Source organism: Humulus lupulus, chromosome X, assembly GCF_963169125.1.
Source record: "Humulus lupulus chromosome X, drHumLupu1.1, whole genome shotgun sequence".
NCBI lineage: Eukaryota > Viridiplantae > Streptophyta > Magnoliopsida > Rosales > Cannabaceae > Humulus > Humulus lupulus.
Genome location: NC_084802.1, coordinates 164,442,948 through 164,515,036, shown reverse-complemented (window position 1 = coordinate 164,515,036; position 72,089 = coordinate 164,442,948). Strand labels below are relative to the sequence as shown.

The 72,089-nt window shown below is 39.4% G+C and overlaps 2 protein-coding genes and 1 non-coding gene across 3 annotated transcripts; 1 reads left to right on the top strand and 2 right to left on the bottom strand.

Annotated features, from left to right (window-relative positions):
* Positions 1 to 408: 408 nt before the first annotated feature.
* Positions 409 to 1,323, bottom strand: LOC133806426 (uncharacterized). The gene has a single exon (XM_062244527.1). The coding sequence runs from the start codon at positions 1,321 to 1,323 to the stop codon at positions 409 to 411; it is 915 nt and encodes a 304-aa protein (XP_062100511.1).
* A 14,526-nt stretch (positions 1,324 to 15,849) lies between these two features.
* On the bottom strand, positions 15,850 to 17,182 carry LOC133806424 (uncharacterized). Its single transcript, XM_062244526.1, has 3 exons — positions 16,741 to 17,182; positions 16,323 to 16,539; positions 15,850 to 16,279 (listed from the first exon to the last, which is right to left on the bottom strand). Exons 1-3 carry the CDS (start codon positions 17,180 to 17,182, stop codon positions 15,850 to 15,852), a joined length of 1,089 nt encoding a protein of 362 aa, XP_062100510.1.
* A 398-nt stretch (positions 17,183 to 17,580) lies between these two features.
* LOC133807540 (small nucleolar RNA R71) lies at positions 17,581 to 17,687 on the top strand. Its single transcript, XR_009879447.1, has one exon. It is a non-coding gene; the product is annotated as a small nucleolar RNA R71 (small nucleolar RNA).
* Positions 17,688 to 72,089: the final 54,402 nt, after the last annotated feature.

Below are 72,089 nucleotides of genomic sequence, written 5' to 3'. Positions count from 1 at the left end.
GGAGGGGTGAAATTGGGGATTGGTAAAAAAAATAAAATTTATTGGGGGTAATTTCTGAAATTTTCCCAGGCCTTTGCCTATGTCCAATGCTGCAGCATCACGAAAAAAAAAATTAGCAGCATTGCAATAGCATCACTTCCAGACTTTCCAGAATTCAAATGATCCGCAAACCAACCATAAATATCACCAAGTTCCGATTTGAAACATGTCCAAATACACTGCAATTGACCCATAAAACTCACTGAATCCTCACAGTCACCCTAGAAAATGAATTTATTCAAATCCACAACATAGACCATGAAGGGAAAAGGTGAAAAACAAGAACAAAAACAGAATACTATATATATATAATTAATTTGTTGCTCTCCAAATATAGCTTTAAGCATAACAACTCAAGAACATGATTTTTCAAGGGTCAACTAAGGTGAGTGAGGTCTTATTGCGCTCAACCTCACCACACCAATAGTGTTTCAACCTCTGCCCATTGACTTTGAATTCACCTCCTTCATTTCCTCTCAATTCCACAGCCCCATGAGGATAGACCTTGGTAATAGTGAACGACTGAGACCACCTAGACTTGAGCTTCTCAGGAAACAACTTGAGTGTAGAATTAAACAACAAAACTTGCTGCCCTTCTTCAAATGAACGAGGTTGGATATGCTTGTCTTGCCACCTCTTGGTCTTTTCCTTATAAAGCTTTGCATTCTCATATGAAGACAACCGGATTTCTTCCAACTCATCAAGTTGTAACATTCTTTTCTCCCCCGTAAGTTGCAAGTCTAGATTGAGTTGTTGGAGTGCCCAATAAGCTCTATGTTCAAGTTCTACTAGCAAGTGACATGCTTTTTCAAACACTAGGTGATAAGGAGACATCCCCAATGGATTTTTAAATGCCGTTCGATAGGCCCATAAAGCATCATCCAACCTCTTAGACCAATCCTTGCAATTCAGATTCACCACCTTTTCAAGCACACCCTTTATATCTCTGTTTGACAATTCTGCTTGGCCATTGGTTTGAGGATGGTATGTCGTAGCCACCTTATGCTTCACACTGTACTTAGCCAAAACATTGTTCACAAAATGGGTTCCTTCATCGCTTATGATAGCCCTTGGGGTGCCAAATCTAGTGAAAATATGCTTATGTAAAAACCTCATGACCACCTTGGAATCATTAGTCAGATAGGCAGCGACTTCAACCATCTTAGAGGCATAATCAACAACCACCAAGATATACAAGTTGCCATATGAGGGTGGGAAGGGGCCCATGAAATCAATGCCCCACACGTCAAACAACTCAACCTCAAGAATACTAGTAAGAGGCATTTCAATTCTCCTTCAGATGTTTCCTACCCTTTGACAACGATCGCATCTTACCACATAAGCATAAGAGTCTTTAAACAAAGAAGGCAAAAAGAAACCTGATTGGACAACCTTGGCAGCAGTGCGTGCTCCCCCAAAATGACCACCACATGGAGATGAATGACAATGGGAGAGAATACCCTCAATTTCATGCTCTGCCACACATCTTCGAATCATCTGATCTGCACATTGCTAATATAGAAAGGGCTCCTCCAAAAAATAAGACTTCACATCACGCAGGAATTTCTTCCTTTGTTGTCTAGTCATCTCTGGTGGCATCAACCCATTAGCCAAATAATTAGCAAAATCAGCAAACCAAGGGAGCTTATGAGAATGGTTTGTTGGGGTTATATGCCCTAATTGAAACCCAAATTCTTTGTAATCTCATTTTATTATCAACAAAAGAATAGAAATCATTTTTTGACTTGGTTAATCACATTGCTCACATATTTTTTTTTCATGATTATTTGTTTAATATAAACTTCTATTAAATCCTAAGCATATATCTAATCTTAACAATAGTAACGTACCACATTGGAATATAAATATGATTATATGTTCAAAATAAGTTAGTCCTATGATTAGTCAGTGCACTGGATTTACGCTGACTTGCCAATCTACGATATGATCTACCTACACATTACAGTGTTATGTTCTTTCTAGAACATTAGCAAAGCAGATAAGATCGGATGTATTTGTTACATCGGACAGGACCGATATTGACAGTTGATAAGATAAGTAAACATACCGTTATTATCTATTGTAGTCATATCATATATTTGACCATAGGTCAATTCAATCTCAATTATGAGTGGTTAGTATTCTAACTGATTTCATTATTTGAGTTCTTTGACTTGTTCGTTACCAGCTTACCCTACGGACTAGCCCATACTTACATCTTCGGAACTCGGTAGTATAATTGAGTGGGAGAGTTACTCATAGATATGAACATCTATAGCTTTTGATGAAGAAGTGAAACGATGGTTTCCTTTTAGTTTGGTTCAAGGTGTTAAACGATAGAGATCTCATTTCACTAATTAAATTAGTTTACTGAAATATCATTTACAAGGAACTAAGTGTTTTAAGGATAAAATACAATGAGGGGTAAAACAGTATTTTAGTCCTCTCTCATTGTAGACCGTCTATAAAGGATTTAGTGACAATTATGGTTGTAACAATGGATAATTAATAGCGTATCCATATTTTTTATAGAGCGTTCTATGAATTCCAGACTGTAATTCCGAGTCTATAGTGAAGTCATAAGGAATTAATAAGTTAGTAAATTTATTTGTTAGATTTATGATAATTTATTGGAGCTTGATTTCATAGGCCCATGGTCCCCATTGTACCTTGGATAAAATCATCTAGACAGTCTCAATTAATTGATTTAATTATCAATTAGAATTATCAAAGTTGACGAGGTCAATTTTGGATAGTTTCACAAAGTTGTGTAATTTTGAGAATAAAAGATAAATTTTGGCAAATTTATTAATTAAGATAAATTGGTATCTAAATTAATAAATAAGTGTAAATCAAGATTCAAATTATAAATAATTAATTTGATAAAGGAATTAAATAATTATTTAATTAATTAAACTAATAGAAAATAATACAGGCATTGATTTTAAGACCAATGGGCTTATAATCAAATGGGAAATTTCATGGGCCTAAAGCCCGTGTTAATTTCGACCTAGGGCTTTAAAATGGCTATTATTTTATTGATTTTTTAATTAAATTAAAAGGCCTAATTGATTCTATAAAATAAGTGCTTAGAGAGAAGTCAAAACATAAGTTTAATCACTGGTTTTCTGATAGTTTTAGATTCTCTCTAAACACAAGTCCTTTTCTAAGCCTCTTTGTTATTTTCTCTTCTTCTCTCTATATCTATCTCATGTGTTGAGAATTTCCCACACTAGTCTAGGTGGGTCTAATGATACATTGGAAGATTGTGAAGAAAATAGAAGATCGGTTCAGTTTCTTGATAATACTCTGCGACAGAGAGGATACAAGAGTTAGAGAAACTGAAGGAAGGACTGTTTCATTCCGCTGCGTATACTGTAAGTATTTTATTCTTTGTTTCTCTTTGAATTCAATTTTTGAAACATGTTTTAGGCTATCTCGTATTAATTTGTTTAATATTAAATATACATGAAAATAAATAAAGATCCTGTATAAGTTTTCCCAACAACTGACCTCAAAGCCTTTGGGAATTTTTATTTTTATGCATGAACATGTTTAAAATTGGATTATTTGATATGTTTGAATAATTGGATGTTTTTCATGTTTTCATGAAGCATATTGATTTTATATGAATTTTTAGCAATTTTTAGGTTATTTTGTTGTGTTTTCTATGCTATTAATTTTTATATATGCTTTATTTTGTGTAAAACATGTTAAAAATTAATTAGAAAATGGTTTTGGTTTGAAAAATTGATCAAAAAATGTTTTTGAATTTTTTTTGCATTGGCTCCCATGCGCGCGTGCACCGCTCATTAGCGTCTGCGCTCGCGCGCGCGCCTCGTGCGCGCACCCCAGCCCCGCACGCATGCCACGAGCAGCCTAGCCACCATGCACTCAGGTGAACAGTACCCAAAACGGGTACTGTTCATCCAGATTTTTTTTTTAGAAATAAAAAAAAATTAAAATTGTGAAAATACATTAGTTATTATCAAAACCAAAAATATCTTTTTTTTTGTTTTATCATTTAATTTTTTTTTATAAATAAGATATTTTTGTTAGTTGGGATTTAAATAATTAGATATTTTCTACAAACATTCATATTCAAATTTAAAAATAGACTAACAAGTTAATTTTAAATATTTTAATATATTAAAATATTAGAATTATGATATCAGATATTTAAGATATTTTCATTTAAATTCTTGATATTTTTATTAAATCTCTATTTGAAAATATAAATATCTATTTATTCTATAGTTTTCAATATTTAAATTATTAGAAATTTGAATATTGTTAGTTAGATATTTTTATGGATATATAAATTTGTTTAACTATTTTGAGATATTTTAGGTTTGTTATAACTATTTATATTTTATTTTATTTTTTAATGGTTAAAATATTAGCTAATAGTTATAACAACACAAGATATTTTTGGAAAATAGTTAAGATATTGATTTTAAAATTTAAAATTGGTTAAATTTTGAAAAATATAATTTTTTTTTTCAGCCAATTAATAAAATATATATTTTTGATAAATTTGATTTAAATTAACTTTGGTTAATTGTTGATAAATCCTATTTAAATTAAATTAATATTTTTTTCAAATTAATCTAAAACCATAGTTAATTTAAATCTTATTTTTTGTACAAATTGAATTATTTTGAATTTTTTGATAAATTCTAGATAATTAATTGTGGTAGTTTTGCAAATGAAATAAATTGTGGTATTTTGCATAAATTCATAGGATTGCACATATAGTAACATGATTAGGCCCATCCAATTATAATATGTCTGTTTGCACTATATGTGGTATTTTTGCAATTGGGCTTAGATGCATATAGTGGCCCATATGTTTGATAGATATATGGTATTTTGCCAAATAAAATATTCATAAGATGATAGGTTTTATTTGGGCCCATTAGAAAATGTAAAATTTAAATTCTTCTCTTGTAGGCAATTCTACTTGTGAAGGCCCATTTGCTTTGCATGACTATAGTGAGCCTAATCAATTAATAACAATTAATAAAACGAAGGTTTAAATTCCTGTCTTTTGGAACTTGTATGGAATATTGGGGACCTTTGTAGTGGAAATGACATACTGGACCCAACCCTCCCCTATATAAGCCCAATTGTTAAGGCCCATTTACCTAAGTTGGACTTAATTGTATAGGTTCATTATATTATTTAAACCTAAATATTGATTAGCAAAAAATTAATTGAATTTGTTTCAATGGGACACTTTAGAATTAATAGGAAATTGTAGGACTTTGGTTTTAAAAATTTAATCTGTTTAATTTTTTTTGGGAAAACCATAGACATTATTTTTCTAAAAATAAATAATAAAAATACTATTTTTAATTTTATAATGAGTTTATTTTAAGAATTTTATTCAATCTTCACCATTGGTTTAACATAGTCAATAGCTTAATGGAGCCTCGTGGCGCTTCGATTCGTCCCCATACGGAAGGTATTAATTAGTTATTTTGACAAGGTTAGATTTCGAAAGATAGATAATTATAGGTCAAATTCTACTAGACTCACCCCTACGGTGACTACTAGGACTAAATCTATGATTATTGAAACCGTGGGTCTAGCTCATAAAATAAGAGATTTTGTTTTCTTATTTTGATCGAATAGTAGGTTGTTAATAGTAGTGTCCATTATTAAATGAGTTTACAACTCTATTTAACTAGTGATATTTTTTACTCTCGCCAACCAGGACAAGGATATTATAGATTAGTTAAAAACCTACAGAAACAGAGATATGATTGTTTTTGGTATTTTTTCTCATATCTTACATATTTTTGGTATATGTGTGCTATTTCTTGAAATTTCCTTAAATGGAAGCAAAACTTCAACATTGTGTTGATTGGTGACAACTCCAAGTTTGTCATGACTGAGGAATCCCCGGAAGTTCCAGCTGAAGGAGCTACCAAGTCTGTGAGGGACAAGTATGAGCGTTGGCAGGCGACTAACAACAAGGCGCGGTACTACATGTTGACTAGTATGGTCGACACCCTCAAGACAAAGATGGAGAATGTCGAGACATCCTACGAAATCATGGATCAGCTCCAAGACATGTTTGGTGCCAAGTCAACGCAGACTCGTTTTGAGGCCACCAAGAAATATGCCAATGCTCGAATGGCACCTTCTCAACATGTTCGTGATCACTTGATCAAGATGACAAACTACTTTTAGCAAGTTGAACTGCATGGAGCTATAATAGATGAGGAAACTCAAGTTGGCTTAATCCTCAACAGTCTTTCTCCAGCTTTCCTTCCATTCACCACCAACTATGTGTTGAATAAACTCAACTATGATCTGACGCAGCTCATGAATGAGCTTCAGACTTTTGAGTCTATCATAGGTGGACCTAGTAAGGGAGGAGAAAAGAAGACAACTACTACTACTGCTCCTGATCCAGCTAAGGCTGAAACTAACCAAGCTTCATCTTCAAAAGCTGGAAACAAGAGGAAAGGTGGGAAAAACAACAACCCCAAGCATGCAAAGGCTGCAAAGGTGAGTGCACAACCAAGTGCATAGACACCTAAGGGGAAAAAACAAGAAAGGTAAAGGTAAATGTTTTCACTGCAAAGAGAAGGGGCATTGAAAATAGGATTGCCCCAAGTTTCTAGCAGATAAAAACAAAGGTAATGATTATAGTTCATTTATCTTGGAAACATGTGTTTTAGAGAATGATAACTCTGTTTGGATTATTGATTCTGGATCTACTAACCATGTTTGTAACTCTTTACAGCTTCTTGAATCGTGGGAGGAAGTGAATGAAGGCAACTTAAAGCTTAGAGTTGGGAACGGAGCGTACGTTGCGGTCCAAGCTAGAGGAAGAGCTCGTTTGAAATTTGGAAATAAATTTTTAATTTTAAAAGATGTATTTTTTATTCCGGATTTTAGTAGAAATTTAATTTCAGTTTTCATGTTGTAATTAGAACGATTTGTTATGACATTCACAAGTTTTAATACATCTATTTCTTTCAATGGATCACAATTGTGTATTGCATGTTTGGAAAACGGGCTTCATATTTGCGACCTAACGAACTCCTCGCTCTTAATAATGATTTATTCAAAGTAGCTTAACCAAGGACCAATAAACGTCAAAATATCGATAACAATAATATGACGTATTTATGGCACTTGAGACTAGGTAACATTGGCTATGATAGGATTCAAAGACTTACAAATGATGGACCTTTGAGGGAACTCACCTTAGGTGAATTACCTGTCTGTGAATCTTTTTTAGAAGGCAAATTGACAAAGCGTCCATTCTCTGCAAAGGGTGATAGGGCCAAAGAACCACCTGGTCTTATGCATTCAAATGTTTGTGGACCTTTGAATGTACAAGCCAGGGGTAGTTTTGAGTATTTCGTCACTTTCATTGATGATTACTCTAGATACTCATGTCTTTACCTAATGCATAGGAAATCATAAACATTTTCAAAGTTACAGAAATTCCTAGCAATGGCTCAGAACCAATTAGGTAAAAAGTTAAAGATCTTGCGATCTGATAGGGGTGGAGAATATTTGGATATGTAGTTCCAAGATCATTTAACTGAACTTGGGATTTTATCACAACTTACTGCCCCAGGTAATTTGCAACAAAATGGTGTAGCGGAACGCCGGAACTGAACTTTATTGGAAATGGTTAGATGCATGCTTAGTTACTCAACTCTACCAACTTCGTTCTAGGGACATGCAATTGAAACCGCGAATGACATTGTCAATGTCGTGCCATCTAAATCAATCCCCAAAACACCTTTAGAATACTGGAATGGTCGTGAACCTAGTTTACGCCATTATAGAATATGGGGTGTCCCGCTCACGTCCTAAGGAAAAAGGAGGGAAAGCTAGAACCGCGAATTGAAGTTTGCATGTTTGTTGGCTATCCTAAAGGTACTTGGGGTGGAATTTTCTATATTCATTCAGAAAAGAAAGTGTTTACTTCTACATATAATATTTTTCTGGAAAATGACTATGTCCAGAACTTTAAACCTCGCAGCAAAGTAGTTTTAGAGGAGATGGTTAATGAATTGAATCCAACCAATGTTCCATCATCATCAACGTGAGTTGATGATGAAATTCCCACTCTTCACGTCCAACCAACGCAATTCGATTTAAATGAACAAAGTACCACTGTTCCTGAGCAAATAGTCACGGAGCCTCGTCGTAGTGGGAGGGTTTCTAGGTACCCAGTTCGCTATGGTTTGGATGGTGAAACCAATATGGTTGTTGGTGACACTAGTGATGATAATCCGTTGTTTTTCAAACAGGCAATGGCTAGCCCTGAAAAGGAACTATGGCTCGAAGCCATGAAACAGGAAATGGAGTCCATGTACTCAAATTCTATCTGGGATCTTGTGGAAGCACCTAGTGACTTTAGGGCCATTGGGTGCAAGTGGATCTACAAGAAGAAATGAGGTGTTGATGGAAATATCGAGACTTATAAAGTTCGATTAGTGGCAAAGGGTTATACCCAAAGAGAAGGCGTGGACTATGAGGAAACTTTTACTCCAGTAGCCATGCTCAAATCCATTCGCATCCTCCTATCCATAGCAGGTGCTCTTGACTATGAGATCTAGCAAATGGACATCAAGACAGCTTTTCTTAATGGAAAGCTTGACGAAGTCATTTATATGGATAAGCCAGGAGGATTTAAAGTATCTGGAAAAGAAGGAAAAGTTTGCAAGTTGAATAGGTCCATCTATGGACTTAAGCAAGCTTCTCGTTCCTGGAATCTTAGGTTTGATGAAATAATCAAAACCTATGGCTTTGAACAAAATATTGATGAGCCTTGTGTTTACCAACTGAAGGCAAATCAAATAGTGGTATTCCTGGTTCTTTATGTAGATGATATCTTACTCATTGGAAACAATGTTAAGAAATTATGAGATGTGAAGAATTGGCTGAGCACTCAATTCTAGATGAAGGATGTGGGTGAAGCAAGTTATGTTCTAGGTATCCAGATCACCAGGGATAGAAAGAACAGATTCTTAGCTCTATCTGAAGCATCTTACATAGATAAAGTTGATGAACGTTTCTCAATGACAAATTACAAGAAAGGACGTCTACCGTCCCGCCATGGAATTCATCTTTCAAAGAAGCAGTCTCCTCAAACTCCTGAAGAGGAAGATTGTAACGCCCTGTATAGCCAAGACCGTTACACTGTGTTTATAAAGTGCCAGACTTGCTAACCAAGTCACTGAAACAAAATCGTGTTACTGAGACCATAAGAGAGCTAGGGTTTAAAATGTTTTGGTTTCAAAAGTTGCATTTTCATTAAGAAACATTACTCATTTACATGGGATCCCAAAAATACATGTTTAAAGATCGTTTACAAAAGTTATAAGATTCAGATACAATAACCAGCCATACTAAGGCAAAACAAGCGGTTAGGTAAACCTTGTCCTGATCCACTCCTCGACCATGATGATTGAACGGCTGGCTATGTACATTCCACCTCGGAGCTCTCCATCTCAGGCTTGGTCCAGCTTGCCTTTGCCTTTACCTGCACCACGTAGCATCCGTGAGCCAAGGCCCAGCAAGAAAACATAACAACAGAGCATAAGCAATCAACAGACAAATCGATATCTCACATTGCATCACATGATCTCAGCCATATAGTCATTCAGTATAATCAAGTATCCACATGTTAAATATATCAATTCATATCATATATCACTGCACAAATGATAACTAGGGCTAGCGCTCTCAGGCTGCTCCCTCCGTTATCCCACTGACTCCAGCTCGCTTAGGCCGAACTCGGTGAATATTCTCGGCTACCAGTGACCAAGCCGCGCCCTGTGCGCAAATACTATGTACGGCATTCTTAGGCCGCTTTTACATGTCCCATGGCGTGATACCATCATTGACACGATACAATTCTCGAGAGCACTTAGTCCCATCACAAACACATAATCGGGTGCAGTTTTCTTACCTTTCAATTCACTAGCTTTGATCCCTTGACTCCTTGAGCACGATCCCCCTTGAGCCCTAGCGCTCACCTAAACACAATCATGCCCAAAGTCATTATCGAACCTCAAGTCCAAAACCTAGCCTCGGGGTCAACCCCGAGTCCCCGGAAAGTCCTAGTTCCACCAAACAAGGTGGTGGAAACAAACCCCAAACCTTAGGTCAAAAACCCTTGCAACTAACCCTAAAATTCCCTTCAGGAAGCAGGGTAGCACTACAGCGCTCAAGGAAGGGCGCTACAGCGCTACAGACAGAAGCCAAAACCCCCTCAGCACCATGGCCTAGCACTGTAGCACTAGTCACAGACAGACCAGCACCAATTTTCCTCTTCTGCGATTTTCTCGAACCAACCTCAACCAAAACTCTTCCAACTCCTTCTCAAGTTCAAAAAAAACCTTATGACCATACTCCACTCATCCCAAGCATCCCAAATACCTAGAACTCAAGCACATGCATCCCCAAACTTAAAATTCACCATAGCCACTCCTAAGCTCTAAAACACAGTAAAAACCAGCTGATCAACAGAATTAGAGTTTAGTCTTTATACCTTTGATAAGATTTCAACCACAAGCTGTCTCTAGACCTCCTTGGCTTGCTTCTCCTTAACCTTTGCCCTGAATTTCCCCAAAGTTCCCCATCAAACTCAACTTATACACCACAATTCAGAAACCAAACCAGCAACTGAAGAGATTACAGAACCTTACCTCAAGTGATGGCTTAACCTTGCTAAACCTTTGTCAATTCCCCACACATAGCTTAGAATCCTTGATGCTTAGCTTATCCCAGCTCTCCTCTAAGCTTTACTCCATAAATCCTCAAAAACAGGTGAAGAAAACATGAGCCGACCTAGAGAACTCTCTCTGTTTTCCCTCCTTTCTTTTCCCTTCCATTTCCTTCTTTTTCAGACTTCTACATTTCTCCACACTTCCCACTAACATAAAGCTTCAGCATATCTATTCCTTACATGCCAAATGACCCTAATGCCCTCCCCTTTATTTCTAATCCTTTAGTCCACTTAAGGGCATTTTAGTCATTTTACCCAATTCCCATTATCTCCTCGAGTGTCTCTAAGATTTTCCCGCTTAATTCCTGATACCTAATTAACCACCAATAATATTCCTCAATGTCAAAATAGATTCCAGTTTATTCGCTAAATTCCCATTTATACCCCTAAGCTCACCCCGAGCCAGGTATAAATCCCCGCCATGACTTTTCCGCTACTTTGCTCACTAGGATCGTCTCGAGTCACAGATCACAGATATATCCACATAATAATGTGGTCTCAACAATTATCACATATATCAAAGCAGTTATGCTCATAATGGCCAAAATTACAATTATGCCCTTCTAACCTAGTCAGGGCCTACATGCATACTAATACACATAGTCATGCATCTCAAATACTCAAATAATCATATAACATACTTTAACTCATAATCATGCATCTTAATCATGAAATTCACACATAATTCCCATTATGCCCTCTAGGCACACTAATCAAGGCCCTTAAGCCTTATTAGCAAATTTGGGTCGTTACAAAGATGCAATGATAAAAATTCCTTACCCATCTGTAGTTTGAAGTCTGATGTATGTCATGTTGTGTACTAGACCAGATATCTACTATGCAATGGGAGTAGTGAGCAGGTATCAGTCAAACCCAGGACCGAAACATTGGATAGCAGTTAAGCATATCCTGAAGTATTTGAGATGGACTAGGGATTATATGTTAGTCTACAAGGGTGGCGTTCTGAACCCTGTAGACTACACCGATTTAGATTTTAAGACTGATGTCAATAACAGGAAGTCTACTTCTGGAATGGTGTTTACTCTTGGGGGTGGAGCTGTGATTTGGAGAAGCGTAAAGCAGACTACAATCTCAGATTCCACCATGGAGGCTGAGTACATAGCCGCGTCAGAAGGAGCTAAGGAAATAGTCTGGCTAAAGAAGTTCTATTCGGATCTTGGTGTTATTCCATAAATGGATAAAATGCTTGTGTTATTTTGTGACAATACAGGAGCGATAGCCAACTCGAAAGAACCTCGAATTCACCAGAGGAGTAAGCATATAGAAAGGAAGTATCACATTATTCAAGAATATGTGGCCAGGGGAGATGTGAAGTTTATGAAGATTGCAACTGAAGACAATCTTGCGGATCCATTTACAAAGACACTACCAGAAGCTGCATTTGATAAGAATATCAAGGAAATGGGATTATTAGAATTAAGGCATTAGTTTCAATTAGTGCAAGTGGGGGGTTTTTGGGATATTATGCCCTAATAAAAACACAAATTCTTTGTAATCTCATTTTATTATCAAGAAAAGAATAGAAATCATTTTTTGACTTGGTTAATCACTTTGCTCACATGTTTTATTTTCATGATTATTTTCTTAATATAAACTTCTATTAAATCCGACCATATATCTAATCTTATTTATAGTGACGTAATACAGTGGAATATAAATATGATTATATGTTCAAAATAAGTTAGTCCTATGATTAGTCAGTGCACCAGATTTACGCTGACTTGCCAATCTACAATATGATCTACTTACACATTATAGTGTTATGTTCTTTCCAGAACATTAGCAAAGTAGATAAGATCAGATGTATTTGTTACATCGGACAAGACCGATATTGACAGTTGATAAGATAAGTAAACATACTGTTATTATCTATTCTACTCATATCATATAGTTCACCATAGGTCAATTCAATCTCAATTCTGAGTGGTTAGTATTCTAACTGATTGTATTATTTGAGTTCTTGGACTTGTTCTTTACCAGCTTACCCTACGGACTAGCCCATACTTACATCTTGGGAACTCAGTAGTATAATTGAGTGGGAGAGTTAATCATAGATATGAACATCTATAACTTCTGATGAAGAAGTGAAACGATGGTTTCCATTTAGTTTGGTTCAAGGTGTTAAATGATAGAGATCTCATTTCAGTAATTAAATTAGTTTACTGAAATATCATTTATAAGGAGCTAAGTGTTTTAAGGATAAAGTACAATGAGGGGTAAAACAGTATTTTAGTCCGATCTTATTGTAGACCGTCTATAGAGGATTGAGTGACAATTATGGTTGTAACAATGGATAATTAATAGAGTATCTATATTTGTTATAGAGCATTCTATGAATTGAAGAGTGCAATTCTGAGTCTATAGTGGAGTCATGAGGAATTAATAAGTTAGTAAATTTATTTGTTTGATTTATGATAACTTATTGGAGTTTGATTTCATAGGCCCATGGTCTCGATCGTACCTTGGATAAAATCATCTAGATAGTCTCAATTAATTGATTTTATTATCAATTAGAATTATCAAAGTTGACCAGGTCAATTTTGGATAGTTTCACAAAGTTGTGTAATTTTGAGAAGAAAAGAAAAATTATGGCAGATTTATTAATTAAGATAAATTGGTATCTAAATTAATAAATAAGTTTAAATCAAGGTTCAAATTATAAATAATTAATTTGATAAAGGAATTATATAATTATTTAATTAATTAAATCAATAGAAAATAATACAGGCCTTGATTTTAAGTCCAATGGGCTTATAATCAAATGGGAAATTTCACGGGCCTAAAGCCGATGATAATTTCGACCTAGGGCTTTAAAATGGCTATTATTTTATTGATTTTTTAATTAAATTAAAGGCCTAATTGAGTCTATAAAAGGAGTGCTTAGAGAGAAGTCAAAACATAAGTTTAATCATTGGTTTTCTGATAGTTTTAGATTCTCTCTAAACACAAGTCCTTTTCTAGGGCTCTTTGTTATTTTTTCTTCTTCTCTCTATATTTATATCATGTGTTGAGAATCGCCCACACTAGTCTAGGTGGTTTTTAGGATACATTGGAAGATTGTGAAGAAAATAGAAGATCGGTTCAGTTTCTTGATAATACTCTGTGACAGAGAGGATACAAGAGTTAGAGAAACTGAAGGAAGGACTGTTTCATTCCGCTACGTATACTGTAAGTATTCTATTCTTTGTTTCTCTTTGAATTCAATTTTAGAAACATGTTTTAGGCTATCTTGTATTAATTTTCTTAATATTAGGTATACATGAAAATAAATAAAGATCCTGTATAAGTTTTCCCAACATGGTTGACCCCAAACCCTTGTTCATCGGGGAATGTTTCTTTGATGGGGACAAGAGAGTTGGAATCTTCTTCACGCTCCATTCTTGATAAATGGTCAGCCTGATGTTCTACCCCTTTTCTATCTTCAATCTCAACATCAAACTCTTGAAGCAAAAGCACCCACCAAATCAATCTTGGCTTTGCATCCTTCTTGGCAATCAAATACTTTATGGCTGAGTAATCGGTGTAGACAATCACTTTAGTTCCCACAAGATAGGAGCAAAACTTGTCAAAAGCAAAGACAATGGCTAGTAGCTCCTTCTTAGTTATAGAGTAATTCAATTGAGCTTCTGTCAAAGTGTGACTGGCATAATAAATAGAGTGAAACACCTTGTTCCTTCGCTACCCCATCACAGCCCCAACGGCATAATCGCTAGCGTCACGCATCAATTCAAAGGGCAAACTCCAATCTGGTGCAATAATGATAGGGGATGAAATTAATCTCTCTTTCAACTCTTGAAAAGCCTTCAAACATGCTCCATCGAAGTGGAAAGGTGTATCCTTCTCTAAAAGATTGCAAAGGGGTTTGGAGATCTTAGAAAAGTCTTTGATGAACCTTCTGTAGAAACTGGAATGCCCAAGAAAGCTCCTAATGTTCTTCACTGAATTAGGAGGTGGTAGCTTCTCAATAACTTCAATTTTCGCCTTATCAACTTCAATCCCTTGCTTAGATACCTTATGCCCCGGAAAAATACCTTCCTTAACCATAAAGTGACACTTTTCCCAATTAAGGACTAGGTTTGTCTCTTCACATCTCTTCAACACCTTAGACAAGTTATTCAGACAATCATCATAAGAATCCCTGAAGACTGAAAATTCATCCATGAACACCTCTAGAAACTGCTCAACCATATCAGTAAAGATAGACATCATACATCGTTGAAACGTAGCAGGAGCATTGCATAAACCGAAGGGCATTCTTCTGAATGTGAAGGTACCATAGGGGCAAGTGAATGTAGTCTTGTGCTGATCTTCTGGGGCCACTGCTATCTGATTGTAACCAGAGTAACCATCAAGGAAGCAATAGTATTCTCTCCTAGAAAGTCTGTCTAGCTTCTGATCAATGAAAGGAAGAGGGAAATGATCCTTCCTATTGGCCTTGTTTAGCTTCCTGTAGTCCATGCAAATCCTCCATCCAGTCACAGTTCTAGTAGGAATCAACTCATTGTCTTCATTCTTCACCACTGTGACCCCACCCTTCTTAGGAACACACTGTACAGGACTCACCCATGAACTGTCAGAGATAGGATAAATAATGCCAGCATCCAACCACTTGATGATTTCTTTCTTTACTACTTCCTTCATGATAGGATTTAGTCTTCTTTGCCACTCAATAAAACCTTTTTCACTGTCTTCAAGTAGGATCTTATGCATACACAAAGAAGGACTAATACCTCGAATGCCTGCAATAGTCCACCTAATGACCATTTTTAACTTTCTTAACACGTCGAGCAACTTTTCTTCTTGATCATGACTCAACTCTGCTGAGATAATGACAGGCATATCGCAAATGTGATGGCAAGACTTTCAACTCCAACTCAGGTGGCTCTTCAATGGATGGTTTAGGAGCTTTAAACTCCCTAGACGACAACTCCAATGAATCAAACTGGCCTCTTGTTCTTAACCCTTGAGAATTAGCCTCCAACCACGCTAAGTACTCTTCCTCATCTTCATCGTTGTGTGAATCAAGCAATAATAACCTCTAATGGATCATCAATGTTAATAGTCTCAAACTCCCTCGATGCCAAAGAATCTACCACTGAAATAGCAGAACACTCTTCAACCTCATCTGGAAATCTCATAGCCTTGAAAACATTGAAAGTCACCTGCTCATCTTGAACCCTCATAGTCAGCTCCCCCTTTTGCACGTCAATTAAAGTTCTACCAATAGCTAGAAAATGCCTCCCTAGGATGATTGGTATCTCCCTGTCTGCCTCATAGTCCAACACAATGAAATCAGCTGGAAAAATGAACTTATCAACTTTTACCAAGACATCCTCAATCTTCCCATCTGGATAAGCAAGAGATCTATCTGCAAGCTGTAGAGTCACTGTGGTAGGTCGGACTTCACCAATCCCCAATTGTCTATACACAGACATAGGCATCAAATTTATACTGGCACCCAAGTCACATAATGCCATGCCACAATAAAAATTACCAATGGTGCATGGAATGGTGAAACTCCCAGGATCTTTCATCTTCAGTGGCAGCTTGTTTTGCAATAATGAGCTTACATTCCTTGGTAAGAGCCACTGCCTCAAATTCTCCTAACCTTCTCTTCCTTGTAAGAATATCTTTCATGAATTTCACATAGTTAGGCATTTGCTCAAGTGCCTCTACAAGTGGGATGTTGATATGCAGCTGCTTCAACATATCTAGAAATTTCTTGAATTGCGAATCTAACTTTTGTTTCTGAAAACGTTGGGGAAATGGAGGTGGCTGCTTTGAAATTGAGTTGTCTGGGTGCTAATGCTATGGCATTCCTGCAGCATTCTGGGCAGAGGCAGATTTTTGTACACTAGGAATTTCAGCATCTTTTTGAACTTCCTCATTTATTTGGATTGAAGAGGGCTCACCCTCATGTCCAGAATTCGTCTTGGAATTCTCCAACTCTTTCCCACTCCTCAAAGTGACGAATTTACAATGTTCCTTGCCCCCATTTATGGGATTCTCGGTGTCACTTGGCAACGAACCATGGGGTCTATTTCTATGCTCATTAGCTAGTTTCACATCTTGGTTTGCTAAGTTTCTCAATGATGCAGCTTGGCTTTGGATCATGTCTTCATTCTTCACTATATACTCCTTCAACATGTTCTCAAGAGAGCTAGATTGCATTGCTTGTTGTTGTGGCCTTTGTTGTGGTGCTTGTGGGGGATAACACAGTGGGAAATCTTGTCTTGGAGGCATAGAAGAATTGCTAGGGCTAGCCCCTTGATTACTCCACGAGAAGTTGGGATGTTGCCTCCATGATGGGTTGTAGGAATTAGAATAAGGGTCATTCCTATTTTGATTCCCCATGTAACACACAACTGCTGGATTGGAAGGACAGTTGTCAAAAGTATGACCTTCACCACAATACACACAAGATGTTCTCCATTTGCCCAAATTGTGTCCCCATAGGCTGCCCCATTGATTGATTCATCCCCATATTCATTGTCTTGCGCATATTAGAAATAGAGGATACTTGGGCTGCTAAAGAAGTGATGGCATCTACATCATGAATACCAGCCACCTTTCTACCTGTAGACAATCTAGAAGTGGGCCATTGATAGTTGTTGTTGGATATCCTCTCAAGTATTTCATATGCCTCATTATAGGGCTTAGCATGAAGAGCCCTGTTCGCTGAAGCATCAACCACAATTCTAGTATGGGCATTTAGACCATTATAAAATGTCTCCATCTGGATGCAATGAGGAATGCCATGATGAGGGCATTTGCGCAACAACTTTTTAAACCGCTCCCATGCCTCATATAAAGATTCTTCATCAAGTTGCTGAAATGAAGTAATCTCATTGCGGAGCTTAGCATTCTTAGTGGGAGGGAAATACTTCATCAAAAAATTTCTCAACCAACTCTTGCCAAGTAGTCACAGAATCATATGGAAAAGAGTTCAATTAAGCTCTAGCTCCGTCTCTCAAGGAGTATGGGAACAACTTCAGTCTCAAGGCATCTTCTGTAGCTCCGGGTAGCTTGAATGAATCACTCACTTCAATGAACAATCGAAGATGAAGGTGAGGATCTTCTGTTGGCATCCCACTGAACTGACCCACAGTTTGAAGCATCTGGAACATGAATGGCTTCAATTCAAACTATGCGGCCTGAATTTCTGGTGTAACGATGCCCAAATTGAGCTCATTGAAGAGGGAGAGAGCATACTGCCTGATAGCACGATCTCTATCATCAACCACAATCACTACATTTTGCCCATTATTGGCAGCCATCCCCCCTTGAACTACTCTCTCTTGAGCAGCTCCTGCTTGATTTGCTTCCCTTTGACCGGTTCCTTGTTGAGCTCCTTGCTCAGCATCCATCATCATTACTCCCCTTGTTGATTTTTGTATCTTTCGCTTTCTTCTAAATGTACACTCTATTTCTGGATCAATGGGAAGTAGATCAAGGTCTTGATTCTCGTTCATACACTGTGTAAACCTAAAATTGCACAAGAATCACCCAAGTTAGCACAAAAACTATTGAAACCAAATTGCAATATACTTAATTTCACAATAAATGACTTTAAACAGTCCCCGGAAATGGCGCCAAAAACTTGTTGTGTAAATTTAAGCTAAGTGCAAGTGTACACTGTCAACAACAAGTAATATAGTAACAAGTACCAGATATCGTATCCATAAGGATTGTTCTTTAAGTTCTTAATTGTGAAACTAAGTTTTAACAAAATGATTTAAAGGCACTAAGATTAATTAAAATTATTGTGTTATAAAGACTAATTAATTAAATACTAATTAAATGTATAAAAATAAAAGAAACAACTCAGGAAACTTGATTCAAGGAGTACAAATGGTATAACAACAACTAAGATAATTATCTCCCTAATATGCAATTCTGACACAGATGCTGGACTGACGCTGCAGCAACTGGAAGTCTATTAGCCCAAAATTTTAGTTAATTTTCATAGGCTTTCGTCAAAGAACTATGACTTTAATCTTTTAATTAAATCACATATGTCTATGCTCATTCAATTTCAAAGATTTAATTTACGCATCAATTCCATTAGGCTATGCATGGTAATAATATATGTCTATATCATTACAATCTTGAATTCAAAAAGTTCAAGCATACACCATTCCAATTATGTGTCCTTTAATTTCAACCTTTTCAGAATTAAAAAAATAACCCAATTACCTACTAAAGGTGATCAATCAATAGCAAGCATTAAACATGATAAATATTTGAATGAATGAACATCAATATAAAAGTGTCAATACAATCATATATTAGGGTTCTAAATATCCTAACTATTTAGAGTTTAGCTCATGCTCATAATCTCAAAAATACCCAAATAAATGCAATCCATAATCTGAAAATTTAGATAATAAACTCAAAGGAAATAGAAATAAGGGTAAGAATTCAAGCCAAAGTGATGTCTCAAGTGGCTTTGTCCTCTGGCTTTTCCCTCTTTTGTCCTTCCTCTCTCCTCTTCCTTCACATCAATGGCTCCCAAAAATGGGTATATTCATTGCACCAGGCACCTAGGTGTGTTCTTCCCTGCCTTGGTCGTTTATCCCTCGTAGAAAATAAGACTATCAATACATTTAGGTCATCCCCCCCTTGGGTCACGTGGGCCTCTTTGATTTATCTTTTAATTTTTTTGTTTTTTGTCTTCTTTACCAAAATGCACCAAGTACAATAAAAGCCCAAATATCCTTGTATCAATTACTTTCAGCCCAAATAAGATAATTACAACAAAATGAGTTTAAGACCATAAATTTGAAACTTCACATGTGGACCCTCAAAATAGAGCATCTGCGAGGATGCGATGCTGCGGCAATTCCACCGCATTCCTCAAATTCTGATTCCACTTCACACTTCAATTTTTTTTCTCAAATTGCTCCAAACTCAAAGACCACCTATCAACATAATGAACCAACATATTTTTAGAGATTTTCCCAGCATTACTATACTATTTAATATTATCCTACTTTAATTAATATTTAATGATAACAAAATAAAACTACTACAAAACATCACAAATCAGTCTTCCTTGATAAAAAAATTAAGTTTAAAAGCATATAAATAACTCTAATTCCTTGAGTTATCACAGCCCTAAACTTAACTCATTGCAAAACACAAAATACACAATATCCAAAAAACACACAAACTAAATAAAACAACTCAACACAACAAAGACAAAAAATCAAAACATACAATTTGGAATCAATCTACAAAGGATATGCAAAAGTGGGGATAATGCTCTCAAATAAATTATGCAAATGATAACTCAAATGTGCTCACAAACCAAATTCCTCAAGTATTAAAAGGCTAACAAAACCAAGATTTGAATGTTATTCCGGTGAGTGTGCGAATAGTCCTTTCCAATCAATCCCAAATCCCTAGATCAAGTTAAGCGACAATCCTAAGGTTCAATTCATGCTTTCATATGTTGAACTCAAAAACCCCTCTCCACTAATGTAGTTAGCTTAGTAATCTAGATCAATAAGTCTTTATTTTTGGTTGTAATGTAGGCTAGGCAAAAGGTATGGATGAAATAAACATTAAGCATTTATGATCAAAATCGTTTAACCCTAATCTGTCAGTTGACTTGAGAATCACATTTATTTTCAAACGACTTGATTAGCAAGTCTTGCACTATTTAAAACACACAGTGTAATGGTCTTGGTTGTAACCCCCAAAATCCCTAATGCGACTTAATGGCAGGATCAGTAGGCCGGGAGGGCCGTAAAAGTTTAATTATGCCATTAATTGATAATATGCATGTTTATGTGAATTACATTAGAATATGATGTTATATGCATGCATGTAGGTCCACATTTGATTATTAGGGTGTTTTGGAAATTTGGCCCATTGAGGGCAAATATGTATATTTGGGTGCATATTGTGATTTATGAATGAGATCCCATTGTTATGGAGATATATTCTAGCTATTCAGCATGAGACCGTCCTATATTGTTGATTAGCGGTTTTGTCATGACGTGGGTCTTTTATTGGGATATTGAGTTATGAGGATGTTATTTGACGTTAAATTGGGAGTTATTGAGATCAGGAGGAAATTTTGTGAGTTTTGACTATAATTTCCTCAGGGGTATTTTGGGACCCCGAGCACTAGGTTTTATTTGAGGTTACTTAAGCTTGAAGTAGCTTGTCACATAGAACCGTATGTTAGAAAACCTTTCTTCTCTTCCCGATAGTTCACTTTACCATTTGAAGCATTTTCGAAGAAAGCTCGAGTTCTAGGAATCAGATTCAAGCGAGGAACAAGGCATAGCGATCCTAGGAAAGATTGGAAGCCTATTAGCCGAAGGATTTAGTTGGAAACAACTCAATTGGAGGTAATTCAAGTTTTAAGTTTTAAGTTTTTCAAGTTTTTAAGCTTAGAATTGGACTTTATGAATCGTTGAGTTTTTGGTTCCTTTGAGCTTCTGGATTTGATGGTTTTGGAATATTCGGAAGCTTGGGAACTTTGATTTGATGATTTGGAAGTTTTTAGGTACGTTTTTGGGGTGTTTGGGAGGATGGAAAATGAGTTTATGGATGGTTCAGGGTTGGGGGTTGCGGCCTTGTTCTAGGGCGTCGCGACCCTAGCTTGAAGAAGCTGCTTGCTGGGCGCCGTAGCCCTAGGTGTAGGGCACCGCGGCCCTTGCTCCTAGAGTGGCTGTGGGCCGCAGCCCTTGGTGAGGTTTGAGTCCGTTTGAGTGTTTTGGCCCCAGGAACTTGGTTTTAGGCCTCGGGATAATTCCTACAACCTGGACTAGTGGGGATTGATGTCCGAGAGGCTAGATCTTGGTTTAGGAACCTTTGGTGTTCATTTTATTGATGGTGTCACATATTTGGTTATGACTAGGTAACCGCTAAAGGCTTAAAGGTTGATCGTTCTTATAAAAAATTTCGCTCGAATCAGAGTTAAGAAAACTGCACCCTGTGTATATGTGACATACATGGTTATTCTTGATGCATGTTGGATGCTTAAATGTGACATGCATGGTTATTGTTGAGGCATGTCAAGTGATTAAATGTGATGCATGTGTTGGACGAGAAACATGTGACTAGGGCATGCTTTGAGTACTGAATAGGAGATTATTCAGAGCTTGAGCCTTTTTGTTTATGCATGGTCCTAATTATGTTGGTAGTTGTTAAGTAAGCATGTTGAATTCCCTGTATTTGGATATTTGACATATGATATATGTTTGGTAGCATTGGTTGCTTGTGTGTGGCACCAACTGTTCAGGTTCGGCACTGGTCGCGTATCACTGACCTGAGAGTCAGAAATGGCATAAGCGTCGAGGACACAGGGCCGAATGAAGATTAGATCTAATCGATATCAGCGTTGAATGACTCATATGGGGTATTAATGCTGGACCGACCCGAAGGTCGATGAAAATTATAAGCGCTTGGCTAGTCTAGGACTAGTTACTCAGAGCCAGGGCCTAAGGCCTAGGTGACTGCTTGTCACATGGCTAGGGAACAGTGTTCCATAGTTATGACTCTAGGGTCATGAGGAAGGTTAGGTTGATGACTAATCATCATGCACCTATCCTGTTTAAGCTAGTGAAAGGATCACTAATTTATAAAGGGAACGGAACCCACCTTAGTGACTTGTACCACTATCACTCTTTTATTCAGTGCTATCAGCCCGGTATGGTTACCAGAACAACCAATGATAAATCACTTATCTGATTCTGATTGACTTGATAGTTACCCCATCAGGAGGGCAAGATTCCTTGTCCTGGATACCCATAATTACGTGGATTTGTTTGCCTGCTTGACTAGGGCTATATCTGCTAGGTATGTGCCTTATGATTTGATGACATGCTATTACTGTTCATGAGCATATTGAGTTTTCCTGCTGGGCTTCGGCTCACGGGTGCTATGTGGTGCAGGTAAAGGCAAAACAAAGATGGACCATCCATGAGTTAGAGAGCTTAGGTGGCGATGTGTACATATGCAGCTTCTCGACTGCCACGGCTGAGGTTTGAAGGAGAGGAGCTAGGGTTAAACCCTGTTTTGCCACTTAGATCGGCTGGTTGTAAATAATTTCTTATAATAGACCTTGAAATTATATTTTTGGGATCCCAATGTATATAATAAACGTTCTAATGAAACGTTATATCTTAACCAAAATTTTTAATCCCTAAACCGCTAATCATACTTAGTTACACGATTTTGGCCAAATGACTCGATTAGCGAGTTTAGCACTGTTACAAGGCACACCGTAACGGTCCCTAGAGTTTAGGGCGTTAGAACTTGGTATCAGAGTGAGCCAAGGTTTATGGTTCCTGAAGACAAGCTGGGCATGTACACTCGTCATTGAAGATATCTTCACTCAGGGAATGGTAACTATTTCTATAGTTATGTGCTGAACTGCTTAAATAGAATGTACATGCTTTACCTGCACATTGTATTAGGGAGCATGAGATTCTGATAGAGCCTGGCTCTTGACTATATGATTATATGCTCTGTGAATATATATATATATATGTGGATGTGATTATATGATTACCTGCTCTGTGAGTATATAATTGTGATATTTACATGCTGGAGTTGGAGGCATGGTGTGAATATTGAAAGGCAGGGATCATGATTAATGTATGAATGTCATGGGAAAGTCTTTAGCACTGCAAGTGGTTGTGATTGTGGTGTGGTAAGATTGTTCCTGTGGGTAAAACTCTTGATATGCTCATCATGATTAATGGGTCAAGTTATTGACTGCAGATTTAATCAGCAGGTTTATATTCAAGGCAGATAATGAGGCCTGGTGGTGGTTATACAGAGGTTGGGGGTTATAGCCAGGGTATCAGTACTTCATCTGCTCCTATAAATTTTCAGCAGATTGTCACAGATTTGCTATCAAGATTGCAGAGGCATGAGGAAGAAATTAAGTGTCTGAAGCAACAGCGGAATCTGTTGTGGAGCACTTCTTCCTTGGTTATGCCAGGAGTGGCACCAGCTTTGGCTCAGCCTAGGGTTGAGAACAGATGGGAATTTCTCTGTGGAAGATTCCAGGAGTTTTACCCTCCAGTCTTCGAGGGAGGTCTAGATCCATTCAGAGCTGAGCAATGGATGGGCATTATCAGTTCTATTCTTGATAGTATGGGACTGGTGGGTCACGATAGGGTGATCTGTGCTACATGTGTACTGCGGGATGTTGCTCAGACGTGGTGGGAAATAGTATCCCAGACACGAGACACAACTGTGATGGACTGGAAAGAATTCAGGCAGCTGTTTAATGAGAATTATTATTGTGATGTAGCTAAGACTGCTAAGATGAATGAGTTTCTGAGTCTCGTTCAGGGAAAGGCAACAGTAACTGAGTATGTTAATAGATTTGATGGGTTGGCCAAGTTTTCTTTAGACATGGTACCCACCGATGTAGCTCGAAAGGAAAAGTTTGTTCAGGGATTGAATCTTGGAATAGCTCAGGGCATTAGAGTTGCCCCAGTGCATGAAGTCTCTACCTATGCACAGGTATAGGGAAGGCTCTTGTTGTTGAGAGCGCAGGACATCAAATTGGGCAGCAGAGTGTTGGAGAGCACAGAGCTCAGATAGTGGTACCTCCACTTATTGGAGCAAGTAAAAAGGAAAGTCGGAAGACATATCCAGTATGTGCTCGGTGTAAAAGGCATCATCTAGGAGAATGCCGAGCAAGGGCATGTTTCTCATGTAATACGTTTAGACATCATAAGAAGGATTGCCCAATGCGAAGGAAGGATGAGAAAAAGGGGACGGACAGCTCGACCCCAGCTCGAGTGTTCATTCTGATGCAGTCAGAATTTGAGACTGAGACTAGTTCCTCTGGGGTGACAGGTCAGTTTTCTAGTTCTGAGTCTTGAGTTTTGCTGACTGGTTTTGGTACCATATTGTTTCTTTATTTGTTGAATATAGAGAAGCATAGAGTTGTTATGCAGATCACATGATTATGTTGAAATGGGAAGGCAATACCATATTGGTGACATAAGAGATGAGTTGGGTTATGATAAAAAGGACTCATTAGTGGTTTTGGTAAAGCTGGTTATGATTGGCTCGGTATGATTCTGGATTTGGATTGGTTAGCCAAGAATGTGGCAATTTTAAATGGCAAGGAAAGTATAGTAACTCTTGGGCTTGAGAGTGGAAAGCCTTGTGATAGTTGGCACTGTGCATGGTTCTGTATGCTTAGGGTAACTGTATTGAGAGTTAGAGTTTTATTGCAGGGAGGTGCATGGAACTCTTAGCTAGTGTGGTGGATACCACTTAGATTGTGCCAGTTAGAGATCAGGGAAAAGAATACGTAGGAGTATGCTATTATAATAGATAAGGGCACTAGGAGTGCTGAGTTATGATTTGGGAAAAATGTTTAATGCCAACTATTTATGAATCAGATGAACAGAGCATTCAAAGGATTATTTGAATAGGGATTTGTGATCGTCTTGGACGATGGTATTGTGGTATTTTCTCGGCAGAAATTTGCCAAGGTTAAAGAATGCCTTAGGGGCAGAAGTGTCCTTGGGTGGTGAAGATATTTCAGGTGCCTTGGGAAATATTTCTGAGTCTTCTTGTAGGTCAGACCAGTTAGTAGGTCGTTATGACATCTCAGTGACAGAGAAAAGAAATTGCCTATGCAATATGATGGTTAAAGGATCTGACCAAAACTAGAGTAGAGTTTTTGGTGGGCCAGGTGGCCAATTTTATGTTTGAGAATATTATTTCGGAAAAGATAAAAAAGAAAGATGACTAAGAGAACCATAGATAAGAAAGATTGAATGGAAAGTCCTAGCTGGATTAGCTAAGAGTTATACAGTGTCAGATAAGAATTTATTGTGGTATAGGGTCGGATTTGGAATCCGATGGACACTGAGATTAATTGGGAGATTCCAGATGAATCTCATGCTATTCTTTTATTCTCTTCATTCAGGCATCATGGAAATGTAATAGGATATGAAAGCTTTATGGTGGTGGCCTGAGATGGAGAGGGATATAATGGAATGCATGGTAAAGTTCTTAGCCTGATAGCAGTTCAGATCAGAGTGTCAGAAATCGGTGAGGCCATGGTAGCCTTTGAATATTTTATAATGGAAATAAAATAGCATCGCGGTGGGTTTGCCCAGGTTAATGGGTCAGCATGAGTTGGCATTGAGTCATTGTGGATCAGTAGTCCAAGTGAGTATATTTTTGTTAGCAAGGGTGAATAATACAGCTGATTAGTATTTAGATCTCTTTGTGAGAAGGATAGAGCGCCTTCATGAAACTCAAGGTCTATCTTATCAGATGAAGAGTCTATTGCGACTTCCAGGTTTTGGAAGGGTTAAGAAGGCGATGAGTATATAGATGGAATTCAGTACAGTTTATTACTCTCAGACTGATGATAAATCAGAGAGAGAGAGGGTTATCCAATTATTATTGGAAGAACATCTTATAAGATGAATGCGTTAATATATATTTTGATCCTGAGGAGGTTTAGGGGATTATTGAGATTACTAGGGATTGAAGCTTGAATCCTCATTTCTCATAAAAAATGGAAAAGTTTTGCCGAATTGAAAAGCAGGAACATGGAATTTCAAGTAGAAGATTATATGTTCTTTAAAAAGTATCACCATGGAAATGGGTGACGAGTTAAGGGAAAGTTGAGCCCTAGAGTAGCAGAACAGTTTGAGTCCTAGATAGGACTGGTTAAGTTGATTTCGGTTTGACCTTATCTTTGGCACTGTCAGGTATATACAGTGTATTTTGTATTTCCATGCTAAGGACATGGGTTAAAAGTAACTCATGAGTTGAGTAACGAGAATTGGGGATTTGAGACTAAGTTATCCTGTAAAGAACAGCCAGTCCAGATATGGAACAAAAAGAATAAGGTTCAGAGGAACAAAGTGTACCTTGAATTAGGGTAATGTTACATAGACAATGAGGTCGAGGGAACGACCTGGGAAAATGGAGTCAGTTGTGCGGAATTTATATTCTGGGCGATTCAGGTAAATTTCGAGGACGAAATTTCTGTAAGGAGGGGATAGTTGTATTCCCCGAAATCCCTAATGCGGTTTAATGGCTGGATCAATATGTCGGGAGGGCCATAATTGTTTAATTATGCCATTAATTTATAATATGCATGTTTATGTGAATTATATTATAATATGATGTTATATGCATGCATGTGAGTCCACATTTGATTATTAGGGTGTGTTGGAAATTTGGTCCATTGTGGGCTTATTTGTATATTTGGGTGCATATTGTGATTTGTGAATGAGATCCCATTATTATGGAGATATATTCGAGCTATTCAGCATGAGACGGTCCTATATTATTGATTAGCGGTTTTGTCATAACGGGGGTCTTTTATTGGGATATTGAGTTATGAGGATGTTATTTGATGATAAATTGGGAGTTATTGAGATCAGGAGGAAATTTTGTGAGTTTTGACTATAATGTCCCCAGGGGTGTTTTTGGGACCCTGAGCACTAGGTTTTATTTGAGGTTACTTAAGCTTGAAGTAGCTTGTCAGATAGAACCGTACGTTAGAAAACCTCTCTTCTCTTCCCGATAGTTCACTTTACCATTTGAAGCATTTTTGAAGAAATCTCGAGTTCTAGGAATCGGATTCAAGCGAGGATCGAGGCATAGCGATCCTAGGAAAGATTGGAAGTATTATTAGCCGAAGGATTTAGTTGGAAACAACTCAATTGGAGGTAATTCAAGTTTTAAGTTTTAAGTTTTTAATGTTTTTAAGCTTAGAATTGGACTTTGTGAATCATTGAGTTTTCGGTTCGTTTGAGCATCGGGATTTGATGGTTTTGGATCTTTGGGAAGCTTGGGAACTTTTATTTGATGATTTTGAAGTGTTTAGGTATGTTTTTGGGGTGTTTGGGATGATGGAAAATGGGTTTATGGCTGGTTCTGGGTTGGGGGTCGCGACCTTCTTCTAGGGTGCCGCGGCCCTAGCTCGATGAAGCTGCTGGGGAGGTTTTTGCCTTGCTGGGCGCCGCGGCCCTTGCTCCTAGAGTGGCTGGGGGTCGTGGCCCAAGGTGTTAGGGCCACAGCCCTTGGTCAGGTTTGAGCCCGTTTGAGTGGTTTGGCCCCGGGAACTTGGTTTTAGGCCTCGGGATTATTCCTACTACCCGGATTAGTGGGGATTGATGTCTCGGAGGCTAGATCTTGGTTTGGGAACCTTAGGTATTCATTTTATTGATGGTGTCCCATATTTGGTTATGACTAGGTAACCGCTAAAGGCTTAAAGGTTGATCATTCTCAAGGGTCGTTCTTATATTAATTCTTGCTCAAATCAGAGGTAAGAAAACTGCACCCTGTGTATATGTGACATACATGATTATTCTTGATGCATGTTAGATGCTTAAATGTGACATGCATGGTTATTGTTGAGGCATGTCAAGTGATTAAATGTGATGCATGTGTTGCACGAGAAACATGTGACTAGGGCATCCTTTGAGTACTAAATACGAGATTGTTCAGAGCTTGAGCCTCTGTGTTTATGCGTGGTCCTAATTATGTTGGTGGTTGTTAAGTAAGCATGTTGAATGCCCTGTATTTGGATATTTGACATATGATATATGTTTGGTAGCATTGCATGCTTGTGTGTGGCACCAACTGTTCAGGTTCGACACTGGCCGTGTATCAATGACCTGAGAGTCAGAAACGACGTAAGAGTCGAGGACATATGGGGTATTAATGCTGGACCGACCTGAAGGTCGATGAAAATTATAAGCGCTTGGCTAGTCTAGGACTAGTTACTCAATTCCAGGGCCTAAGGCCTAGGTGACTGCTTGTCACATGGCTAGGGAACAGTGTTCCATAGTTATGACTCTAGGGTCATGAGGAAGGTTATGTTGGTGACTAATCATTATGCACCTATCCAGTTTAAGCTAGTGAAAGGATCACTTATTTTTAAAGGGAACGGAACCCATCTTAGTGACTTGTACCACTGTCACTCTTTTATTCAGGGCTATCAGCCTGGTATGGTTACCGGAACCACCAGTGATAAATCACTTAACTGTTTGTGATTGACTTGATAGTCATCCCATCAGGAGGGCAGGATTCCTTGTCCTGGATACCCATCATTACGTGGATCTGTTTGCCTGCTTGACTAGGGCTATATCTGATAGGCGTGTGCCTTATGATTTGATGACATGTTATTACTGTTCAAGAGCATATTGAGTTTTCTTGCTGGGCTTCAGCTCACGGGTGCTATGTGGTGCGGGTAAAGGGAAAAGAAAGATGGACCATCCTTGAGCTGGAGAGTTTAGGTGGCGATGTGTACATATGCAGTTGCTCGACCGCCACGGCCGAGGTTTGAAGGAGAGGAGCTAGGTTTAAACCCTGTTTTGCCGCTTAGACCGGCTGGTTGTAAATATTTTCTTGTAATAGACCTTTAACTTATATTTTTGGGATCCCAATGTATATAATAAACGTTCTAATGAAACGTTATATCTTAACCAAAATTTTTAATCCCTAAACCGCTAATCATACTTAGTTACATGACTTTGGCCAAATGACTCAATTAGCGAGTTTAGCACTGTTTACAAGGCACACCGTAACGGTCCCTGGAGTTTAGGGCGTTACATTGGTTATCCAGGGTGTTACAACCAATATATCATCCATCACCCCCACGAGCTTGAGGGAATACCCCCCTTCGGGGAAATGACCGAAGAAACTTTGTTCATAGAGAGGTAACCTACGTCACTCGATCTTGTAATACCAGGATTCGAGCCTGCGTTAACAACCAACCTAACTGACCTAAACAACGAATGGTGAGATTTGCTGAAGATACTTAATGGACGGAGAGTCGTAATGAAGACAGGTGTAATGCCCTCCTTCCTTAGAGTCATTACTAAGTGAGTTTTAAACATTCAATTAACTCGCTAATCGAGGTTTTAGATTAAAAGTGCGGCTAAACAGTAATAAAGATCATGTAATTTTGAAAATGTTATCATTCTTTTGAAATTATAAAGCATTATACATTTGGGATCCCAAAATTACTATTTAGAAATATTTAACGCTCAAAAATATGATTAAAGTCGACTAAATGACAATCTAGATTGAGACACATCATCTCCCAAAAATACCCCTGACCGTGGCAGCTAGGCAGGCCAAACATGTACATGTCGCTCCACGCTCTCTGTACTCATGGTTGGTCAACATTTCCCTTGCCCTTACCTGCACCATAGAGCACCCGTGAGCTGTAGCCCTGCAAGAAAAATCAACACAAACAATCGACATATGCATAACTATCAGTTAGCATACAACCAGGCAGCCAACATGCTAAATACATAATGGCCCTGCCATCCCAGGTGCTTTACCAGGCTCTGGGTTCGCGGTCTACATTGTGAGGATGACTCAGGCATCTGAGAAGGGTCTCACCCTAGAAACTTGCACTCTGCGTGCTCAACGTTTCTCCCGGCCCTTTGCCATACTCGGCCTCGCACTCCACGTGCTTAACGCCGTTTCCGGCCCCTTGCTGCACTGGGCTTCCTGCCGTTCTCGGCCTGCACTGTTCATTCACAAATATGCAACACACAACGTATATTCAACAAATACTTAAACAAATACAAACATAAACAATAGGGCTATGCCCTACATCACAATCACACAGGGTCGTGCCGTGCAATACAAACTATAAGGCCACACCCTATTCTAAGGGTACAATAGTTTTCTTACATGTGTCCCAAGTTTCTCGAGCACCGATATCCTAGGTACAGTCCCCTAGTCCGAGCCTCGCTGATAACCTAGTCACAACCTATCAACAACATCCATCCATCAAGTTGTAATCCATTAAATAACTTTGGGTTATAATTCTAATCTTCGCGACCTTGAATTCTATCAACTCGGGTGATAAAATCCATCCTAACCCTTAACTTTTGGACTCCTGAGACAAAAACCTTCTCGTTGTCCAAAAACCTCTTAAGAGTTGTGGCCCCAAGGCCATGTGTCGCGGCCCACCTCAATTAGAGGGTCAACTTCCTCGCTCAACAAACGCGCGCCACGACCCAACCATAGGGGTGCCGCGGCCCGTCCTTCATCGTGGCCTCCCATCTGTTCTAGAGGGTCGCCGCTCAACAAGAACAGAGCCACGACCCGACCCTTTCGAACCCAGAAAATCCCCCATTTTAACAACCAAAACCCAGCCAATTAAACCCAAAATCAATCCCACAACTCAATTTAATCATCATAGTAGTTCTAGAATGGTCACACCAGCAAAACCTAACAAAAACTAATCCAAAAACTCACCCAAATAACCAAGAGTTATCCACCATTCAGCTTACATGCATAAACTTACAATTCTAACAAAACTTAACATAAACTCAGATAATTTAATGCTAGGCTTCTTACCTCAAGGATGAATTCAGGCGACACTTGCTCTTCAACTTCCCAAGCTTACTCCTCCCACAATCCAAGCCATAGATTTCTGAATTCCTAGCTTAATTCCCCTAGAATTTTCTTCAGCCTTCAAGCTCCCAAAGAGAGAGAAGCCGAGTGATAGGGAGATAAGGTCGGTTTGGGAAAATTCTAAGTGTTTCTCTGCTTTGTCTTACTTAGCCTAAGTCACTTAAGTTTCCTCTAAGGCTAGGGGTACCAAAAACATCCCCGAGAGGAAAATGGTAAATTTCCCCGATATTCCCTCCTAAACTTTGTAACTTCAAATATATCACCAAATATTTATTTTCATAACCTGATGGCCCAGTAAAATGTCTAGTTCCTAGAATACCCCTTGACTCGCCCCGAGTTAGGTATCGGGTCCCGTTGTTACTTCCTAGCTAAACCGCTCCCTAGGACTATCTCGGATTGTGCATCTTAAATAAATCTCCACTCACACGTGGTAAAGATCACAATAATCACAAATATTGCATTTATACCCTCAACGGGCTAAAATTACAAACATGCATATTTAATTCATATTTATACCCTAATAACCAAATGGGGCCCACATGCATATTTAATTCACCTAAACATGCATTCCTAATCACATACTTATCAAATTCACATATTAATACAATAATTCAATTATTGGCCTCCAGGCACGCTAATCAAGGCCCTAAGCCTTATTAGAAAATTTGGGACGCTACAACAGGTTAGAGAGTGTTCACCACACTCACTCTTGGAGGCACGAGCCCAACCTGAGAGATCATCTAAACTCTGCTCATTATTTTCACACTAATCATCAATCCGACTTAGTTGAGCACAAAAACTTACATCAGAGACAACAAATTCGGGATGACGAGTAGGGTTACACTCAACCAAGGGAAAACCCTCATGTGTGGCATGATGATGGGAACATCCAATGAACCGAGCTCAAGCTTAGAAGGACAATAACCAAAATAACATGCAGCCCGGGTTGAGATCTTATAATCAGCTCCCAAACAATTCGACAATGACGGATCCAACCCTAGAATGACTTGCTATGATGGAGGAACATATGAGACTGCTTCTGTCAGAAAGAAACATGGATGATTGTGGATCTGATGAGGAGCTCGAGCCCTTTGCTCCTCATATTTCTGCAGCTCCATATCCGCAGAGCTTCAAGATGCCACATATGGCGACGTACTATGGAACTATTAATCTATTAAATCACATTGGTACTTTCAACACTTTGATGAAGGCCCACAACATGAACGTTGACCTACGATGTGTTCTGTTCCCAACCACTTCGACTAGTGCAACCAAAGTGTGGTTCGACAAGTTCAATAGGCATACAAGCACTTGCTGGAATCAGCTATCATTTGATTTCAAGAAGCATTTTAGAGCTACCAAGGAGATTCGAGTGGAGTCCAATTCATTGGCCAACATAAAAGCAGCAACTAGGTGAGTCTCTCAAGGCTTACATACACTGGTTCACCAATATTACAGCTCAAGCAAGAGATGTTGGGGCAGTGCCAAACTCATGGAAATGCGATCTGGGATCACCATAGGAGGTGAGTTACGGAAAAAACTTCAACGAAAATGGGTTAAGAATGCAGACAAATTCTTTGCTCGAGTTCAAGAAAGGATTAACCTCAAGGTGGCAGAATCTATGGTGGTGGGAACTAGTAGTATTCCTGTTCAGCCCGCCAGAGTAGTGAAAAATGTTGTGGCATCAGCTCAGCCAGTTGCCCATAACAACCAGACAGTTAATAAAGGGAATGGTGTGGGCGATTAGGTAGGGTACAAGAAGAATAAAGCAGGGGATAAATACACCCTGATTTTCACCATGTACACTAATCTGATAGATCATGGGAAAATATATACCTAGCTAACTCTGCTCGCCTCCCCTGGAAAAAGCCCGACCCTATGAAGAATCATCGGGCTAAAAGAGATTCGGTGAATTTTTGTCGTTATCATAACGATATTTGTCACACCACAAATGTAACGCTCCACGTCACTATGGTTGCTTCCTGGAATAAAGATTGGCCCTACAAACCAACACAAGTCTTTCTAGTGTGCTTTGTCCTCACTCGCATGCTTCCTGGGAAAACTTCCCAGGAGGTCACCCATCATAAGATTGGTCCAAGCCAAGCACGCTTAACTTTGGAGTTCTCAAGTGATGGGCTACTGAAAAGAAGATGCATCTTGTTGGCATAGGTAGTACCCATCAATCCATTTAAGCCATCTTCAACTATGTAGTCCCATACCTACACAGTCTTGGAATCATCACACTTAACCTTCCCCAGGCGATGTGGGATTGCACAGGTTTACCCGCTCTTTCCCCCTACGAATCACAAGACACTGACTATCACAACAAACAACTATCGCCAGCTAAAGAACGAGCTTGAGACGTTGATTCTGGCTGGACTGTTAGAACAATATGCTCGGACTCGGGTAGCTCCCAACCAGCAGGTCGCACAAATTATGTGGCCCACTCAGGGTAATCAAGCGAACCCACTCATCCCACCTCTTGTGGAAGGGAGGGACATAGCTGTGATCTCAGGTGGGCTACATTTAGTAGGAACAAGTAATGGGGTCCAGAAGAGATACATAGAAGAGTTGAAGACCCATGATGGTGCGGTATATACTCCTGAGCAGTGCCTGCCGAAGCTGTAAAGAATGGACAAACAACCCATTAATTTTATCGAATAATTTTGATTAACAACAGGAGCTCAGTAAATGTGTTATTCAGGTCCACATTTAAAAAAATGGGACTCTCGGTTATTGACCTGAAAGCCTCCTCAACAACTTTATATAGGTTCTCAGAAGAAGGGCTGACAACCATAGGGACAATCGAGCTCGTAGTAACAATTGGTGACGAAGCTCGAGCAACGATGAATATTTAAGGTCACCGGCTTATAACGCCTTTCTAGGGCCACCTGCTTTGATAGTTTTTGAGGCAATAACTTTTGTTCGCCACCTTGCCATGAAATTCCCCTCACCTATGGGAATATGTATGGTCGGAGGAGATCAACTTGCTGCTAGAGAATGCTACAACATCTCGATTAAGGGAAGAACACAACCTGGACAACAAGCAATGGTAATCATTGAGGAGACAGAAGAACCTCATGTAATGCAGATCGAGTTCACCAACTTAGAAAAAATTGACTAACGAGTTGGCGAGGATAAGTCAGAGCTCGAACTTCCAAAGTTGTAAAGATTGGAAGAAATCCTAGTGCTGAACTGTAAAAGAATCTGATTGAGTTTCTGATAAATAACCTCGATGTCTTTGTGTGGTCACATGCTGACATGGTTGGCATCACTCCCAAAGTGATCATGCACATGCTAAATCTGGACAGGAACATAACACGCAAGCAACAAAAGAGATAACTGTTGGGAAAAGAAAGAGGAGAAGCTCTAGAGGAAGAAGTAGCACACCTCTTAAATTGTGAGTTCATCAGGGAAGTAAAATATCCGACCTTGATAGCTAACCCCATTTTGGTCCCAAAACCTAACGGAAAATGGAGAACTTGCATTGACTTATCTGATCTCAATAAAACCTGCCCAAAGGATTGTTTTCCTTTGTTGAGAATCGAACAACTCATAGATGCCACGAACGGTCACGAGCTCATGCCATTCATGGACACGTACTCTAGGCATAACTAGATGGTGATGAACCCTGTTGACTAAGAGCATACTAGTTTTATGACCTTGCATAATGCATATTGCTACAACGTCATGCCTTTCGGGTTGAAGATTGCAGGAGCTACGTATCAAAGGCTGGTGAAAAAAAATGTTTGTTAACCAGATCAGCCAAAACATGTAAGTGTATGTCGATGACATGCTGGTCAAGTCAAGGACTGCCAATACCCATGTGGCTAACCTGAAAGAATGTTTTACCATGGTGAGAAAATATGGCAAGAAGCTAAAGCCCCATAAATGTACCTTTGGTGTCTCATCGGAGAAATTCTTAGGCTTCATTGTAAATTTAAGGGGCACTGAAGCCAACCCAGATAAGATTAGATCCTTGTTAGACATGCCTTCACCTATGTCACAAAAGGATGTACAAAGTTTAACAGGAAGAATTGTTGCCCTAAATCACTTCGTATCAAAATCCACTGATAAATTTATCCCCTTCTATAATATGTTAACGGGGAAAAAAAAATTTGAGTGGACTAACAAATGCGAGCAAGCCTTTTAGGATCTGATAAACATCTAGCTGAATCCCTCATTCTATCAAAGTCAGTTAATGGAGAGGCTTTGTACCTTTATTTAGCTGTGACAGAAAACACGGTTAGTGCAGTTTTACCAACAAGAAAATTTTGGGAGTTGAAATTCAATATCGGTTGAAGGAAAGACTCGCATTTTGTCTGGTCTTAGCCTCGAGGAAGTTACGGCCTTACTTCCAGTCCCACGCAATACACGTCTTAACTGATCAGCCTTTAAGGCAGGTGTTATAAAAACTTGAAATATTGAGACAATTGATAAAGTAGGCCATTGAACTTATCCAGTTCGAGATTTTGTATAAACCATGATCATGCAGGCCCTGCTAATTTCACGGAAGAATGCATTGGTTTTCAGGATGAACCTATGAGGGAACGTATGCAAGAGTTATGAAATTGTTTGTGGATGGGTCATATATGGGGCATGGGTCAGGAGCTAGATTTATTCTGATTACACTAGAAGGGCATCGCTTCCATACTGCTCTAAGATTTAGATTTAGCGCCTCAAATAATGAAGTAGAAGATGAAACTTTGCTAGCAGGAATTCAAATTACGAAGGAGTTAAAAGCGAAGGCCATCCAGTGCTTCAGTGATTCGCATCTTGTTGTAAACCAAGTATTGGGAGAATGTCAGGTCCATGGGATCAAAATGATTGCATACCTAGAAAGAGTAAAGTGGGACTTGTTAGAGTTTGATTTTTACTCCATCAAGTAGGTCCCTCGTGAATAGAACACTAGTGTAGATACATTAGCTCAACTTGCCACATCCAAGGAAGCAGACACGTTGAACGTAGTTCCAGTCGTATTCCTTGGAAATATGAGCATAGAGGGAGAATTAGAAAAGATCTAGCTAATTCATGCAGGGTGATCTGGATGACACCTGTAGTGCCCTACTTCCATAGAGTCGTTACTATGTGGGTTAAAAATGTGCCATTAGCTCGCTAATCGAGGTTTTAAGTCAAAAGTGTGACTAAACTAAAATAAAAGTCGTTTAAAGACATTAAGTATAAAAAGTTTTCATTCATTAAAACCATTAAGAGTTTTAAATTTGGTATCCTAAATACTGTTTATAAAATTCATTACGACTTAAAGTTACATTCAGAGTTGACCTAGGTTACAAAACAACCATTACTGTAAATTTTCTCAAAATAACCCTGGCTGTGGCCACCAAGTAGGCCGAATATGTACCCGTTGGTCCACGCTCTCCGTACTCGTGGTTGGTCGACCTTTCCTTTGCCCTTAGCTACACCATAGAGAACCTGTGGGCCAAAGCCCATCAAGAAAACTCAACTCAAAACATACATCATATGCAAAAGAATCAACAGTATACAACAAAACAGTCAATGAGCTACACACATAGTAGCCAACGCCGTCCTAGGCGCTTTACCAGGCCTTGGGTTTGCGGTATTCACCGAGAGGGTGGCTCCAGCACCCTAGGAGGGTCTCGCCCTAATGGCCTGCACTCCACGTGCTCAACGCCGATCCTAACCCCTTGTCGTACCCAGCTTCTTGCTGTTCTTGGCCTTTTCCATTTCCCGGCCTTCGCCGTTCTTGGCCTATGTCGTTCACTCACAAACATGCATCACATAGCATAATATTCACAAATATTTAAATGCATATTAAACATAAGCATTAGGGCCGCACCCTGCAATACAAACTATAGTCCCATGCCCTGCTATATGGGTACAACAGTTTTCTTACATATGTCCTGAGCAATCTGAATAACGCGATCCCGAGCATAGTCCTCTATTCTGAGCCTCACTAAAATACTATTCACAACAAATTCATAATAACCATCCATCAAGGTCTAAATCAATAAACAACTTTGGAGTATTAATCTAGCCTCTGGGAAGATGGATACTACTAAATCGGGTAGTAGAACCCTTCCCAAGCCTTAACATTTGGGTTCCCGAGCTTAAAACCCTCAAACAACCATAATTTACATTTGAGCCACGACCCAGCCCCTTAAGGTCTGCGGCGCGCTCAAGTCAGAGGCAAAATGCCTCTTCACTGGGGGGCACAGGTTGTGGCGCGCTACACCTTAAGCTGCGGCACCTGGACAATTTTTCGAGGCCCCCTGGCCTGAATGTTCAAGCGGGCCGCGGCGCCTGATGAACAGGGCTGCGACTCAAGCCTCTAAACCAAGAATTTCCATGCATTTTACGAGCCTAACTCCCTAAATCTCTCTAATTCAAAGCCTTAATCCAAGAATTCCACCTAGGATTCATATCCAAACAACATAACTAGTTTTAACATCCAGAAATCAAACAAAAAATCTCATCATATCCTAAATTCAGTCACCCATGTTCCAACCCCCAAGGCTCTAATAAAAACAGGGATTTTTAAATAGAAAACATGCTTTAATCCCTTACCTCTGTGTTAACTTTGACCTAAGCTAAATTCGAGTTGCTACAAACTTTAATTCTCCTCAAGCTCAGCAAACCTCAAGCTTCAAATTCCTACGCTTGAATCCTCCACAATTTCACAACTTCCCAAAGTCTAAGAGAGGAAGAGTGAGTCGAATGAGATAGAGAGAGAGAGTTGAGAGTCTTCTTTCTGTTCCCTCTAACCCCTCCTAGAATCTCAGCAGCCTAAGCTTAAGTCTATCCCTTAGCCAAAAAGTCCAAAATACCCCTTAAATCTATCTTAACCCTCAAGTGCCACCAAGGGAAATTTCTTCATATGCCACATCTCACTAAATCCTCGAGTATTCCTATAATTTCTCATTTAATCCTGACATGTCTAAAGAGTTACTAAATTACTACCCGTTATCCAGTAAATCTTGAACACCAACTGTGTTCCCAAAATACCCCTAGGCTCCTCCCGAGCTGGGTATTCGACCCTGTTGTGACTATTTAACTAAACTACTCCATAGGACCATCTCGGATCGTGCATCAAAGATATATCACCACTCACTCATGGTATCAATCACAATATACACATATATCACATTTATGCCCTCAACGGGGTAAAATTACAAATACGACCCTAATAAACAGATGGGGCCCACATGCGTATTTAGTTCACCTAAACATGCATTTCTATTCACATACTCATTTAGTTCACACATTAGCATAATTCAATCAATTATTTCCCTCTTGGAACGCTAATCAAGGCACTAAGCCTTATTAGCAAATTTGGGACGCTACAACTATCCCCTCCTTACAGATATTTTGTCCTTGAAATTACCTGGATAACTCGGTATACTGATCCCGCATATCTATCTCAAGTTCCCAAGTCGCCTCTTCCACCCTGCTGTTCTTCCACAACACTTTTACTAAGGCGATGGTCTTGCTTCGCAAGACTTTATCCTTTCGGTCGAGAATCTGAACCAGCTTCCCCTCATACGATAAATCCTGATCCAGCTCCAAGTTCTCATAGCTCAGCACATGTGTAGAATCTAATACATACTTCCAGAGCAGGAATACATGAAACACATTGTGAACCCCTGATAGAGCTGGAGGCATCGCCAATCTATAAGTTACCTCTCCAACCCATTCCAGAATCTCAAAGGGGCCAATAAACCTAGGGCTCAACTTGCCCCATACCCCAATCTGTTTCACCACTCTCAAGGGAGAAACTCTGAGAAACACATGGTCACCGACTTGAAACTCTATGCTCTTGATTCTCAATTATGAATAACTTTTCTGCCGACTTTGGGAGGCAAGCATTCGAGCTGTAATCTTCTCAATTGCCTCATTGGTCCTCTGAACAACCTTAGGACCTAGATACCTCCTCACACCCATCTCATCCCAATGGATGGGTGATCTGCACTTCCTCCCATATAACATCTCATACGGAGCCACTCTGATAGTCGCCTGATAACTGTTATTGTACAAAAGCTCAATCAAAGGGAGATACTTACTCCAAGATCCCCCAATGTCCAGTACAGAAGCTCGCAACATATCCTCCAGTATCTTAATCGTCCTCTCAGACCGTCCATCTGTCTGAGGATGATAAGCGGTACTGAATCACAACTGTGTGCCCATAGCCTTCTTTAGGCTCTCCCAAAACTTGGAGTTGAAGGTGGGCTCCTTGTCAGATACTATCAACCTTAGAGCACTAGGTAGTCATAAGATTTCCTTCACATACAGTTCAGCATACTCCTCCACAGTATGGGTTCTCTTAATAGGAAAAAAGTGGGCTGACTTGGTGTACCTATCAACAATCACCCACATTGAATCATGCTGTCACATGTTCTTCATTAATCCAACCATGAAGTCCATGGTGATATCCTCCCATTTTCACTCCAGAATCCCTAGAGGTTGCAGCAACCCTGCTGGCCTCTGATGTTCAACCTTTACCTATTGACAAGTCAAACACTTGGCCACATAATCCACCACATCCCTCTTCATTCCCGACCACCAATATTACGTTCTCAAATCTTGGTACAATTTTGTCGTACCCGGATGTAAGGAATAGGGAGTGGTGTGAGACTCATCTAAAATCTCTCTTCGGATACCAGAATTCATTGGAACGCAAATCCAACCTTTGTACCTCAATAAACCCATCTCAAAAATAGAAAATTCCTTAGCTGCTTTGGCTAAGACTTTCTCTGCGTGTTTCCTCAACTGGGGATCTTCCCTTTGTGTTTCCTTGATCCTCTCAAGGAGTGTAGACTGGAGAGTGGTGTTGGCTAGCTGTCCAACTACCAACTCAATACACACCCCAAACCCTATTTAGAAGCATCATAGTAGACTACAAACTTCTCATTGTCTGACGTCATACTCAATGCTAGAGCGATGATCAGTCACCACTTCAACTCCTTAAAACTTTTCTCACACCTGTCTATCCATACATACTTATTCTTCTTGTGTGTCAATTCAATCAATTAAGTTGCTATTCTGCATAATCCCTCGACGAATCGCCGATAGTACCCTGCCAATCCCAAAAATCTCCTAACCTCTGGTACATTGCTTGGCCTGGGACAATCCCTCACTACCTCAATCTTACTTCGGTCCACTAGAATCCCCTCCTTATTGATATTATGACCAAGAAATGTTACTTGGGGTAGCCAAAACTCACACCAGGCGTAGATGTTGATCATGCTCTGTCTCTGGCTAAGAGTACACCAATATGTCGTTAATGAATACGATCATAAACTTGTCCAGATAATCCTTGAAAACCCTGTTCATCAAGCCCATAAAGGTTGTCGGGGCATTGGTTAATCGAAAGGACGTAATTAGGAATTCATAGTGTCCATACCTCATGCAAAATGTAGTATTTGGTATGTCCTCCTCTTTAATCCTTAACTGGTGGTAGCCTGACCGAAGGTCAATCTTAGAGAATACTGTCTTCACTTGTAGCTGATCAAACAAGTCATCAATCCTAGGTAGTGGGTACTTGTTCTTAATGGTAAACTTGTTCAACTCTTTATAGTCAATACACATTCTTAAGGATCCATCATTCTTCTTAACGAACAACACTGGAGCACCCCATGGTGAAAAACTCGGTCTAATGAATCCCAAATCCAGTAACTCATGCAATTGAATCTTCAATTCCTTCAACTCTACCAGAGGCATTCTATAAGGTGTCCTAGATACTGGCTCCACCCCTGGTGTCAACTCTATGACAAAATTGATCTCTCGGTGTGGTGGCAACCCTGGAAAATCTTCGAGGAACAGATCACGAAAGTCACATACCAGCCTGGAATCATCCGGTCCAACCGAAACAACTCTAGAGGCATTCACATTGTTTGCTAGGAATCCTAGGATCATATCAAAGTCATCCATCGCTAACTGAATCAAATCCACAGAGAACTCTGTACTGTCTATCTCTACTAGTAATGCTCTAACCCATCTCCTAGAGACTGCCAGTTCCCCGGAAACAAAGTTTTGAATCCCCTAGCATACAAATCACTAGGTCTACACAGCTGATCTATCACTCTAGCAGATTCAAATGAATGAGTAGCCCTTAAGTCAATCAATGCAGTAAAAGAAGAACCAGCACTAGAAATCTGACCTGTCACGACCGATGGATTAGCCTCAGCCTCAGTCTGAGTCAAGGTAAATACTCTGGCAAGAGTGAGACCATCGTTCTATTTTGGTTCTTCATTCCTGGCTTGTGGACTGTCCTTCCTCAAATGATTGATGCTCCCACAAGTAAAGCAGGCCTTGATCCTGCACTCTCCCTGATGTCATCATCTACACCGAGGACACACTGGGAAACTCCTCTAGTTGTCTCCCCCGCCCTGACGGCCACTGAAAGCACCTTGTGCCCTCTTATCCAAGGCAGGAGGAACAAAAGAGTTTGGGGCCTTTCTATTCTCCTCACTGGGTCCACTACCCCGTATATATCCAGTAAAAGGAGGCATCATCCTTCGAGCATCGAACCTAGCCACGCCCTATCTCCATATCTGATCCTCGGCCCCCTCAGCTATAAGGGCCTTCTCCACTACCAAAGGATAGGTTGTAGTTCCTAGATACAAAGTTATCTTAACATCACGGGTGATCATAACATTCAATCCCTCACAAATCGATCTCTTCGTGTCATGTCAGTCGGCACCAAATCCGGCGCGAACTTCACAAACCAGTCAAACTTCAAAGCATACTCAGTAACTATCATCTGGTTATGAGTCAGGTTTGTAAACTCATCCACCGTCGAAGCTCAAACTGCGACACTGTAATACTTCTCATTAAATATAATTTTGAACTCTTCCCAGGTCATGACTGCAATATTCCTTCTCTGAGACACAACATCCCACCAGATGCGGGCATCTTCTCTCAACATGTAGCTGACGCAAGCTACTCTCTCATTTCCATCCACCCTCATGAAATCAAGGATGGAATAGATCATGTTCATCCAATGCTCTGCCCGCAGTGGGTTTGGGCCACCCTCGAAGGTGGGAGGATGTTGTAACCTGAACCTCCCATACAAAGGTTCACACCTATTCTCCACAACAGGCCGGGCTGGCACTGTTGCCACAATCTGTGGAACCTGTAACCCAATGCCTTGAGGAGGGGTCTATTGCCTCAATTGTCGAAACTCTTCTTTTGTTCTGTGAAGTCTAGCTTCCATCTCGGCAACACAACTGTTGCCAATTCGGTGGGGAAGGTGGAGGGTCCTGACCCTGGTTGTCATCCTCGACCCTATTGCCGCGGAGTCTGATTGATTGCCGAGGCATTACTACAATATGCCTGCAATCAATGACATTGCACATCAGGCATGGTAACAACATCCAAACCCAATCACATCAATGAACCAGCAGCAGCAAGTCCACATACCATAGATAGAATACAACAATCAAAGGGCCCATGCCCTATCATTAAGCATATTTTAACACATTCATCATGCTCTATCTATATATTCAGGAAAACAGGGCACTTAAACAAGCAATTAAGCCTATAATTCATTAATTAGCAACCAACCCTGAGTCAAGCTTGTCACTGACAGCGAGCATACATGTTCGGTCAATCTCCAAGAACCATAAATGTTTGCATGCTCTGATACCAAGTTGTAACACTCTACTTCCATAGAGCCGTTATTATGTGGGTTAAAAATGTGTCATTAGCTCGCTAATCGAGGTTTTAGGTAAAAAGTGTGATTAACTAAAATAAAAGTCGTTTAAAGACATTAAGTATCAAAATATGTCATTCATTAAAATCATTACGAGTTATATATTTGGGATCCTGAAATATTTTTTATAATATTCATTACAACTTAAAGTTACATTCAGAGTTGACCTAGGTTACAAAACAACCATTACTGTACATTTTCCCAAAATAACCCCGGCTGTGGCCACCAAGTAGGCCGAACATGTACCCGTTGGTCCACGCTCTCCGTACTCATGGTTGGTCGACCTTTCCTTTGCCCTTACCTACACCATAGAGCACCTGTGAGCCAAAGCCTGTCAAGAAAACTCAACACAAAACACATAACATATGCAAAATAATCCACAATCTACAATAAAACATCCAACGGGCTACACACATAGCAGCCAACGCTGTCACAGGCGCTTTACCAGGCCCTGGGTTCATAGTCTTCACTGATAGGGTGGCTCAGCACCCTAGGAGGGTCTCGCCCTAACGGCCTGCACTCCACATGCTCAACGCCGATCCTGGCCCCTTGTCTTACCCGAGTTCTTGGAGCTCTCGGCCTTCACCGTTTCCCAGCTTTCGTTGTTCATTCACATACATGCATCACATAGCATAATATTCACAGATATTTAAACGCATATTAAACATAAGTATTAGGTTCGCGCACTGCAATACAAACAATAAGGCCACACCCTATTCTACGGGTACAACAGTTTTCTTACCTGTGTCCCAAGCTATCTGAATATCGCGATCCCAAGCACAGTCCCCTATTTTGGGCCTCATTTAAAACCTAGTCACAACATATTCATAATCAACATCCATCAAGTTCTAAATCAATAAACTACTTCGGAGTATTAATCAAGCCTCCGAGACCTTGGATACTACTAAACCGGGTAGTAGAACCCTTCCTGAGCCTTAACATTTGGGTTCCCGAGCTTAAAACCCTTAAACAACCATAATATTCATTTGAGCCACGGTCAAGCCCCTTAAGGGTCACAACGTGCTCAAGTCAGAGGAAAAATGCCTCTTTCCAGAGGGACACGGGCCGCATCATGCAACACCTTGCGCCGCGACGCCTAGACAATTTTCCAAGGACCCCTGGCCTAAATGTTCAAATGGGCCGTGACGTCTCATGAACAGGGTCGTGGCTCGAGCCTCTAAACCAAGAATTTCCATGAATTTTACAAGCCTAACTCCCTAAAACTCACTAATTCCAAGCCTTAATCCTAGAATTCTGCCTAAGATTGATATCCAAACAACATAACTAGTTTTAACATCCAAAAATCCAACAGAAAACCTCATCATATCCTAAATTCAGTCACCCAAGTTCCAACTCCCAAGGCTCTAATAAAAATAGGGAAATTTAAACAGAAACATGCTTTAATCTCTTACCTCTATGTTAGCATCGACATGAGCTAAATTCCATTTGCCACAAACTTTAATTCTCCCCAAGCTCAGCAAACCTCTAGCTTCAAATTCCTAGGCTTGAATCCTCCACAATTTCACAGCTTCCCAAAGTTTACGAGAGGGAGAGAGAGTCGAATGAGAGAGAGAGAGAGAGCAGAGAGTCTTCTTTCTATTCCTTCTAAACCCTCCTAGAATCTCAGCAGCCTAAGCTTAAGCCTATCCCTTAACCAAAAATTCCAAAATACCCCTTAAGTCTATCTTAATCCTTAAGTGCCACCCAGGGAAATTTCGTCATGTACCACATCCCACTAAATCTTTCGAGTATTCCTATAAATTCCCATTTAATCTTGATAGGCCCAAATATTTGCTAAATTACTACCCGTTACCCAGTAAATCCCGAACACCAATAGTGTTCCCAAAATACCCCTAGGCTCCTCCCGAGCCTGGTATTCGACCTCGTTGTGACTATTTAGCTAAACTGCTCCCCAAGACCGTCTTGGATCGTACATCACAAATATATTAATTACCACTCACTCCTGGTAATAATCACAATATACTCATATCACATTTACGTCCTAAATGGGCTAAAATTACAAATATGCCCCTGACAACCAGATGGGGCCCACATGCGTATTTAATTCACCTAAACAACATTTCTAATCATATAGTCATCAAATTAACATATTAGTGTAATTAAATCAATTATTACCCTCCCAGCACGCTAATCAAGGCTCTAAGCCTTATTAGCAAATTTGAGACACTACAACAGCAATCGTAGAATACCTTACTTCTAGAAGACTACCTGAAGATCGTAAGGATGCACGAAGATTGCTATACCAGATCCCAAGGTATGTCCCATTAGAAGAAGTCCTCTACAAGCGAGGTCATTCTATGCCTTTGCTCAGGTGTGTCTCGTCAGAGGAAGCCCAAACTATCCTAAAGGAAGTTCATGAGGGATTTTGTTGAGACCACGGTGGGGGGAAAAATATAGCCATGAAGATACTTAGGCAGGGTTATTTTTGGCCAACTTTGAAGAAAGACTCGGCCTCGTATGTGTAAAGGTATAATAAATGTCAGCATTTCTCAACAATAGTTCGGGTTGCTCCTGTCAAGCTTGCCATGATCTCATTGCCTTGGCCATTTTCCATATGGGGAATAGATTTGAATTGATCATTGCCAATATGGAAAGAAAGAGTTTCCTTTTATGTGGTCATTGTGAACTACTTCACAAAGTAGGTCAAAGCTGAACCATTGGTTACAATAACAGCAAAAATGGTACTTGATTTCATTATAAGGAACATAATTTGTCACTACATACTCCCAAGGAAAATTGTATAAGATGTTCGACAGCGAGCTGCTCACAAACTTCTGTGAAAATTACAGGGTTATCAAGAGTTTATCCTCGGTAGCATATCCACAGACTAATAGACAGGTGGAGGCGGTAAATAAAACCCTAAAGGGAAGCTTAAAAAAGAAGTTGGAAGACGCTAAGGTGTTATGGCCTGAACAGATCCCACAAGTACTTTGGGTGTAAAGAATCTATCACCGCACGTCTACTGGTCATACGCCATTTTCATTTACTTTTGGAAGTGAAGCAATGCTCCCAGTCGAAGCCCTAGTGACATCACACAGGCAAAGAACTTTCAACGAAGAACAAAACCACGACCTACTACAAGCATCTCTAGATCTAATTGAGGAACGCCTAGAAGAATCACAAATTCAGCCGACACATTACCAACAGAAAGTAACTCGTTACTTCAATTAAAAAATAAGGAAAGGAAGCTTAAGTTAGGAGATCTAATATTAAGGAGGGAATTCTTGGCAAATAAAGACCCTAAAGACGGTGTATTAGGACCAAACTGAGAAGGTCCTTATCAGATCATGGAATTCTAGGAGATGGAATGTTTAAATTAGCTCGATTAAATAGAGAAGGAGTTCCGCAGATTTGCAATGCATTATATTTGAGGAAATATTATCAGTGGATGATTAGTCCGAGTTTAATTTTTGTGTCTAATTATAAGGCTTACTTATAAAAGCTATTTCATTTTAGCTTATTTTTATTTAATAAAATAATTATAATGGTTGCTTTGTAGATTAAACAGGGTACCAAGTTTTTCCAAATTTGTATATTATAATCCTACAAAAGTGACCTAGAATATTCATAAATTATGATCGCTTCGAGGTCAGATACCTGTGATAATAATTTTTAGTCTTTGAAAAATTATGCAACTTAGAATTTGGAAGTGAATTTTTTTGTAGCTTGAGAAAGCCTGAGTTTTCATAACAATTCCTAATTTCACTAAGTTAAATAAGAAGAATCAAAGCAATAAAATCCTGAATTGAACCAGGTACAAGGCCTGAATATTAACGGGTATGCTATTGAGAAATTAAAATCCTTGATTTAACTAGGTATATGACCTGAAAACTAATTGGTCAACTATTAAGCATTAAGTTATAAAAATACCTCGATGTAAGTTATAAAATAATTCCCTATAACTACGCATGTGTATAAAATTCAAAAAATTCAAAATACACAATATAGTAGAAGGGAAATGTATAAAGATCAGAGAAATGTAAATTTAGATCAAGGATATTAAACTCGAGCAAAGCCAAAATGGAAAATTGTCTTGGCCTTCAAGGCCTAATTACTAGCTGTATCACTACTGGTACTGCGGGCTATAGGTTCCATGATGGATCTTGTTGCTGTCTCAAAAGGTGAATCTCATCTTCCTGCCTCTATAACCTGGCCTGCAAAGAAAGCACTTGTTGCCTATTCTCTAGAGCAAGCGGTGGAGCTTAACCATGGTCATTCTATTTCTCGCCCTGTTTCTCTTGACCAGCCAACCTCTCTAACCTTCAAGGAACCATACTGATAACTATCCTACTTTGCAGTGATCAAATCTATCGTTGGGTAAGTAATAACTATACCTCTTGTCCCCTGATGGTCCAAGACCGAACAAACAAACAGATGCATTGCTAATAAGCATGCGAACACATAATACATTCAATCATTGTTGTATACTTCCTGATATTCATCAGCAAACAAAAATGCTAATAAGCATTTTTGGCATTAAGAAACAATTAACGATGCAAATAAGCATGTTCAATCATTTATACATGTATAACAATGCTAATAAGCATGTTATTTAATCCCTGCAAGTATTAACAGTGCTAATAAGCATTTCCTGGCCTATATGCAAGTAACAACGCTAATAAGTGTGTCCTGACCTACATGTCCATATAACAATGCTAATAAGTGGTTCCATTGCATTCACAAGCAATAATAATGCTAATAAGCATTTCTTTATCATTCATGCAACAGTCAAGGTCCAGAACCTATCAGAATATCCCATGCTCCCTAATCATGCATGCAGATAAGGCGTATACATTTATTTAAGCAGTTAAGCACTTAATCACATAAGTAGTTAATAAACAATGGGTCGAGCTTGTCTTTAGTGGCGAGTGTACATGCTCGACAAGCCTTCCAGAACTCTTAAACATTGATAGCTCTGATACCAAGTCGCAACGTCCTCCTAATCTAGGACAGTTACACTGTGTATTTAAATAGTGTTAGACTTGCTAATCAAGTAATTTGGTGATAAACGTGTAACTAAGGTTAATGTCAAGGGCTAAAACTTTTGGTCAAAGGAGACATTGACTTTTCATTTTAAAGTTAATACATACATGGGATCCCAAAATAATTCAACCAAATGTTTAAAAGGGTAAATACAAGTCAGAAGTTACAATCAGCCGTCCTAAGAAGCAAGGATGCAACCCTAGTTCGTCTAAGGTATCCTCGACCGTGGTGGATGAGTAGCCGCATATGTACACGCCGCCACTGAAGCTCTCAAACTCATGTCTGTTCCAGCTTTCCTTTCCCCTTATCTGCACAACATAGCACTCGTGAGCCAAGGCTCAACAAGAAAACTTAAACATGTGCATTAACAGTAAATACATATTCCAGATACATATCTGGCATGCCCAGCAGTAGTAACCTACTCATGCATGCGTACAATGATAAATAAATGATGATTGGATCATTATGGGGCCCGCTGCCCTGAATAGATGCCCATAGAGTCAACCCACCCATGCCCTAGCTATGTGACAATAGAGTCACCAGGGGCCTTTCCCTTAGCTCTAAGTAACTAGCCATAGAACTTTGTTTTCCAATGACCATAGGGTCGGACAACGTAATATTACCAGCTCGCATCACGCTATTACCGCACTTGACTAATAAGTCAAGGCCTTAACCAGATATTCAGATAACCAAACAAACAGATGCAAATGCAGATAAGCATAGTTTAGACAATACAAGTGTGCATACATATCAATCATATATATCAGTCAATTAAATACAACCATAGTAATAACCATGTTCCTTAATGGGGTCGAGCCCTAACTACGCAGGCAATGCATACGATCAATAAACAACTAGCCTGAAACAGAGCATTCAAGCAGGTTTAATCAACAAGCACAAACATTACTTAATCACGTTTATTCTCAGGGGTCAACCCTATTAATAGTTATAACAAACAACCATGCCAAACCTTAATCAATATAGCACGTATTGGGTGCAGTTTTCTTACCTTAGGTTCGAGTGCAACGTACATTAAGAATGACCCTCGAGCACGATCCCAGTTCTGAGACACTAGCGATAACCTAGTCACAACCAATAGAGAATCTTGTCAAAAACAAGAGAATAAAGGCTTCCAGACTAAGTTCTAGCCTCTGCGATGTCGAATTCTACTAAATCGGGTAGTAGGATTGATCCTGAGCCCTTAGGTTTGAGTTCCCGCACTCAAAACCCTCCTGGGGCTCAAAAACCCTTCAAGCGTCGCGGCTCAAAACAAAAAAGTTGTGGCCCGCCCCAAGTAAGAGAGCCCAAGGCTCTCCTCTAGTTAGACACGCGCCGCGACTCAAATGAAGGTTCGACACCTCCTTCTCCTTCTCGTTCATAAGAGTCGCGGTGCCCCAAGAACAGGGTCGCGGCTCGACATGAAAACTCATAAATGTCGACATTTTATTCAATCCAAAACCTACCAAAAACCTATCCAAACATTGCTAAATCCCCAAAGAAAATTTCCCAATCAACTTAGCACCTCAAAACACACAAAACACAGGCCTAAACATGGCCAAAACCTCACCAAAACTCAAAATTCAGAACAGAGTTTCTAAACTCCAAAACTTATCTAAAATACTAGAGAAATAAAGAGATTCAAGGCTGGAAATTGTTACCTCAGTTGCCCCAAGTAATGCTCAGCTTCTCCCTAAGCAATCCCCAGCCTAAGCTAGCCTCGATTCCTCCTAGATCGTAAGAATTCCCAAGGAAATTGACTGAGTGTGTGAACGAGAGAGAGAGAATTGAACAAGTTTTCCTTCTGTTTTGGTGTTTGTGTGGTTCACTTAGACTCTATGTAACCTTAAACAAATCCCAATGCTCGGGGTACAAAAAACGTCCTCGAGGGCAAAATGGTCAAAACCCTCGATATTCCCTCCTAATCTCACTAACTACAAATATATCATTGAATATTTATTCTTGTTACCTGATGACCCGGTAATGTACTAAATACCCAAAATACCCCTTGACTCACCCTGAGTCGGGTATTAGGTCCCATTGTGACTGTCATGTTAACTTGCTCCCTAGGATCACCTCGTGCCGAGTAACCCAAACATATGCACATAATAATGTGGTCTCACACATATATCACATATATGCACATATATTCTAAATATTCCAAATATCTTTCTGACCACACGAACTTCAAGTTCTTCTGTGTCAACTCTGTCAGTGGTGTAGCAATTTTTGAGAATCCTTCCACAAATCATCGATAATACCCTGCCAACCCCAGGAAATTCATGACCTCTAAGGCGTTCCTTGGCCTTGGCCAATCCCTAACTGCTTTAACCTTGGTCGGACCCACCTTAATCCCGTCTCCACTGACAATGTGTCCAAGGAATGTCACCTGCGATAACAAAAATTCATGCTTCTTAAACATGGCATACAAACGGTGCTCCCTCAATCTTTGCAATACTAGTCGAGATGTTGCTCATGCTCTGCCCCTAAACGAGAGTAAACCAAGATGTCATCAATGAAGACAATCATGAACTGATCCAAATAATCCTTGAACACCTTGTTCATTAGATCGATAAATGTCATTGGGGCATTAGTCAACCAAAATGACATGACTAGAAACTCGTAATGCTCATACCTCGTGTGAAAGGCCATCTTCAGAATATCCTCATCCTTCATCCTCAACTGGTGATAACCAGATCGAAGATCAATCTTTGAGAATATTGTCTTACCCTCCAACTGGTCAAACAAGTCTTCTATCAAAGGTAGTGGATTCTTGTTCTTGTTAGTCAGCTTGTTCAACTCTTTATAATCTATACACATCCTCAGGGTCCCATCCTTTTTCTTCACAAAGAAAATTGGAGCACCCCACGGTGAGAAACTAGGTCTGATGAATCCAACATCCAGTAATTCTTGTAACTATACCTTCAACTCCTTCAGCTCTGCCGGAGCCATTTTGTATGGTTCCCTTGACACTAGTTCTATACTTGGTGCTAACTCAATAACGAACTCAATCTCCTGATGTTATGGCAGTCTCGGTAAGTCCTCAAGGAACACATCCAAGAACTCAAACACCAATCTGGTCTCCTTTGTTCCCACTGGCATGACTTTAGTGGTATCCACCACGCTTGCTAGGAATCCTATACCACCTCCTTGTAATAGTTCTCTGGCTCTCAATGTTGATATCATAGGCATATGGGGCCCATGCACAGTGCCACAAAAATGAAGGGGTCCTCACCCTCTGGCTCAAAATTCACCATCTTCTTCTTTCAGTCTATAGTTGCCCCATACCTGACTAACCAATCCATTCCCAAAATCATGTCGAAATCTTCCATAACCAACTCGATCAAATCCACTGATAATACCCTATTATCTACCACCGCTGGTAATGACCTAATCCATCTTCTAGAGACTACCAGCTCCCCAGTAGGCAATAAAGTCCCAAACCCTACAGTATAATATCACAGGGTCTACACTATCTATCAATCACCCTGCTAGAAACAAATGAGTGTGTAGCACCAGAATCAATCAATAAAGTTGTATTAGAGTGCCAACACTAGAAAGCTGACCTGTCACCACTGAGGGACTAGCCTAAGCCTCTGCCTGAGTTAGGGCGAACACTTGAGTTGGAGTCAAGTTGTCCGCCTTCCTTGGTTTTTCCTTCTTCACGCTCAGGTAGTCTTTCTTGAGATGTCCAACCACCATGCACAAATAGCATGCCTTCGCCCGACATTCGCCCAGATAGTGGATCTCTTCCTCTTGTCTTTGAAGTCTGGCTTGCAAATTAGCAAGCATCTGCTGCTAGTTCTCAGGGACTGGTAGAGGGTTCTCACCTTGGTTATCATCTCTAGCCTCAATCTTAGTGCTAGCTAGTCGAACTAATCGCCTTGGAAGCATAACTCTCCAAGTATATATGCAATCAATGACTCAGCTTATTAGGCAATGATAACAAGTTTTAGAAGTGTAACGACCCCAAATCATAATAAGGCTTAAGAGCCTTGATTAGAGTGCCGAGAGGGCATAGTGGGTATATGTCTGAATTAATGGTCTAATGCATGATTATGTGGCATGCATGATTAATATGATTATATGAATATGTGATAAATTGTTGAGACCACATTATTATGTGGATATATTTGCAACATATGGGTCGAGACGTTCCTAGTGAGCGGATTGGTGAAATAGTCATAGCGGAGGTTAATGCCCGGCTCGAGAGGGGGGCCTAGGGGTATCTCTGGGAATTTAGAGAATAATTTGGGAATTATTAGATATTGAGTAAATAAATGGTAATTAGTTGGATAACAGAATTAATTGGTAGATATTAGGAGCATTTGAGGAGTAAGCGGGAACTAGGGCAGAATGACCATTTTACCCTTTGGTACCCTTTGAAGGTTATAGGTTTAAAAGGGGCATAATGGACTTATTTTTAAACAAAGGATATATTCAGTAACTCTTAGGAAAACCTCAGAAATTGGTGGAATACTCTCAGCTCTCTCTCTCCCTCACAATTTCACTCTCTCTCACTCTCTCAATATGCTTTGAAGCTAAGGAAGGAAAAAAGGCAGAAGCTTAGGTCTTATGCTAGGAATTAAAGCTGGAAAACAGAGGAGAATTCAAGGATTAGACTGGATTTGGACTGGTTCAAGCTGAGGGGAATTAAGTTAAAGTCAGCCAGAGGATTTTGAGGAGATTAAGTCACCAATTAAGGTAAGATTTCAACTTTGATTTATTGAATTGAGCTAGGTAGTCTTGAAGCTTAGAACATGTATAATTCTGGGTTCTTGGGTATAAGTTAAGTGATGAATTGCTACTGAGTTCGGGTATAGACTTCAATATGTATTGTTGTGATTTTGTGTTTGAATTGGGTGATTAGAAGCCTTAAATTCGTAGCCAACGGTGCATGTGGCCTATTGGCTTGGGTGTGCTCTCTGAGATGGGGTCGCGCCACGACCCACTAAGCCAAGATGTGGCCCGCCTCCCCTTTGGCTTGGGTCCTTGCTCTATGACTTGTGGACAAGTCGCGACCCACTAAGCTAGGTCGCGACTCGCCTAGGAATTTTAGTCTTATAATGGTTTCTAGAATTGGTAAGGCTCGGGGGTTCGAACCTAGGCACTTGAGACAATTTCTACTGCCCGGTTTAGTGGAAATTGAGGTCTCGGAGGCTAGTTTCTGTCTCCTGAGTATTTATTTGGATTGAAGTTAACAATTACCCATTGGACACTGTGACTAGGTTTATCACCAAGGCTCGGGACTGAGCATCATGCTTGGAACCATTCCATTATCTCTGTTTGAAATTAGAGGTAAGAGAATTGCACCTTTTAGTGGTTGTAATGGGACTGAGTTTCCCAATACTTGAACATGTTTATTGTATGTCTAAATGAATGACTTGGCATATGGAAATGAACGACCTAAGAGAGCCGGGGGCTGATAATTTGCACACAGGATGCGGCTCGGCCACTGTGAGCGAGGGGTCAGCAAGATAAACACTGGACTCGCCTAAGCTAGCCGGAGTCAGTGGATTAAACAGAGGGTGCAGCCTAAGGGCCTCAACCCTGAGTATTGCATGTTGATTGAGATGAATTGTTGAATATAAATGTTTACTGTTGTTAGCTTGATGTTATGGCTTGTTGAATATCTGGATAATTTTCTGGTGAATTAATTGATTATGTATTATTGCTATGTTTTTCTTGTTGGGCCTTGGCTCATAGGTGCTACGTGGTGCAGGTAAAGGCAAGGGTAAGCTGGACCAGCCATGAGTTGGAGAGCTCTTGGGGCGAGGTGTACATTGTCAGCTGCTCATCCATCATGGGCGAGGGAAAGTACAAGGATAGAAGCCTAAAACTTGTATTTTTCCATTAGAGTGGCCACTGATTGTTTGTAACTTTGAAGAGTTTGTAAATTGTCTTTTAAACCCTGTTTCTGGGATCCCATCCACCAAACATCTATTTTAATGAAAATTAATTATTTATGATAAAAAATATTTTAACCCTAACCTGATTATGACTTTAAGATCACATTTTTATTCAAATGACTTGATTAGCAAATCTTGCGCCTTTTTAAATACACACTGTAACGGTCTTGGTTATCTAGGGCATTACAAGAAGTCACCCCACGGTCCAACATCAACAATTAAGGAATTACATGAAACCACAATGTTTACAGGCATTCCAATAATACTAACATACAGTAGCAATGATAATAAGCATTCCATTCCATGTACACATAGCATTCAAGGGCCAGACCCTATCAATATATCTCATGCTCCCTAATAAGCAGGCAGATAAGGCATTTACATCTTATTTAAGCTGTTAAAGACATAACCACATATATAGTTACCAAATTATTATTATGTGGATACATTTGATTTATTCGGCACCAGATGATCCTAGGGAGCAAGTTAATGGTTTAGTCACAACGGGGAGAAATACCTGGCTCGAGGCGAGTCACCGGGACTCATTGTAGCGTGGGTCGTATTTTGGGAGAAATAGCAATATTCCAGGTTTAGCATAATTACTCAGGGAAAATTTGTGTATAGACTGGGATTAGAGAGTTAATGTAATGCCCTGCTAATTAGGGTCTGTTACCAAGTGTGTTTAAAAATTAGTGCTGGACTTGCTAAGCAAGTCATTTGGATCAAAAATAAGATTAAGCCACTAAAGGTTCAGGTATTAAAAATTTGGTCAAGTCGTAAACATTTTCATTAAATCAAAAACTTTGTTCTTTACACGGGATCCCAAAAACACAAGTTTAGAAGTTGGTTACAACACCAAGGTTACATAATATGTAGACCTGGGCGGCAAAAGTAGGGTTCAACCCTAGCTTCCTTGTGTATCTCAGCCGTGGCGGTCGAGTGGACTACATATGTACATGTCACTGCTATCGCTCTCCAACTCATGGATGGCCAAGCTTCTCTTTACCTTTACTTGCACCACAAAGTACCCGTGAGCCAAAAGACTCAGCAAGAAAACATATTCAACAAATTACAGAGTAATATATCAAACTAGCAGTAATAACTGGAACTAGCATAATCATTATACAGATCAGCAACTATAGATTTGCACAAGTGCATGTCGCACTTCCTTTTAATTTGTTTGGCATTCAAGCCAGTCAGGTGCTTGGTGCACCCCCAAGGTGGCCCAGCCATTGTGGCCTGCACTCCACATTCATAATGCCAATCTCCACTCATAAGCTGAGTCCTACAGGTCCTCGACTTATAAGTCGAGCCTCACATGCCCCAACTTATAAGTCGAAGCTTTAAGAGCCTCGACTTATAAGCCGAGCTTCGGAAACCCTCTACTTATAAGTCGAGCCCCTCAAATCAGATATGCCCTCGACTAATAAGTCGATCTCTAATTAGATATCACAACAATTCCCTGGTTTATAAACTGAGCTCCCTAGTCACAACAGACAATCACATATTCCATTTATCATACATATATACAGATACAATGTACTATAATACATTTAATCAAACATACATAGACATAATCATACTAAGGCATATTTACAGGCCTAACGCCCAAATCAAGACTATACTTAGCATTCGGGCTGAGCCCCATATATGTATGTCATATTCTGGGTGCAGTTTTTGTAGCTTTGGTCCAAGTGAGCTACCAACAAATGAATCTTGAGTACGATCCCTAATCCAAGACCTTAGCGTTGACCTAGTCATAAACATGATAAAGAATTCCATCAACAATGAGTGAATAAAAGCTTTCTGATCGAATCCTAGACTTCGGGACATCGAATTCCACCAAACTCGGTAGTAGAATCGATCCCGAGCTCATAAGGTTGAGTTCTTGCATTCAAAACCTTCTCGGGGTCCAAAAACCCTTAAGAGTTGCAGCCCCATGCTCTTGTGTCGCGGCCCGCCTCAATCGGAGACTCAGCCTCCCCAAAAAATGAGACATGCACCGCGACCCCACCTAAGAGGCACCGCGACGCATCCTCGCGACAGAGCCCTCCTTGGCTCCCTTTTGTTCTAGAGGGCTGCGACACACCAAGAACAGGGCCGCGGCCCGACCCCCTTCGAACCCAGAATTATGGGTTTTTCCTTTAGCCGAACCCAACTAAAAACAACCCAATCACACTAAAATCTTTAATTCAATCCCCAAAATCAGTATAACTCCTTTCCAACAACAAAACCTAACTAATTAGTTGACTAAAATTCATCAAGAATCTCAAAATTCACTCTCCCTACTAACACACATGCAAACACCAAATCTTTCAACAAAATCACAGAAGTATCATGAAGAATTTGAATTTAAGCGTTTACCTCTGAGATGATAACGCCCTTGAGCTAATCCCTAAGTTTCCCAAGCTTAATCCTTCAATTTCCTAACCTTTGTTCTTCAATTTGCTCAAGATTTTCTAATCATTCAAGATAAGGGAGAGAGAGTTACGGGAGTGAGAAAGTGGTTCTGTTTTGTAATTACTCTGTTTAAGTTTTCCCTCAGCTGAAGAAACCTCTTGCTTAAGCTTGTAATTAGGCACAAATAACCTAAATGCCCCTAGGCCAAATCAATTTTTCCAAAGCCCTTCAAGGAAAATTTCGTCAATTGCCACTTCTCGTGAATCCCCGAGTGTTCCTCTAAATCCCCAATTATCTCAAAATAATAATTATCTAATCTCCAATACCCGATAAATCCCGGCAATGTACTAAATAGCCAAAATACCCTCGTGCTCGCCACGAGTCGGGTATTTTACCCTATTGTGACTTTTCTGCTAACCTGCTAACCAGGATCACCCCGAGTCGAGTCGCCCAAATATATCCACATAATAATGTGTTCTTAATCAAACAGACAGAAATTTACAATTATACCCTCAGCGGGTCAAAATTACTAAAATGCCCTTCTAATGAGAAACGGGCCCACATACACATTTAGTATTTCTAAGCAGGCAAGTATAGTTATATTATAATATAATTCACATAATGACATGCTCATACTATATTAACACATAATTAAAACAATTATTGCCTCCCGACCCCCTAATATAGGCACTAAGCCATATTAGGGAATTTGGGATGTTACAACTATCCCTTCCTTACAGAAATTTCATCCTCGAAATTTTACATGAACAACTCGGGATACTGGTCCTGCATGGTTGATTCCAACTCCCAGGTCGATGTTCCTCCATAATCCCTTCACTAAAGGTATGGTTTTTATTCCTCAGGACCCTGTCCTTTCTATCTTATATCTGAACTGGCTGCTCCTTAAAGGGAAAATCTGTCTGCAGCTCTAGATCTTCATAACTCAGTACATGAGTCTCATCAGATACATACTTTCGTAGCATCAAAATATGGAACACGTTGTGCACGACCGATAATGCAGGAGGTAATGCCAACCTATAAGCCACCTGACCGATCCTTTCCAGGATCTCAAAAGGTCCTACAAACCTAGGGCTCAACTTGCCTTTCTTCACAAACCTCCTCACCCCCTTGAGTGGTGAGACTCTAAGAAAGACATAGTCTCCCACTTGGAACTCCACGTTCCTACACTTCAAATTCACATAACTTCTCTGTCTACTCTGTGATGCAAGCATCTGAGCTCTGGCCTTTTCAATGGCTTCATTGGTCCTCTGAACTGCCTCAGGATCAAAATATCTGTGCTCACCCATCTCATCCCAGTGAATAGGGGATCTGCACTTCGTACCATAGAACATCTTATAAGGAGCCACTCCAATGGTCACCTGGTAGCTGTTGTTGTAGGAAAATTCTATCAGGGGGAAATATTTACTCCAAGACCCCTCAAAGTCCAGTACACATGCTCTCAGCATGTCTTCCAGTAGTTGGATAGTCATCTCAGACTGACCATCGGTCTGAGGATGATAGGCTATACTAAACTTTAGTTGCATGCCCATTGCCTTATGCAAACTTCCCCAAAACTTGGAAGTAAATGTGGGGTCTCAATCCGATACGATCGACGTGAAGGCTCCATGAAGACGTACTATCTCTTTTACATAGAGATCTGCGTACTGGTCTATGGTATAAGTCATCTTCACTGGTAGAAAGTGAGCCAATTTGGTATATCTATCTACAATCACCCATACCGAATCGTGTTGACCCACTATCTTGGGCAATCCCACCACAAAGTCCATTGTGATGTCTTCCCTCGCCCACTCTGGAATGTCCAAGGGCTGTAGCAGTCCAGCTGGTCTCTGATGTTCAGCTTTGATCTACTGACACGTCAGACACTTGGCTACATACTCTGTTACATCACCCTTCATCCCCGGCCACCAATACAAAGTTCTCAAATCCTTGTACATCTTAGTGGTGCTGGGATGCAAGGAATACAGAGTGGTATGAGATTCATCCAGAATCTTCTATCTAATAACAGCATTCATTGGAACACAAATCTGACCCTTATATCTTAGCACACCCATATCTGATATTTTATAGTCTCTAGCCACTCCAGCTATGACGTCCTCTCTAATCTTCACCAACTGTGGCTCTTGTAACTGACCCTCCTTTATCCTTTCTAGAAGAGTGGACTGCAAGGTAATATTGACTAACTGGCCCACCACTAACTCAATCCCTGCTCTAGTCATATCCTCTGCAAACTTCTTGGATATCTACCTCGCACTACACAACTGCCCTGGACCTTTCCGACATAAGGCATCTGCCACCACGTTGGCCTTCCCTGGATGATAAAGGATATCACAATCATAATCCTTCACTAGTTCCAACCAACGCCTCTACCTCATGTTCAAATACTTTTGTGTAAAGAATTACTTGAGGCTCTTATGGTCTGTATATATCTCACACTTCTCTCCATAAATGTAATGCCTCCATACCTTTAATGCAAAGACCACCACTGCCAACTCCAGATCATGGGTTAGGTATCTCTGCTCATAATCCTTCAACTGACGTGACGCAAAAGCAATCACCTTCTCTATCTGCATAAGGACACAACCTCACCCCTGCCTCAAAGCATCACAATAAACCTTGAACTTCTCCTGATTTTTCAGAAGAATCAAGACTGGGGCGGTGATCAAACGCCACTTTAACTCCTAGAAGCTGCTCTCGCATCTGTCCGACCACGTAAACTTCTGATTCTTACGTGTCAGTTCTGTCAGTGGGGTCGCTATTCTTAAAATTACTTCCACAAACTTGATATATTATCCTGCCAATCCGAGGAAGCTTCTAATTTTAGAGGCATTCCTTGGCCTTGGCCAATTCCTGACAGCCTCAATCTTTGCTGGGTCTACCTTAATCTCGTCCTTACTAACAATATGACCCAAGAAATTCACCTGAGGTAGCTAGAGCTCACACTTCTTGAACTTCGCAAATAACATGTGTTCCCTCACTCTCTGCAAGACCAATCTGAGGTGCTGGTCATTCTCTTCCTCTGACTGAATAAACCAAGATATCGTCGATGAAGACGATCACAAATCAGTCCATATAGTCCTTAAACACTCTGTTCATTAAGTCCATGAAAGCTTTCGGGGCGTTCGTTAAGCCAAAAAACATTACGAGGAATTCATAGTGCCCATATTTGGTACGTAAAGCTGTCTTTGGTATGTCTTCCTCCTTAATCCTCAACTGGTGATAACCAGATCAAAGATCTATCTTTGAAAATACCATTTTACCTTGCAGTTGATCAAACAAGTCATCTGTCCTTGGCAGAGGATACATGTTCTTAATAGTCAACTTATTTAGTTCCCTGTAGCCTATGCACATCCTCAAAGAACAGTCCTTCTTCAAAAATAAAACTACCGCACCCCACGGCAAGAAATTGGGTCTAATAAAACCCAGATCTAACAAATCCTGTAATTGTACCTTGAGTTTCCTCAACTCCACTAGGGCCATTCTATAAGGTGCCCTAGACACTGGCTCTGTCCCTGGTGCCAGCTCAATAACAGACTCAATTTCCTTGTGCGGTGACAACCTTGGTAAATCCTCTAGGAACACAACCAGGAAGTCACAGACCAACATAGTCTCTTCTGGTCCCGCTGACATAACCTGAGTGGTATCCACCACACTGGCTAAAAACCCTATGCAGCCTCCCTGCAATAGATCTTTAGCCCTCGATGCTGAAATCATAGGCACTCGGGGTCCATGCACAGTTCCAACGAATACAAAGGGTTCCTCACCCTCAGGTTCATAGGTTACCATCTTCTTCTTACAATCAATGGTGGCCCCGTATCTGGTTAACAAGTCCATTCCCAAAATCATATCAAAGTCAGTCATAACTAACTATATTAAGTCGACTGACAACTCTCTGCCATCCACCATCACTAGCAAGGATCTAACCCATCTCCTGGAAACCACTAACTCCTCAGTGGGTAGTAACGTCCCAAACCCCACAGCATAAAACTCACAGGGCCTACACAGTCTATCAATAATCCAACTATAAACATAAGATTGTGTAGCACCAGAATCATTTAGCACTAGAAAGCTAACCTGTGACCACTGAGGGCCTAGCCTCAGCCTTAGCTCGTGTCAATGAAAACACTCAAGCTGGAGTCGAGTTGTCTGTCTTCTTAGGTTTCTCTTTCTTCATTCTTGGGCAGTCTTTCTTGAGATGCCCCACCATTCCACATACAAAGCAGGCCTTCGTCTGAAACTCTCCCAAATGACGTCACCTGCATCTGGCACACTCTGGATATGTCTTCCAGTTTTCATTACCGCCCTGGCGAGCAATCTGTACACCCTGTGGCCTCCTAGTAGGACTAGGAGCCCAAACAGTATCCAGGGTCTTCCTTTTCTGGTCACTGGGGCCTCTGCCCCTACCTGATCCTGTGAAGGGAGCTCCTATCCTCCTCATATCCCTCCTAGCTACGTTCTCGCACCAAATCTTGTTCTCAACAGCCTCTACAGTAATGGCTCTCTCTACTACCTGAGTGTATGTCATCACTCCAGGCACTGTAGTAATTATGACATCCCAGGCTATCATAGGTTGTAGCCCTTGAAGGAATCTTTCCTTCCTTGTCCCATCAAAGGTGCCAAGTCTACAACGAACTTGGCTAGTCTATCGAATTTTAGGGCATATTCGGTCACAGACATATTCCCTTGTAAAAGTTTACTAAACTCTTCCGCCTTTGCATCTCTAATGGCCTCATTGTAATATTTCTCATAAAATAGGGTTATGAACTCTCCCCAGCTCATTGTGGTTACATCCCTAGTCTGAGAAACCACCTCCCACCAGATTCAGGCATCCTCCCAGAACATGTACGTGGCATAGGCCACTCTCTCATTGCCCACCACCCTCATAAAATCCAAGATGGATGTAATCATAGCCATCCACTATTCTTCCTTAAGTGGATTTGCACTACCCTAAAATATCAGAAGGTGTTGTTTCCTGAACCGTTTATACACTAACTCCCAACAGTTCTCCAATTATGTTTGCTGCTGTACGGCCGGTACTGGAACAATAGATGGGGCCCTTGACGTAGCGTTCCCAGCCAGAACCTGCTATTCCCTCAACTAGCGAATCTCTTCATCCTGTCTCTGCATCCTAGCTTGCATATTTGCAAGCATCTATTTCCAGTTATCAGGGACTGGTGGAGGGTTCTAATCCTTGTCATTACTTCTACCTAATTCTCAGCGCCGGCTGGCTCATTAGATTGCCTTGGAAGCATACTTCCGATTCTATCTGCAGTCAATGACTCGGCATATCAGACAGTAGTAACAATATCTCATACAAACCCACGGTTCAACACCGTTCAAATAAGCATCCACATGCATTGACAATGCTAATAATCATTCCAATAGTTCACACATAACAATCATGCTAATAAGCAGAGGAATTCATGATAATACTTCAACAAGATGCTGATAAGCACATTCATGGCTTGCATACACATAACATAATGCTATTAAACATTTCCAATACTCAAAAGCAAAAAGAATGCCAATAAGCATTTTCCAGCATGCATAGACATTTAACAAAGCTAATAAGCATTTTCATTTAACATGTAATGGTGCTGATAAGCATCCCCTATCAAATGCGCACATACAGTAGCACTAATAAGCGTTTTTGACATTCAACAACAATAATGATGCTGATAAGCAATTCTACAACATTTACAAGTGTCTATCGTGATAATAAGCACCTCCTCAACCTACACACAACAATCAAGGGCCAGGCCCAGTCAGAATAATTCATGTTTTTTATTTATGCTAGCAGGTAAGGCATATGTAATTCATTTAAGAAAATATACACATAACTATATTAATAGTTGCCCAACCTTGAGTCGAGCTTGTCTTTAACAGTGAATCTACATGCCTAGTCATACATCAAGAACCCTTAAACCTTAGCAGCTCTGATACCAAGTTGTAACGCCCTGCTAATTAGGGTCTGTTACCAAGTGTGTTTAAAAAATTAGTGCTAGACTTGCTAAGCAAGTCATTTGGACCAAACATGTGATTAAGCCACTAAAGGTTCGGGTATTGAAAATTTGGTCAAGTCGTAAACATTTTCATTAAATGAAAAACTTTGTTCTTTACATGGGATCCCAAAACCACATGTTTAAAACTTTGTTCAAAGAAAAGAAGGTGGTGCTATCTGACTTAAGGAGAGTCGCAACGCCCCCCATAGGTGTTGCGACTCAAAATGGGAATTTTGGCCATGTTAGGTTTTGGGTGGCGGGAACTCAGACCTAAGGGCTCGGGAAGGATTCTACTTCCTAGTTTCGTAGAATTCGAGCTCTTGGAGACTAGGACTCGGTCTAGAAGTATTTGTTTACTCGATATTGATAAATATCATTAATTATGTTGTGACTAGGGTACCGCTAGGGCTCAGAACAAGATCGTGCTCAGGGGTCGTGGTTAACTAACTTGTTGTTGGACCAGAGGTAAGAAAATTGCACCCAGTATATGATATACGTGATTAGGGCTTGGCCCGGTTGTTATATATAGTTAAGATTAGGGCTCAGGCCCCTGTGAATGAGCATGATTATGATTATGCTTGTGAATGCTTGATTAAGTATGCTTGAATGCTCTGTATCTTGATAATTGTTAAATAATGTATGCTTGTTTGCATTATCTGACTGGGATGGCTTGATTTATAAGTCAAGGATGACAATAGCACGCTGAGCGCTGGTCAAAAGCATTGACTTATAAGTCAAGGGCGGCAATAGCACTTTGAGCGGTGTTCGATATGGTTAGGCCTAATCAGGAGTGTGGTATACGCTTGACTGACCCTATGGTCGTTGGAAAATGAAAGTGCCCTGTACGTTGGGCCAGCTCTACGGCTTGTTATACAGAGGGTAGGGCAGTGGGCCCCGTGGTGATTCTATAGTGCCATATCATAGAACAACGGGCCCTAGGGTGACTGTATGGTCATGTATTTAGGGAAATGGGCCCCGGTGTGACAGTGTAGGCACTTATCTGAATAGAATGCATGCATGAGTAGGATTATTACTTCTAGGCATTCTTAATATGATTCTATGATATGTTATTAAGTGATTATGAGTATGTTTAAGTTTTCTTGCTGAGCCATGGCTCACTGGTGCTATGTGGTGCAGGTAAGGGGAAAGGGAAGCTGAACCATCCATTAGTTGGAGAGCTTCGGTGGCAACGTGTACATATGCAGCTGCTCGACCACCACGACCAAGGCTTCTCAAAGGAACTAGGGTCAAAACCTATTTTGTAGCTTAGTTCGGCTAGTTGTACCTTTTGAACTATGATTAACATTTTAAACATTATTTTAGGATCCCATGTATGAACGTAAACATTTTTATGAAATTATTATTCCTTTTGACTAAAAATTTTAACCATAAACCATTAATCACGTCTAGTCACACATTTATGGCCAAGAGACTCGTTTAGAGAGTCTATCACTAGTTAAAACACACAGTGTAATGGTCTTGGCTATCCAGGGCATTACAACTTTGTATTAGAGCGTGCCAAGGTTAAGGGTTCCTGAACACTGGCTAGGCATGTACACTCGCCACTAAAGACAAGCTTGACTCAGGGTTTGGTAAATATTTATGTGGTTATGTGTTTAACTACTTAAATAGGATATAAATGCCTTATTTGCTTGTCTTATTATGAGATATTCTTATAGGGCTTGGCCCTTGACTATTGAATGAATGATAGAGACATGCTTATTAGCACTAATATTTCTTTTGAATGCAAAGGAAACACTTATTAGCATTGTTATATGTACATGTATGCCAGGAAATGCTTATTAACATGACTGTTGAGTGTGAATGCTTATTTGTTCAGTCTTAGACCGTAAGGCGACAAGAGATATAGTTATTACTACCTAACTGGCTGAGTTGATTACAGAGCTAGGTACAAGCTTGGAAGTATTCTTCCAAGGCAGTCAGATCTGCAAGTTAGCCAAGGAATGATAACAAGGGACAGACCGCTCCGCCAGCTCATGAGAACTGGCAACAAGTGCATGCTGATATGCAAGCCAGGTTACAGAGGCAGGAAGAAGAGATCCGCTGTAACGTCCCAAATTCCCTAATGTTGCTTAGTGCCTGGATTAGGGGGCTAGGAGGGTCATAATTGATTTAATGCATTATTTTGTGATTATATGCATGATTATGTGAATTATATTTTTATATGATGATAATTGCATGCATGTGGGCCCACTTCATATATATGTGCATGTGTGTGATATCTATGTGCATGTGTGTGATATATGGGTGAGACCACATTATTATGTGGATATGTTTGGGCTATTCAGCATGAGATGATTCTAGGATGCAAGTTAGCGGTTTGGTCATAACGGGATTAATTACCAGGCTCGGGGTGAGCCTAGGGGTAAATTTGTATTTAGTACATTATTGGGAATGAACAGGTAATAGGATAAGATTTAATAATTATTTGAGGATATTGGGAATGACTGGAATTGGATGACATTAATTGTGATTAACGGTGTAGGTGGAAATAACAATTTTGCCCTTGGATGGCTTTGAGGGAGTAGAATGGCCCTAGGGACAGTTTAGTTATTTTAGGCCTAATGGATAGATTTTGCCAAGGATGACTGTGGAATGTACCAAAGGAAGCAGGGTCAAACATGACACTCTTTCTCTCTTTCTCTCGCTCTGTTGACGGTGAGAACTCGTCAACTAAGTTGAGTTGGAAAAATTATCAAGTCAAGATCACTAATGGAAAAGCTGTAGAAACTTAAACAATCACTCAAGAACAATGATAGAACAATAATGGATAATTCAGTCTTTCATTCACACTTAAGCCTTTGCTACAGTAAAATTTCCAACCCCCCTTCAGGTGGTATTAGAGTTCATTTTATAGTAGGCTCTAATGGCCTTAGATACATGGTGGTCCAGGAGACCCAGTGGTACATAAGTACTATGTCAGGGGAGTGGCTTCAGAGGTTGTGGTTGTACATCTAGTACGGGAGCAGGCGTCAGGAGGATGTCTCCACTACTTGTCTGTACCCATGTCTGATGAGTGGTGGCAGGAATAGTGGCGCAGGTGATAGTGGTGTCGACTCTGACCTTTGGCCATAGACGTACGGACCATAACTCTTATCCCAGCAGTCCCACTGGTACTGGTGTCTGTACTTAGTAGTAGATCGTACAAGTATGTCCCATTCGACTCGTGCTGGAGCCTCTAAGCATAGGGGTTTCAAGGTGTAAGGAATAGGACTCTTGGTGTGTGTTATGGTCGTGGCGTGAGGTGGGGATCTTGGGTCCTTGGCACGAGATGCCTGAAGCCTCCCGAGGCCACTCACGAGTCTGAGCGATAGGCATGTGGCCTTGACGGATGTCTAAGGATGCGAGGCGAGACACCCACCTTGCGACCCCCTTGCTCCACTTATGTGGCCACCAGGTGGCATGGCTCACATTCCTTCACGAGGCCCCCTTGGAAGGCCCATTGATGGCGCGACTCTCTGGCTGTTCACGAGGCCGAGTGTGTTGCGGATGTGGCCACTCCGGGGCCCATGGGCGAGGCCACCACGGGGCCTAGATGGCGAGGCCACTTCATGGGCGTGGGCGAGGCCACCACAGGGCCTAGATGGCGAGGCCACTCCGTGGGCATGGGCGAGGCCACCACGGGGCCTAGATGGCGAGGCCACCACGGGGCCTAGATCCTGAGACCACTTCGTGTCCATGGACGCCGAGGCTCGACTGAGCGAGGCCATGGAGGTGCGCGCGCGAGGCAGGCCGCGTGCCTGGGGTGTCACCGAGCAATGCCAGGCAGACGTGCACGCGAGGTGGCCGAGCGACGCCAGGGGATGCGCGCGCGAGGAAGGCCTCACGCCTGGGGCACGGCCGAGCAACGCCTGGGGGGTGCGCGCGCGAGGTGGGTCTTGAACCTGGGGCATGGCCGAGCGAGGCCATGGTGACGCGGCTGGGGCCTCGTACATCGCGAGCTGATCCGAAGTTGCCGTCAAAGGATGATGGGCCTTCACGGGAACTTTTATGGGCGCAGAATATTGAGCGTCCACACTTTCTCACGGTTTGATTGTTGAAGCTAGGCTAGGGAATTAAAACTTGAGGATTAAAGCTTGAGAGTTTAGGATTGTGTTCAGCAACAGAAAGGATTCAATTCTGTGTTTGAGGGTATTCAACTTAAATTTCAAGGTTTTACTTTTTTTTTTTTTTTTGAGGTAGTTTGTAAGTGTGATAGTTTGATTTTAGGATTGGATGTTTGGTGATGTTTTAACACTACAAGAAAAAAAAAATTAATAACACCAAAAATGTGTTATCAAAACATACCATAACACTTTTTGATGTATTAAGACCGACTATGTTATCATAGGTCAGGGTACTTTACATAACACTTTATCATTGTTATACAGATGTGTTATTATATTGTCAACAATAACACACTTTCTGTGTTATTTTAATAAATAGATAAGTGTTCAATTATATTATTTATAGTCGATTATATAACACATTTCAATACTTATAAATTTGAGTTATACTACACTTTAGTATAACACATTATTTGTGTTTTATAATTAAGTTTGGATAACAAATTCTTTACATAAAAAGTGTTATTGTAATAGATATTATAACACATTTTTTGTATTCTTTTAATATTTAGATAAGTTTAAATTCTCATTATATATTCATTTATATAACACTAATTTATTCTATTATATTATATTTTAATTTTTTTATAATATAATCAAAATTAGCTTTCTAATATATACTAGCATCATCAAATGAACTTGATTTTCAAATAACAAAAAGTAAAAACATTCAACATTGTATTAACAATCCACAAATTAGTTTAAAACATTCAACACTGTCATCAACAACAAAATGTTCTTTAAGTATTCAAGTACTCTTAAATATTTAATATATTGAAAAGTTACTACTTTTAGCACAAAAAATTCTACAGCTGCCCAACACAAAGTCTTCAAAATTAAGTATCCTTTTTTATTTTGCTTGTCACATCTGCAAAATAAACAAAGAAATATTTTATTGTTATTATCTAGCATCACAAATTACTTCAAGAAAAATGCTATGGAAATTATATCCAAGAGAGGACACCACATACAAAATAATGAATTCACAACTACACCAAAGCAAACAAAGAAACCAAACACTAAATTATAAGACATTGGTTCTTTTTTTAGTATGAAAATGTACCTCTTGGAATAACTTTTTAAGAAGGCCATGCAACTGTGGAACCAACTGCTTCTTGTATTGTAAGCATCACATTATTAGGACGAAATAAGTAAGATTCTGGTACAATATCAGCATCAACCCATACTCGCATAAAGTCTGATCCAAGAGGCTTTCCATGTACAGTTAATTTTGGATCACTAGAATCCCAATGACCTTCAACAACAATTACATCTGCCCAGTCAAGCAAGTAGCAAGCATTCTTCCCTTCTATAAAGTTATGTCTTTTTTCTAGTGCAATACTCTACCAAATTGATTTTAAAGACAATATATTAGATTTTGTATTTGTTCTTCTAATATGAATCATTAAAATAATAACAACTTTGATAATTTACCGTAGAGGACTGTATATTGTTTGACTACGGTACATTGCAAGACTGTCCTTCGCTTGGTGTCGCTTTACCACCAACCTAAATATAAAACCAAGATAAGTTTCATTGGAAGAAAAGAAAACTGAGGTTTATAAGTGCAAGATAGAATTACCACCAAGTGTTCTTTAAGTAGATTCATCATTTCAGTCATTTTGAGCTTCATATTCTGTTGCTCTTCTTCTAACTTGGAGATCTTGCTATTACACATATTAACAAAAGTTAGCTTTGACCTTGTTACGCCTCTTCCGTGTCCTATTAAATGACCAGATTTTGGGTTACCAAACAATTTTGGCTGGAAATCCGAGATTCGTCATGGCTGTCTTAACAAACTCCCTAGCTTTTTGCTCATATTCCACCGTTGTTCTACAATTTTAGAGCAAACTTCAATAATCATGCACTGAAACTTAAACTTATACCCAAAATAAACCATATGATTGTGTTTACTAACCTGTTAAGATGGATCCAACTTTTATCCATCTCTATTGAATTTGAATTTGATGTTGTTCTCTTAATAAAATCTTGATTTTTGTCTGAGTTTAACAACTGTTAGACAAGACAATCACATTATTTGCAGTTGTAATTTCACGGTCATGACAAGGTCATTAACACACAAGCTTTTAAAGCGAATCTCAGGTCTCCATTGCTCGCTTGGAACTCTTTCATTTTTATGGAGTTTCTTATATGCTTTGGATGCAACGATTTTTATGGTTCTAAGTTTCTATTACAGACGTAATACATACATGCACGGATGTATATACATATATATATATAAATGTATATGTGCATATATTTGGACCTGCAAAAGTTCTGATTGTTTTTTCTTTTGTTCTCTTAAAAACTTGATTCTGTCTTTGTTATTGTAAGATAATCATATTATTTGTTGTTTTGATTTCAGGGTCACCTTTATAACCATGGTTAGGTCATTAACACACATGCTTTTAAAAGAAAGCATGCCTTGGTTGAATTTCAGGACATCTTAAAAGAGAATTTCAGGTCTCTCCATGCCATGCCTTGGTGGAATTGAATAAACCAAAGATGACTTGTTGGAGTATCTTACTTAGATTTTAATTCATAGTTAATGTGAGGTACATTTTCAAGCAGTTTGTTGCTTGGAAAGGTTTTAAAAGAAAGTGAATAGGTAATTGTTTCAAGCATGTTTGCTCTAGAGTTGGTTTTTATTTTTGACATTGTAAAACTCTATTATATTTACTGTTTTGGGTAGTTAATAATTAAGAGAAGCTAACAGAGATAATTAACAGAGATAATTAATTAGGCTGAAGAAAGAAAAAAAAACAAGGGAAGTTTCTAATTTGGTATGTAGTAATCTCTCTTTCATGAGTCCTAAACTCATTTCTGGCTCATGTACTATTATATATTATTATTACATATGATGAGATGGCTTTTGTCAATATAGATAAACTTGTGTAGAGACATTATTATATATATATGTACATATAAATGTAATTAATGATTGGTCGTGCATCCTTTACTTTTTGTCCTTTTATGTGTGTGATGTGGGTGTTAAGTTGTAGCGGAAGCTTTTTTGTTAATGTTCATTATTAATTGAGTTGAATTAATGGATTGAGTTATCTCCAACAACTTTTAAACACTATTATATATTTATAATGTCCCACTGTTAGTAGCAAAATCTTTAGACATCATGTTCTGATATTTTCACATATTTTCTTGTTGCATTCTCAATGGAAAAATTGAAGCTATGCAGTGTATTTAAGTCTTTATCTAAGTGGGAATGAAGAGAACAAATGGAGGGATTCAATCGAATTAATATGAATGAATCACTAAATTATGAACTACTAAAATGAGGATCAAGATCAGGACTTGTTATAAATTTTCTTTTTTGACTTCTCTGAATTTATGTATGTGTGTTCTTCATCTTTGCTTGCAATTTTACAATCATTTGAAAGCTGCTGTACAAGATATTAATGGCACATTTTTTCAAATATCAATCATATCAGGGATGGTTGAATATGTGTGATAATTTTTCAAAAGAATAGGTAAAATAGATCTCATGCTCAACTCTTTGTGAAGTCACTCTTGATGGCAAGGCATGTTTTGGAAACTTGGAGTTCTTGTATGCTTTAGTATGGGATTATTATGTGTGTTCAACTAAATACAACCTGATTCTTGTGCCATATCTATAAGTCAAAATGATCAAAGTACACATTTCCTATGTATTAGGGCCTTTAAACATAGTCCTTGAAACAATTATTTATTTAAATGCTTACTCAAATGTCAGGGGAGGGAAACCAAGCTATTGTTTTGGGTAATATATTTATGATGTTTTGGGTAATTATATTTGACTTAGAACTCATGGAGGCATTATCAGATTATACGTTTTTCCAATCACAACTCATATGTATAATGATTTATTATTCAAACCCTAAGGTTGGGGACGTGAAAACTACCCTTATTCACACCCCAGGCGAGATATCTATCAATATAATCAAACCAATTCAAACAAACACAATTTATTTGTAAGAAGATGTTAGCTTATAATTGTAGATAAAATCTGACATCATTTCCCATATAAAAGCTTACCTAACCATCTATCAATACCAAGTAAAAAAATTCAAACAACACACAACAAGTTTTCATCCTTATATCACCGTAACACACAAACAAATTTTCCAGAACCTACTTCTCTAAGACACACAAGTTTTCAACCTTCTGTTATCACCGCAGCACACAATTTTAATCTCAGAACCTACTTCTCTATGAATGAATATTTAAGATATTCAAACTCCTCTAACATTTGTATGATATTAATAAAAGAGTTAAGAGAACATACTTACGTACCTCTTGCTATTAATATTCAAGTTAATTAACTTCGCAATGCTCCTTGCCAATTCGATCCACAACCAAAAGAATATAATCAATACCTAAAAGATTAATACAAAATTAAAATTAAATGATACAATAAAACCATAAAATTCATGAAATTACTTGTTATGAGTCTTAAATTCATAAACTATATTAATTAATGGTTCAAACTTAACGTAAAGAAACATATTCCAACTCAAATGTCCAAAAAAATCATCATTTTCATAATCACCATCATTTCCGCTCATTCTATCTTAAATTCAGCTACTAAAATACTAAAATAGCTTAGATATTTTGATTTAGTAACTCATTTGAAAATGCCTATACCATCAAAATAATGTTTCATGCTAACATCATCAATGTGTTAAAGAAGTGCATGTCACCAAAAAACATTGTTCATCAAAATCATCAAGTAAATGCAATTGATCTAAAAGTCATATGGCCCGTGCTATGAATTCAAGCGTGCTATATGGCACGCTCTTTCTATTTCCAACTAAAACTAGTTCCACATCCTCTTATATGGTAATTAAGAATTCATGCTTCAATTTAAAGGCTTGATTAGATCTCAGTATTACCACTTAAGCTCATTTTGACAATATAGCTAAGACTGTGTTTAAGCAAAATACCAAAAAGGATAAGTAATTGGCGAGCTATGAGTGCTAAGAGAAGTTTGGCTCAAAAGGAGAATGAATATATACACATTTCATCTTTTTGTGTCAACATATCTCTTTTAAGTGGTAATACATATAAACTTTTTCAATTTGACTACACTATTAGTGATTAACATGCTATTTTTATTATTTCTACAATCACATATATTTAATACATATACTCATTTTTCTGTGGAAATTATAATTGCATTTTCACGAGTTTTTAGCTAGGTTTAGCAGGTATATATATACATGTATAATTATGTATTAAGGTGACGAAAATACATTCTTGTCAAATTAAATAACATCCTCCAAATTATTATTTTGTCTTTTATGTGACATAGTATTAAGTTAATAGATGAAAGTTGAAGCTGCTCTTTTTAATTCCTTTGTTATGGTATCTTCTCAATAGTTGGTTGAACTATATTCATCTACTTTTTTTCCTATATGCTTTTCAATTCTCTCATATTTACAGGGATAACAGTCTTTCTTCCAAGACTCTCCACGACTTTATGTGCTGGACCTCAACTACTGTTTCGTTATCTTCTTTTGTTTCAAAAGACTTTCTAGATTTTGGATTTATAGATTTTCTTGTAATGCATTGCACTCTTTTTCCTCTCTAGATTTTTTACCCAATGGGTTTTACTTTTTAGGGGTTTTAACGAGGCTTTGTTATAGAATATATTTAATAGTTTTGTTATGGATTTATTTTGGGGTGTTTAGTTTGTTTGATTCTTATTTGTAATCCTAAACTCTG

Bases quoted from the DNA above. Each gene is read 5' to 3' on its own strand.
- LOC133806426 (XM_062244527.1), bottom strand. From the start codon at position 1,323: ATGCCTCTTACTAGTATTCTTGAGGTTGAGTTGTTTGACGTGTGGGGC.
- LOC133806424 (XM_062244526.1), bottom strand. From the start codon at position 17,182: ATGGGGAATCAAAATAGGAATGACCCTTATTCTAATTCCTACAACCCA. The intron at 16,540-16,740 runs GTGAGCCCTCTT...AGAAATTTCTAG, and splicing joins GACGAATTCTGGACATGAGG to ATATGTTGAAGCAGCTGCAT. The intron at 16,280-16,322 runs GTAATTTTTATT...CTTGGGTGCCAG, and splicing joins CACCATTCCATGCACCATTG to TATAAATTTGATGCCTATGT.